This window comes from Clytia hemisphaerica, unplaced genomic scaffold (genome assembly GCF_902728285.1).
Source record: "Clytia hemisphaerica strain Z4C2 unplaced genomic scaffold, Clytia hemisphaerica genome assembly, whole genome shotgun sequence".
Lineage (NCBI taxonomy): Eukaryota > Metazoa > Cnidaria > Hydrozoa > Leptothecata > Clytiidae > Clytia > Clytia hemisphaerica.
The window spans coordinates 1,835,918-1,907,131 of NW_027103564.1; the positions used below are offsets into that span (position 1 = coordinate 1,835,918).

At 34.2% G+C, this 71,214-nt stretch overlaps 8 protein-coding genes and 1 long non-coding RNA gene across 9 annotated transcripts in view; all 9 read right to left on the minus strand.

The window, feature by feature from the left end:
* Positions 1-296: 296 nt before the first annotated feature.
* On the minus strand, positions 297-2,289 carry LOC136800953 (uncharacterized). Its single transcript, XM_067057564.1, has 2 exons — positions 1,118-2,289; positions 297-989 (listed from the first exon to the last, which is right to left on the minus strand). The coding sequence occupies exons 1-2, from the start codon at positions 2,244-2,246 to the stop codon at positions 544-546; spliced, it is 1,575 nt and encodes a 524-aa protein (XP_066913665.1). The 5' UTR covers positions 2,247-2,289; the 3' UTR covers positions 297-543.
* Positions 2,290-2,416: 127 nt separating this feature from the next.
* On the minus strand, positions 2,417-4,568 carry LOC136800954 (uncharacterized). Its single transcript, XM_067057565.1, has 2 exons — positions 3,477-4,568; positions 2,417-3,060 (listed from the first exon to the last, which is right to left on the minus strand). Exons 1-2 carry the CDS (start codon positions 4,543-4,545, stop codon positions 2,615-2,617), a joined length of 1,515 nt encoding a protein of 504 aa, XP_066913666.1. The 5' UTR covers positions 4,546-4,568; the 3' UTR covers positions 2,417-2,614.
* A 12,026-nt stretch (positions 4,569-16,594) lies between these two features.
* On the minus strand, positions 16,595-19,011 carry LOC136800955 (uncharacterized). The gene is made up of 2 exons (XM_067057566.1): positions 17,802-19,011; positions 16,595-17,549 (listed from the first exon to the last, which is right to left on the minus strand). The coding sequence occupies exons 1-2, from the start codon at positions 18,871-18,873 to the stop codon at positions 17,107-17,109; spliced, it is 1,515 nt and encodes a 504-aa protein (XP_066913667.1). The 5' UTR covers positions 18,874-19,011; the 3' UTR covers positions 16,595-17,106.
* A 10,805-nt stretch (positions 19,012-29,816) lies between these two features.
* On the minus strand, positions 29,817-32,146 carry LOC136800868 (uncharacterized). Its single transcript, XR_010845765.1, has 4 exons — positions 32,063-32,146; positions 31,556-31,678; positions 31,069-31,249; positions 29,817-30,616 (listed from the first exon to the last, which is right to left on the minus strand). It is a non-coding gene; the product is annotated as an uncharacterized lncRNA (long non-coding RNA).
* Positions 32,147-33,828: 1,682 nt separating this feature from the next.
* LOC136800956 (uncharacterized) lies at positions 33,829-37,789 on the minus strand. The gene is made up of 2 exons (XM_067057568.1): positions 37,565-37,789; positions 33,829-37,274 (listed from the first exon to the last, which is right to left on the minus strand). Exons 1-2 carry the CDS (start codon positions 37,620-37,622, stop codon positions 33,916-33,918), a joined length of 3,417 nt encoding a protein of 1,138 aa, XP_066913669.1. The 5' UTR covers positions 37,623-37,789; the 3' UTR covers positions 33,829-33,915.
* A 1,628-nt stretch (positions 37,790-39,417) lies between these two features.
* LOC136800957 (uncharacterized) lies at positions 39,418-44,792 on the minus strand. The gene is made up of 9 exons (XM_067057569.1): positions 44,544-44,792; positions 43,753-43,940; positions 43,056-43,260; positions 42,258-42,554; positions 41,772-41,876; positions 41,456-41,554; positions 40,758-40,865; positions 40,436-40,512; positions 39,418-40,151 (listed from the first exon to the last, which is right to left on the minus strand). The coding sequence occupies exons 1-9, from the start codon at positions 44,608-44,610 to the stop codon at positions 39,750-39,752; spliced, it is 1,548 nt and encodes a 515-aa protein (XP_066913670.1). The 5' UTR covers positions 44,611-44,792; the 3' UTR covers positions 39,418-39,749.
* A 249-nt stretch (positions 44,793-45,041) lies between these two features.
* On the minus strand, positions 45,042-56,003 carry LOC136800958 (adhesive plaque matrix protein 2-like). The gene is made up of 4 exons (XM_067057570.1): positions 55,792-56,003; positions 52,377-52,565; positions 46,874-46,987; positions 45,042-46,417 (listed from the first exon to the last, which is right to left on the minus strand). The coding sequence occupies exons 1-4, from the start codon at positions 55,841-55,843 to the stop codon at positions 46,323-46,325; spliced, it is 450 nt and encodes a 149-aa protein (XP_066913671.1). The 5' UTR covers positions 55,844-56,003; the 3' UTR covers positions 45,042-46,322.
* Positions 56,004-63,763: 7,760 nt separating this feature from the next.
* Positions 63,764-66,445, minus strand: LOC136800959 (glutamate-gated chloride channel alpha-like). The gene has a single exon (XM_067057571.1). It carries the CDS (start codon positions 66,265-66,267, stop codon positions 64,744-64,746), a length of 1,524 nt encoding a protein of 507 aa, XP_066913672.1. The 5' UTR covers positions 66,268-66,445; the 3' UTR covers positions 63,764-64,743.
* A 4,641-nt stretch (positions 66,446-71,086) lies between these two features.
* The window catches only part of LOC136800960 (membrane-associated progesterone receptor component 2-like), a 5,664-nt gene continuing 5,536 nt past the window's right edge, over positions 71,087-71,214 (minus strand). Inside the window, exon 3 of the mRNA XM_067057572.1 lies at positions 71,087-71,214. This exon is cut by the window's right edge and continues 1,075 nt beyond it. The gene's annotated coding sequence lies outside the window, so the exon portion shown is untranslated.

Below are 71,214 nucleotides of genomic sequence, written 5' to 3' on the forward strand. Positions count from 1 at the left end.
ATCCTAAATATTCAATAAATTACGGTTTAAACGATATATTTGACATTAAAAATAAATTTGTATTGGAAAAGTGTCAATTTTTGTGACACCTTACTGTCAGAAATGTCATCATGCTCAAGGTGTGAAAATATTTAGGTGTCAATTTTTTTTTTATTTTGAAGCAAAATAAAAGTTAGGAATTTACAGAAAATTTCACGGCAAAAGCTCTATTATTTCAGGAGCTATTACCAATAGATTGACTTCCGAACAGAAAGAGCCCCCCCCCCCTAGTTCGAATAGGGTTAAAAAAAGTCATATTCAAATGTTCCAAAAGTATTTATGCATGGTATTATATCAAAAACAATATTTGTTGGTCTAAGAAAAAAATAACAAAATAATATCTTTCCACAACAGGTTGAAGCGGCTACGAAGGTTCAAAAATATCAATAAGAAAGGAAACTTTTTGACGTAATTTATTTAATTAGTATGAAATATTACTATATCCTTAACACGCCAAGATCATTTAAGGTATCTCAAAAGTTCACGAAAGTTTCTTATAGCATATCAATGTTCACAAAGTTCTAACTCGCGAACGTTAAGTTTATCTTTGTTATACTTCCGTTCAGTCATCAAATCCAAACGAAATTTTTTCGCTGATCGAGCTCTGATCACTCCTTGCTGAGGTGCAACTTCTCTTGTGGAAATGATCTTTTTCTCAGGATTGACAAAAAAGAAAACAACGATACGACGTGAAGCAGCTTTTGTTTTTGACTCGTTGACAAACTTAGCAATTTTGTGAATATGACAATTTGGGAAGATCATAATATAGCCCTCTTTCGTTGGGAAATGCCCAAGTGGGATGTAAGCCTCTGAAGCGAATTGGTTTACAACTACTGGTCGTTCCTGAGGGACGTTCCAGAAAACTTGAGCCCTTTCATCTATATGGAATGCTCTTTTGAATCGAAGATCTCCACCAGTTAAGTCAGCATCACGATCAATAAAATAAAGACCTGAAATGACAGATTGAGAATGATATCAAAGTAAAAGTAAACCTTTTAAAAAAATATTTTCTGTCAAATGCAGGAGAATGGGGCAATTAAAACTTTAACGTTGTAACCAGATCGAAATCATTTGTTACCTGTCATGACAATATTCTCATGTGACATTCCTTCAGCATGCCAAACACCTTCATAACTTTGACCAGGTTGTAAAGTATAATCCACAATCTTTGTAATAACTTGCAACTCTTGATCACGGAATTTGACGTCAGGTTTTGAGAACTTGAATGATTCCTCGCTTGAGAAATTCACATCTTCGTCACTATCCTCTTGCCAGAACTCCATGGTCTTAGAGTATGCCCAGACTTCTTCAAAATATGGCAGGAAAACCTCAAACAATTTTTCTAGGTCATCATACATCTCTGGAAACTTATCCTTATCAAGGTTGTTGATATACTCTTTAATTGAGCATTTGCCATCTTCGGAAACATGGAATGGTGTTGGAAGCCATTGGAATTTTGAATCTTCGTAAGGTCGTCCCCAGAAATCTTTTTCTGACTCTTCTTTAGACTTCTTGGATGTTGGAGGATCTACATCAGGTAATTTCTTCAACTTTGAAACACCCTTAATATAAGAATACAAAGCAGGATGCACCAAATCTCTAACAACATCATTCGAATTTGGATGAAAATCAATTTCAGTTTCGTTTGCAAGTTTATCAATATTATTTCTCAATGAATCGCGTAAATTATCAGGAACTTTGGAGTTTGAATAGCAAACTCCTTCAGTGATAACTGCATTCATCCTTGTCTTCCAAAACATATCAAGGAATGAAGATTCGATCACTTCAGTACTACAGTAATCAAACGATATAGAAGCTTCGATATCGTGATGGGAAGAATCACTGGAAATAATCTTATACTTCTTAACAGTGATCCCTGCTTCACTAAACATTTCTTTAATTTTTTCTTCCTTGGTTTTAACAGCAACACGTAGTTTCATCGTAGCACTAATTGCATCGGGATCATCATCATCATCATCATCATCTTCTTCTTCATCTTCTTCGCAGTCCTCATCTTCCTGCTTCGGTTGATTATTCGGAATCGACGTCTCCACAATCTCAAAACCTTTTGGTTCAATATCCTCAAATACAATCTTGTCACCTGCCAGATATTGAAGACAATCCCAATCTCCAACTTTTGATAAGATGCTTTCCAAATAATCGGCTGTTGGGAACTTGGTCTTTTCTAGCTTCAAATTGGAACTCATTTTTTATTTGTTTTTTAATCTTTATAAACTTGTCTTGCTAAAATGAAAGGAGAAAGAGATAAACACATGAAAAAAGGATTAATATTCAAGCCTATAGAGCTAGGTAGATTTAACAACTTTAAATGATGAAATTTTCAGACTTCTAGTTCCAAAAAGAAACGAATAATTGATATAATTCTAATTGTGTCAATAATTTAAAACTGCTTCAAATGTAAGTACAAAAATAAATTACAAAAATAAGATCCTAAACGGGAGTATAAAAAAATTATAAATTACTGTATAATATAATGTGACATAATTTTAAATTGCATTTTTACTATAAAGATTTTAGCTACACAAATTTTGACATGATCAATAAATGAGTTTTATCAATGTTCACAAAGTTCCAGATCTCGAACATTCAACTTTTCTTTATCGTATTTCCTTTCAGCCATCAATTCCAAACGATACTTCTTTGCATCGCTTAAACTTATTTTCCCTTGTTGAGGTGCAACTTCTCTTGTTGAAATGATCTTCTTCTCAGGATTGACAACAAAGAAAACAACGATACGACGTGAAGCAGCTTTGGTTGCAGACTCATTGACAAACTTAGCAATTTTGTGAATATGACAATTTGGGAAGACCATAAGGTAACCTTCTTCTGTTGGAAAATGACCAAGTGGACGATAACCAGTTTGTGCAAAGTCATCCACCACGATTGGTCGACATTGGATAATGTGCCCAATGAACTGAGCTCTTTCTTCAATGTGGAAAGCACGTTTAAATCGAAGGTCTCCACCAGTTAAGTCAGTATCACGATCATTGAAATAAAGACCTAGAAACAAAAGAGGTAGTTCGAATTTAGATTAGATGGTGAATAAGGTCGTGTAGTCGGACAACATTCTCGTATTTATTTAATCATATACTGTAAAGACTTAAAAATTCAGAAAATGAAAACAATAGGAGAACAGCAATTTTTAGTTTAAGACTTAGATCAGAAAAGTCGTAAACCCTTTTAGTGTCGATGTCGGCATCGGCAATCCTCTTGTATACTTGGTTTTAATATTGAAGAATCACCATTTTTTATCATAGTTAACAAAAATAAATTTTCTCCAAACCTGATTAAACATAGTTTTTAAAATTAGCCTTCTGTAGATTTTGGCAGAATAACTTAATCCACATGATCCAACACTAAAAATTGAGCATAATGCTTACTCTGCTTAATTGATTAAAATAATAAAAACAACTTACCTGTCATGACAATATTTTCATGTGACATTCCTTCAGCATGCCAAACTCCTTCATAACTTTGATCAGGTTGTAAAGTATAATCCACAATCTTCGTAATCACTTGCAACTCTTGATCACGAAATTTGACCTCAGGTTTTTCAAAATCAAAATTTGAATAACAGCAATTAATATGAAATTCACTATAATCAAAGCTCATTGCTTTGGCATAAGCCCAAACATCTTCGAAAAATGGTAAAAACACTTCAAAAAGCTTTTCTAAATCACCATACAGCTCTGGAAACTTATCTTTATCAAGGTTGTTGATGTACTCTTTAATTGAGCATTTGCCATCTTCGGAAACATGAAATGGTGTTGGAAGCCATTGGAAATTGGAACTTTCGTATGGTCGTCCCCAAAAGTCGAGTTCCCCTGATTTTGCCGAGTTATTGGTATCAGGAAAAACCTTCTTCAGTTTTGATACTTCTTTGATGTACGAATACAAAGCAGGGTGTACCAAATCTCTGACAATATCATTTGAATTCGGATGAAAATCAATCTCAGTTTCGTTTGCAAGTTTATCAATGTTCTTTCTCAATGAATCACGCAGATTATCAGAAACTTTTGAACTTGAATAACATACACCTTCAGTGATCACGTTACCCATATGCTTGTTCCAAAACATATCAAGAAAAGGAGATTCGACGACTTTGTACTTTTTCATATCATAAAACTCAAATTGAATGAAAGCGCTTACATTTGGATGACCCTCATCAACAGTAGATATCTTTTCATAATTTAAAACTTCAATATCAGCATCCTGAAGCACTTTTCTGACATGTTCTTCGGTTGTGTTTGGATCAACGAAAAGCCTCATGGTAGCTCGAGATTTATCTTCATTATAATCTGTACCAGGTTTATCTTCAAAGACAGTTGTATCAACTACTTGAAAACCTTCAGGTTTCACTTCTTTGAAAATGATCTTTTCACCAGGAAGAAAAATCATACTGTCCCATGGTCTAACCATCTCGACAACCTCCTCCATGACATAAGGCTGTGGAAATGTTGATTTTTCTTGTTCTAAATCCGGCATTTTTATATCTTTTGTTTCTAGTCTGTAAATAAAAAGAAAGTAAATAAATAAAGATCAATTTCAGTTTCTTTTGGCAAGTTAATCAATATTCTTTCTGAATGAATTACCAAAACTATCAGGAACTTTGGATTTGGCATAGCAAAGCATAATAACTTATTGTTAGAGATTTTCCATCACCAATTTATTTAACGTTCACTTTTACACATGCCCAAGATTTAGATTCATTGAAACCTGTTGAAACCTAAATCAAATTTAAATTTGAACTCATTAATCATCATTTAAATAGAATAGAATTTGTATAATTTATAATAAATTTAACTCCTTTAAAAAATAAAATTCACATAATGTAAATCAGTGATAAAAAATATGCAAATAGTATGATGAATTTCACTAATTTGAAAATATACAAGACGTTGAAACCTTCTTGGTATTAAAATCCATTCGTTTACAACATTGCCAATAAAAAAAACATGTATAATAAACTAAACTCCTTTAAAGATTGATGTCAAAAAAATTCATTAATTATTACACTATAAGTTGTCAAAGAATTGTTTTAAGGTATGGAATTGTACCTGCCAGTGATGTGAATGAAATGTAAAGCTATTGGAATTTTAAATTATACTTAAAATATAAAACCAAGTATTCTTAATAACATCAAAATTAATTCACTCGTCATTTGTTCACAATAAAAAACATTCAGTATAAACTCTTCACTTCCAAAATGCATTACGGTGGCTTGTTAGTGACATGTGTAAACTACTTCTACTGGTCTCTAAGTCGACTTACAAGCATCGACTTACAAGCAGTAAAGTGATTTAGAACTATCAAGTCGACTTGGTGCTTGTAAGTTGACTTAGAAACAATAAGTATTAGTACACATGGCACTAACAAGCCCCGGTACAAAATTGATGTGATTTAAAGGTTTTATTTTTACATAAGTGTCCTGTCTCATATCAGACACATATTTCATGTCAGGTCGGTGCCGCCTTTTGTATATTATGCTGATACAAGCAAAGAATGTTTTTCTTTTCCTCTTTTTGACCAATCTTGCTCCAAATTCGTGTCAATCTAATGTGAAAAAGCTTGTGGATTTTTAAAATTGATGAATAAGCAAACGATATCACTCTTATTTAAAAACAAAAAATTAGAAACAAAGTCTATTAAAAATGATTCCTAAAAAGCTGTTAAAAAATTGAACTTACCATTGTATCTAGTACAGTAATGTGAATGAAATATAATGAAATTGAATTTGTAAATGACACTAAAAAATGTAAATGCATTGTTCAAAGACATGGTTGCATACACTAAAGTGAGTGTAAGCCCAGTGTAATATAACCATATAATTGAAATTGTAAATGATTCTAAGAATTGATAACAAAATATTATTTTAAAATATAGTTTCATCCAGTAATGTGAATGAAATGTAACGTGATTGAATTTGTAAATGATACTTAAAAATGTAAATGCATTGTTCAAAGACATGGTTGCATACACTATAGTGAGTGTAAGCCCAGTGTAATGTGATTATATAATTGAAATTGTAAATGATTCTAAGAATTGATAACAAAATATTATTTTAAGATATAGTTTCATCCAGTAATGTGGATAAAATGTAACGTGATTGAATTCGTAAATGATACTTAAAAAATGTAAGTCCAGTGTAATATAATCATATAATTGAAATTGTAAATGATTCTAAGAATCGATAACAAAATATTATTTAAGATATAGTTACACCCAGTAATGTGAATGAAATGTAACGTAATTGAACTTTTTGTAAATGATACTAAAAATGTAAATGCATTGCGGTTCAAACCCTTCTAAGACATGGTTGCATATACACTAAAGTGAATTTAAGCCCAGTCTAATGTAATTATATTATTGAAATTGTAAAATGATTCTAAGAATTGACAACAAAACATTAAAAGATATGGTTTCATCCAATAATGTGAATGAAATGTAACGTAATAGATCTTATCGGAGTTTTTGATTTTTCTAAAAAAGCAAGGCATTGTGGGATTGTTTCCAAGGTATCACTATATAAATCTCTTAGGGATTCCTCGAGGGGATTATATTGTGATACCCCGAAACAATCCCACAATGCATCGCTGTTTTGGAAAAATAAAAAACGCCGATAAGGTCTATTGAATTTGTAATTAAATTAAATTTGATATTAAAATTGCAAAAGATAATTTTTTAAGATAATCATTCCATTCGGTAAAGGGAATGTGATTCTCATTTTTTATAAGAGCATCCAAAATTTTTGAAGCCTTCGGATGTTCTTTCTTAACGTTTTGAGTTCTAAGCCTAAAAATGTTCTTAACATGTTCTTATTTTCATCATTTTGTGAGAAATTTTAGCCATTTTTCTAAGAAATCGGGTATTTTAAAGCCCGCAAAGCCTTAAAATGCTTTAACTTGTTCTTAATATTTCCGCCATCAAAGCCTTATGTTCTTAAATAGTTTGTTCTTATAAAAGACACGTGTATAATGCAGGGAGGGCCCACACCAACATAATGGAAGGTCAATAAAAAATATAGTGACTAATAAGGAGGCGAAAGGATGGTTTACGAAAGCGGGAGAAAAATTCAATTTTTATCCATTAAAATGGCTTAAAATGGCCCTATGACTGATATTGCCCAGAGATATAAAGCTATAAAAAGTAAGAATCCTGCTTTAAAATAAAAAAAAACTATTGGTGTGGGCCCTGTAATGTAAATACACAAATTTCCTGTTAGCAGATTCATATAAAAAAGTCACGAAAAAACGTCGAGTAAAGCTCTGATTGGCTGAGACATGCAAAGATTACCTCATACTTTGGACATTTCGAAAGAAAATGTGCTAATGTGTGCAATATTCAGCCAATCAGAGCTTTACTCAAAGTTTTTTCGTGACTTTTTTACATGAATCTGCTAAAAGGAAATACGTGAATTAAAATTGCATGAAACCTCGAGATCAATGTTCGCAAAGATGCACCCTGCGAACATTCAATTTTTGCTTGTCAAATTTACGTTCCGCCATAAGCTGCAAACGATAGTCTTCCGCAGTCTCACGGTCAATCGTGTCTTGCTGTGGCGATACTTCCATTGTTGAAATGATCTTCTTCTCAGGGTTAACAACAAAGAAAACAATGATACGACGTGAAGCAGCTTTTGTTTTTGACTCATTAACAAACTTAGCAATTTTTTGAATATGGCAATTTGGGAAGACAAGTATATAACCTTCCTTTGTAGGGAAACGACCAAGAAACATAAAACCTTCCTCAGCGAAATCATAGCAAACCTAGGGTGGATCTTGGGGTAAGCCTTTAAGTTGATCGTTTTCAAATCTATGAAAAGTTCTTTTGAAACGAAGATTACTTCCAACCAAATCCTTATCTCGATCAATGAAATAAATACCTATGAAATAATGGAATGGTATTATTCACTAAATTTAACAGCAACATTTCAGCAGCCGATCAAGAGTTTACCCGTTTTTTATAAGAAAATCTAAAAGTTTTGAAGCCTTCGGACGGGTCCACAAAGCCTTAAAATGTTCTTAACTTGTTCTTAATAGTTTGGTCACCGAATGTTTTCATATACAGTTGACTCTCACTAATTCGAACTCAAACAGGGAATCTTATTTGTTCGAATTACAGAGAGATTCGAATTATAGAAAATATTTTAAGAGGATGTTCGAATGTTAACTTTTCTCCAGTAATCGATCTTGCCAAGTCATGTTCCCGATAGAAATCTCTGACCATTTGAATTGCATTTTCCAAAAAGGCTTCGTTTGGAAAAATCGTATCCTCTAATTTGAGGAGTGAACCCATTTTTTTAAATATTTTTATACATTTTTCACACTGGTAAAGAATAGAAAAGTTTTATATTGTATTGGTGATTTAAAACTGAAACATACTGATCAGTAGAACTGTCAAATTGATCAACAGTCTTCAAAAGAAAGTCCAAAAGTAATACCAGAACACTCATTTTAATTATTTGGACTTTGACGGCATATCTAGACCGAACAAGCTTTCTATTTTTGCTCGACGTTTGCTTGAAGAAAAGGGGTTAAAGGTTAAATCAAGGTTTTAATAACATGAAACCTGATCAAACATAATTTTCAAAATTTGGTACATTGACTATATAAAGGCGTAGTCATAAGCTTTTTTGATAATCAAGTGTAGTTAATATGTCATGTTACTCTCAATATCGCGCATATGGTTCAGTTGATACTTGTCATCTCCATAGGGTGTCCCTGTAAAAAATCTAAATAAATAGTTATTTTGAATATAAAAAATTAATCAAACTAAATATAATTTAAGATAAGATGTTGCGGAACAACCTTCAAAAAAATTAGGTTATTGTAAAGTATAATCCACAATCTTTGTAATCACTTGCAGCTCTTGATCACGAAAATTTATTTAGGCTTTTGAAACTGAAAAGTTTTTTTATTGGATAATGACTTAAAATCATAGTCATCTTCGACCTCTCCAATGTCAACAGCTTTTGAATATGACCAAACCTCCTCAAAATAAGGTATGAATAACTCAAACAATTTCTCAAAAAAAGTGTAAAGCTTTGAAAACTTATCTTTTTCCAAATTGTTAATGTATTCTTTAATGGAGCATTTTCCACTGGTAAAATATAAAAATAAACCATTGGAATTTAGAAAGTACATAGCGTCGTCCCCAGAAATCAAAGTTGTATATTTTAGCCTTCTTACTTACCTTTTGGAGAGTTGTATCCATAATATTAGACGTTACAAAAGACGAGATTCGTTCAGTGATACCTTCAATGAATGAGCACAAAGCCCCTGCACCAAATCTCTAACAACATCACGTCTAAATTATCAGGAACTTTAGATTTGGAATAACACACGCCTTCATCAATAATATTGTTCAAATCCATCCTTCCCAAAGCCCAACATAAAAGGATGATTCAATTATTTGCTCAGTAGCATCAAACCTCGCCAACGCCAATATTGTGATATTTTTCATTACTCAAGATAATATCAATATTGAAGTAGTTCAATTTCACATCCATAGTCCTGTTGCCACTTATGCAAATAATTCTTCAAGTCTTCTTTGTTCAATTCAAGATCAAATATATTTGGTCTAGCGTGGCATCCTTTATCTCATTCATGATGTTCACCAAAAGCTAAAGCTTCCACCATCTCAAGTCCATTTGTCTGTAAATCTTTAAAAACAATCTTTTCACCATTTATAAATCTGCCATTTTCAAATTGATTATCATTCAATGTTACTTCAAAATCACCAACCAAACTGACATCTGGCTTTTTTTCCAATTTCTTTTTTTGATTTATTCTGAAAGTACACAGATATGAAACAGTTTTTATTTCTACAGAGTTTTGAAGCGGTTTATTGACTTGCAGCTCATAGTTACCAGAAGAGGTAAAAGAGGGTAAATAAACAAAATAATCTGACGTCAGTAAAGGCCGAGGTAAACGATTCCAACATTTCATCCAACATAGAAATTGAAATGTTGGACGAATGTTGGATGAATTTTGGAAAGGTGTTGGATCTCCTTAAAATCGTTTCGTCGCAATGTCCAACATCATTTTCATCCAACATGGGTTTTCATTCATTCTTTTTTTAATTCATTCTTTTCAAATTAGAAATGACAAGGATTTTTATATCCAGTGTAACCAGTGCCACTACTGCTGTTCATGCGGACAAAAATTATAGTCTAACAATTGGACCCTTAAGCTTAGTACTCACTTGTTGAAAAAGTGGCGTTTAACACTTTAGTCGCACGCGTCTAATGATAAACGCAGGCGTTTAACTTTTCAGATCATCTATCTAGGAGCTCTTTAGCAAAGAGAAATAGTAAAAGAGGGGAAAAGTGAAACGAAATCGAAAGTAAAAACCAAAAATTTACAAAAGAATTAAAAAGATTTAATCTTGTTTACATTGCGGTGCCTTTGAACTTTAAACGCACATATCAAAATTTTTTGATATGCGCGTTTAAATATTTTTTTTCTAAGTTCGATAAACGCCGGCGTTTAACATTAAACGCGGGCGTATAAATTAAACGCCGGCGTTTATTGAGTGTACTCACTAGAGATCTTATGGTTTTATACGCGCGCGTATAAAGTTATACGCCGGCGTTTAGTGTTAAACGCCACTTTTTCAACAAGTGAGTACCAAGCTTTACACTGCAGAGAAAATTCTGGCGAAATATCGCCTCTTATGGTGCAATTTCCTGAAATTAATTTTTCTATTTCAAGGCAAAAAATGGTCAAATTTTCTAAAATTTTACAACAAAAACTATGTTCTCATTTTTTACACACTTACAGTGCATTTTGGGAAGCCTGAAAAAAGTACCTTTAAAGGGTCACACCTCTACGATAGATCGCTTAATTTCAGTGCCCCTCCCCCTTGGTTTATTTTCCGAAAAATAAAACATTCGAGCTAGTAGCTTCTCTACCATCTTTATAAATTTGTTACGAGATTTTTCGAATTTTTGACAAAAAAACATTCGATTCTATTTCTAATGACGTCATTCCCTTTCAAATTTTGGATGTGAGCTGAGTAAACGAATCCGACATGATCCAACACGAAAAAAAGAAGTAAATGTTGGACAAAATGTTTGATGGCGATCAAACTCCCATCCAACACTTTTTTTCTTCTTCAAACATAATTTTTTCTTCCTTTCCGATTTTTGCATTCGAGTAAACGATTCCAACATTCTGTCCAACAGAGATAAAATCATGTTGGATGGAATGTTGGAATCGTTTAAGGCCGAGGTAAACCATTCCAACATTTCATCCAACATCATCCAACATGCCAAAAGTAAGTGTGTAAAAAATGAGAACATTTTTGTTGCAAAATTTTAGAAAATTTGACCTTTTTTTGCTTTAAAATAGATAAATAAATTTCAAGAAATTGCACATTAAGAGTCGATTTTTCGCCAGAATTTTCTCGGCATTGTAAGGGTCCAATTGTTAGACTATAATCTTTGTCCGCATGAACAGCAGTAGTGGCACTGGTTATACTGGGTACTGGATATAAAAATCCTCGTTATTTCTAATTTGAAAAGAATGAATTCAAAAAAGAATGAATGAACACCCATGTTGGATGAAAATGATGTTGGATATTGCGACGAAACGATTTTAAGGAGATCCAACACCTTTCCGAAATTTATCCAACATTTGTCCAACATTTCAATTTCTATGTTGGATGGAATGTTGGAATCGTTTACCTCGGCCTTCGGCCTTAAGAAAATAAACAAACACATTGTATGCCAAGTCAACAAAGATGTAGCAAAAATATTTCTTGGAATTATGAATTTAAAACCCAAGTTATCATTCAGTTTGTTCATATTTTTTGAAAGCAACCTTCTATATCACACCCCCTTCTCACAGACACACTGGTAACCCTTCCCACTGGAAAAATTTGCCAAAATATCGTCACTAGTGGAAAATTATCCTCCAATTTCTGTCTCCACTGAGAATAATCAAATGAACCAATCCTCAGTGCAAAATATTTACTATTTTTCTCATCGCCATTGAAGTTTCTGACTTGAAAACTAAAGAATTGAAATCCCTATTCATAAAAAATATAAGAATATCAATCCCCATCGAGTTTCAGTCCGTTTTTTTTAATCCCCACTGGCTGAAAAAATCCTACCGGGTCTGTGAAAAGGGGGTGTTGTATCGAAATGTTTTAGACTAAACTGGCCGTATACATTGACGTGCAAAATATTTATTGATAAATAATACTTCAAAAAATAAATAAAGTATCAAAAAAGTAAGTTATATTAAATTCTTTATAAATACAGGTTATGAAAATAAATAATGAATGATAAACAAAAATCAGTATGATGAAGTGTATGTTCGAAAAATTGACAAAAAAAATATGCATGAATAAAATTATGCATTGCTCGCTGCTCGCAGTTTGAGCACTCTTGTGACTCCACAATGCAATCCACAAAATGTGTAACCGTACATCCTGTGCCCAAGTTCAGTAGTTGCCATAAAGCCATTATGGTAATAACCGGGAGGGCACATTGCTACACATTGCGTATGCATGAATAAATAAAGTTTTAAATTCTAAATCGTGCAATTGGGCAGGGGCAAGCAGAGTAGGCTGAGAAAATATCATTTAAGTTTTGGCATTGAAATATTTGGCTAACCCATAATCAGTTTTGCGGAAAATTTGTCCCCTGCTAGTGATAAACTAACATAAACTAGAAAAGGGTTGCCCAAAACCAATATATGAAGGGCGGTTAAAATTTTCTTCTTGACTAGTACGCTTTCGCCAGATTGGATTTTAAGAGTGCTTCCTTTGCGGGTCACAGGAGGTTAAATAAACAATAAATGATGCAAGAAATGTCTATGTATAATCTCTCTTCTACTTAATGGCCCGGCATGTTTTTTACACTCAATGTTCACAGAGGCTGACTTCTCTTATGTTCAATTTCTCTTTATGGTATTTACGTTCAGCCATCAATTCCAAACGATACTTCTTTGCATCGCTTAAACTGATTTTCTCTTGTTGAGGTGCAATTTCTTTTGTCGAAATGATCTCTCTCTCTCGGGTAAGTTATGGCATGTCTTAAAATTACCATAATTTTTAGATCGCATTAGTCGACAGAAAATGACCAAACAAATGACTGAACATAAAGGGTACTATCATGTAGTTTCTAGCCTGATGTGTAACCTAATTGTTTTTTCGTTGATTTTTGCTAAATCCAAAAATGATTATTACGTAATAATCGATGACGTCATCAAAACTAAAAATTGAATTTCTCAAGAATGGTTTATCTATTTGTCTTCAAACTTTCACCAAAGATGTATCTTAATAAAGTCGATCATTTGAAAAAAAATTATTTTCAAAATTTTGATGACGTCAGTAGAAAATAGGATTTTTCGTTTTTTACTAATTTCTGCTGACATCATCAAAATTTCGAAAAGATTTTTTTTTCAAATGATCGACTTTATTAAGATACATCTTTGGTGAGTGTTTGAAGACAAATAGATAAACCATTCTTGAGAAATTCAATTTTTAGTTTCGATGACGTCATCAATTATTACGTAATAATCAGTTTTTGCGGTTTTTCGCGAAAATCAGCGAAAAAACAATTAGGTTACACATCAGGTTAGAAACTACATCATAGTACCCTTCACGTTCAGTCATTTGTTTGGTCATTTTCTGTCGACTAATGCGATCTAAAAATTATGGTAATTTTCAGTTTTTGAGACATGCCATAACTTACCCGAGCTCAGGATTGACAAAAAAGAAAACAACAATCCGACGTGACGCAGCTTTTGTTTTTGACTCGTTGACAAACTTAGCAATTTTGTGAATATGACAATTTGGGAAGACAAGCATGTAACCTTCTTCTGTTGGAAAACGTCCAAGAGGCATGAAACCTTCCATTGCAAACTGGTCAATACTAATTGGTCTTGTATCCTGTCCATTGATGTAGCTATCAGAAAGGTAGACCGTTTCATCATAGTGGGATGTTCTTTTAAATCGAAGATCGCCACCTTTTAACTCAGAATCACGATCAATGAAATATATACCTGAAATTGAATAACAAGGCAAAACTCTTTGAGGCTATTTTCCTTTAACCCTATTATTATCAGGCTTTTTCGGATTTTGTATTCTCAAGGGGGGGGTGTTTTCCACCAGCCTTGCATAACTTTTGATCTAGAAAAGATATGGACTTGAAATTTGGCTGAAATGTTCTCTACCATAAAAGGAGCTCGTAGAAAAAAATTTGGGTTGATGACGTCATCATAAAGGTGATAACGTCATCACAAACTTTCACACTTATCGCTGACCAATGAAAAAGTACTATTCAATATAATAGCAATTAAAGTTGAACGAATGGAGATTTTTCAATTCTGTTTTGAATTTCTAAAAGCCAAAATAAATATCTTTAACATATTTGCCGGTTTTTAACATACTAATAAAATTGACGTTTTAAATCCATGCAGAAAATGAGTAAATTTTTTCAAAAAACAATGACGTCATTTTTGATGACGTCAGCAGTTTTTGAAAAATTTTTTAAATATTTTTTAAAATTTATTATTGATACCTAAAACCTGTCAAAATTTGAAGTCAGTTGGTTGCCTAGATCAAAAGTTATGCTAAATTTAAAATTTTGGGATTTTAGAGGGTTTTAGCTGGATTGTATGATATGCCTGGACAAAAAAGTCATAAAACCTGATCTGGTCGGTGTATAATTGTAAAATTTGATATACATGCTGTTAATAGGATTATATTAAAAGTCAAAAACTTTCAAAGTGTTAAAAAAAATTTTCAGTGAGCTATTAGCAAAAGAGTGCCAGCCTGGTGGAAAACACCCCCCCCCCCTGATAAAAATAGGGTTAACCCTTTAACTGCCGCGGCATCTTTTCACACCCTCGACCTATTTACCGGCCTATTTTTTTACACCCTCAATATTTGCCTATGTCGGCATATGACGAAGATTAATCTATTATGTGCTATTTCCAGACATTTGTAAATGGGGGAATGGTGTTAAATATTATTTGGGGTTGTCAGAGTCTCGTCAATTGTATTACTTACCCAAATAGAATTTCTTCAAAGAGTAAATATATAATAATGCGTACCTGTCATGACGATATTTTCATGTGACATTCCTTCGGCATGCCAAACACCTTCATAACTTTGACCAGGTTGTAAAGTATAATCCACAATTTTTGTAATCACTTGTAACTCTTGATCGCGGAATTTGACGTCAGGTTTGTCGAACTTAAATGTCTCTGATCTATGTTTCTCATAATCATAGTCAATTTCCTCGCTAAAGTCCACAGCTTTGGCATATGACCAAACCTCCTCAAAATAAGGTATGAATAACTCAAACAATTTCTCAAGATCAGAGTAAACATCTGCAAACTTATCTTTTTCCAAATTGTTAATGTATGCTTTGATGGAGCATTTACCATCTGCTGAAACATAAAAAGGTGATGGAAGCCATTGGAACTTTGAATCTTCGTAGCTTCTGCCCCAAAAATCTAATTCCCATTATCAGGAACTTTAGATTTAGAATAACAAACACCTTCGTCAATAACCTCTTCCATCCACCTATTCCAATATTCATCATAAAATGGTGATTCAGTGATTTCAAAATTTCGAGGACTCAAACGATAAAACCTTATCAGCGCATTAACATTGTGATATTTGTCATCACTGGAGAGAACTTCATATTTAATAATCTCAATCTTACAACCATTATCCTGATTTTCCAAATCCTTTTTGACGGCATCTTCGGTTGTGTTACAATCAACCTTAAGAATCATATTTGCACGAGCGTCGTGATACTCACTCGCATCCAGAGCTACAGTCTCCACTACCTCAAATCCATTTGTTACCAACCTTTTGAAAACAATCTTTTCATCCTCAATTAAACTTTTACCATAAAATTCATATTGCATTGCTACACCTTCAAAAGCACCAATCAAACCACCATCTGGACACTTTGCTTCCTCCAATTTCAATTCTGCCATTCTCTCTTTTTAGTTTCTTCTAAAAAACACAAAAAGTGATTTGGTTAGTATAGTAAAAATAATTGCATAGAAAATGAGACAATACTTTTAAAACAATTCCAAAGGGCATTCCGAAGTTTAAACTGTATTGAGCAAAAATAAATATTGAAAGATATAGAATTTAAAAGAAAATTCATTGTCGATGAAATTTCCACAGCATTAAATACACCACTGCGTCACAGACCCGCTGGAAAATTTGGCAAATATTTCGTCCCCGGTGAGAAAAATACCCTAGAATTTTAGCCCCACTGAGAAATTGACTTTGATTTTCATCCCCATTCGAAATTCATTGTTCAGAAATTGCACTCCGAAACCATCCCCACTGAATTTTTAAACCTTGGAACAATAGAGGTCTTTATCCCCATTAAGATTTCAATCGAAACTTTCATCCCCGCTTTGGAGAAAGTTTAACCAGGGCTGTGAGACAAGGGTGTTTAATTTGAGGTGCTGCAATTTATGGCTAGTCAAACGACGGGAAATAAATTTGATCTTGATTGTTGAATTAAAATCATAAACAAAAACAATTAGGACGGTTAAAAAACAAAATTAACAATAACAGATTTATTATTTACAAATAAATTAATCAAATACATTTTAAATACAATTTTAAGTATAAAATAAGCTTCCAAATATTAGAATAAGGTTTTGTATAATATAAATCAAAGGCTTCCATCATCATCGAGCACTCTCGGCAGATAAGAAGAAAATAGGCTTGTAAATCAAAGGCTAAAAATTCAGAAAATAGTGCAATAGGAAAACAATAAATACAGTAGATGAATTTCAGGGTTGTATATATGCATAATAATTTTTAGTATTTAACGTGTGTAATTAATCACCTCAAAGACCATAAAAGAAGATTTTGATTTGAGTCACGTTTGTGGCTGGTATTTGACGGACCAGTCAATTTTTTACTTAACATACTCGACTTAAAGCTTGTATTGTCAATACTGAACACTAATTTAAAAGTCAACCACATTCCAATCCTTAGACAGTAAGCTAGAGCTCATATAGACGAAAAGAATTTCTGTTGATCTGTAAAATATGTTCAATGTTCACAAAGGCTCACTTTACGAACATTTAACTTTTGCTTGTCAAATTTACGTTCAGCCATTAGTTCCAAACGATTCTCTTTCGCAGTCTCTAGGTCAATCTTCTCTTGCTGTGGCGGTACTTCCATTGTTGAAATGATCTTCTTCTCAGGGTTGACAACAAAGAAAACAATGATACGACGTGAAGCAGCTTTTGTTTTTGACTCGTTGACAATTTTCGCAATTTTGTGAATATGGCAATTTGGGAAGACAAGTATATAGCCTTCCTTTGTAGGGAAACGACCAAGAGGCATAAAACCTTCCTCAGCAAAATCATAACAAACGTCAGGTGGATATTGAGGTAAACATTTTAACTGGCTCTGTTCGTCTACATGAAAAGCTCTTTTGAAGCGAAGATTTCCTCCGGTTAATTCCTTTTCACGATCAATGAAATAAATACCTAGATCGAAAAAAAATATATTTTTTTTGGCTGATGATGTTTGGTGCCCATATGGACACCATGAATTTTTCTTTAAGATTTAAAAGTAAATACAGTACTATCTCATTCTTCATTTTCAAAACAAAGAAACCAAACATTTGATGGATAAAGTTGAAATTGAATGAAAGAGGATGAAAAGAGCGGTAATTTTGCAGAGTTAGATTTATCTATATGATTGATTATTATCTAAAATATAAGAATGAATCACAATACCTGTCATGACAATATTTTCATGTGACATTCCTTCAGTATGCCAAACACCTTCATAACTTTGACCAGGTTGTAAAGTATAATCCACAATCTTTGTAATCACTTGTAGCTCTTGATCACGAATATCAACGAAGGGTTTTTGAAAATCAAATGAAGAAAAGTCTAGACTGATTTCAGCTGCCATCATTCCTTTAGCATAAGCCCAAACTTCCTCGAAGTAAGGAAGAAACAGTTCAAAAAGTCTCTCCAAATCCCTATAAAGCTCTGGGAATTTCTCTTTATCTAAGTTATTAATATATTCACCAATAAAGCAATTGCCATCAAGTGAGATATAGAAAGGTGATGGCAACCATTGAAACTTTGAATCTTCATATGGTCGCCCCCAGAAATCTTCGTTTGGGTCTTCAGTTTCCTTAGATTTGCAATTTTCTTTGGTTTCCTGCACTTCAGAAACGCCTTTGACATAAGGGTATAAAGCAGGGTGGACCAAATCTCTAACAACATCATTCGAATTCGGATGATAATCAATTTCAGTTTCGCTTGCAAGTTTATCAATATTCTTTCTCAATGAATCACGCAAATCATCAGGGACTTTATATTTCGAATAACACACTCCTTCGGTGATAATTTTATTCTGTGGATTACCATTGCCAAGTAAATCATAAAACGGTGAAGAAACTATAGTTGGGCCAACTTTTCCAGAAAAATGAATCAAAAGTTCCAAATGTTGTTTTTCATAATCTGTCGACTCCAAAACTTTATGTTCCAAAATCTGGACAAAATCAAAATACTCTTCCAATTCTGTACTCAGTTGATCATTTGGTATCTTCTTACTAACATCAAGTTTCACGCGAACAAGATACTTGGACCTGGGCCCATCAATCCTTCTTCCTTCAACAACAGCTTCCACAAATTCAAAACCATCCTTTGGTTTTAATTGTTTGAATGTTAACTTTTCTCCAGTAATCCATCTTGCTAACTCATGTTCCCGATAGAAATCTCTGACCATTTGAAGTGCATTTTCCAAAAACCTTTTTGTTGGAAATTTTGTCTCCTCTAGCTGGAGTGAACTCATTTCTTAATAGTTTTGGTTTTATTAAGTTTTACTAAAATATATTTAATATAGTAAGGTATTAGTATCAGAAATATCAAGAAAAAATAAAAACACACTGTAAAGAAAGCGGACGAACAGGGGTTAATTTTGAAAGACAAGGGCCAAAAAGGTACCTCCAATTACTTATTTCAGCACCCCTTTGCTTTTTTACACCTTCGAATTAGCAGTTTTCAGTCATAAAGAAAAAAAACAAAATTTGAAAATAGCTAGCTAAGATTTGGTCGATCCACCACGCTACTGCCTCCAAGTAGGTCCAAAAACGAAAACTTTTAAACCAAGAACGAAACCACTTGAAAGACAAGACTGCACACTACGAACAAGAAAAAAAAATTGCATGACCAATCATCAAACAAGAAATCGAGAGCCAGACGGAAAAAATAAATCTTGATTCTTTATACTAAAACAAAAGATATTTAAAAAGCTACTACACTAAAAAAAGTCTTCAATTATCACCAGGATAATGGCTTTTATAAATGAAAACGGCCGGTTATACATCTTTCAGGCGAATGATACCCGAATGATACTATAGCAAAACTTTGAAATTAATTGAAAATTATATCCGGGGGCGATACTTAGACAAAAATTGGTGCTGGGTATGTGTGGACGATAAAGGCCTGTTTTTTCACCTTCCAGAGTCTCCCTTAGGGTTATAATCCTCCTCTAAGCGTCGGAAAATTCACGATCTTTAGGAATTTTTATTAGACCAAACATGAAACTAGTTCTCCTTAAAGTAAACGAGTACATAGCCTTTTAACCCTATTATTATCAGGCTTTTTCGGGTTTTGTATTCTCAAGGGGGGGGGTGTTTTCCACCAGCCTTGCATAACTTTTGATCTAGAAAAGATATCGACTTGAAACTTGGCAGAAATGTTCTCTACCATAAAAGGAATTCATAGAAAAAAATTTGGGTTAATGACGTCATCATAAAGGTGATGACGTCATCACAAAGTTTCACAATTATCGCAGACCAATGAAAAAGTACTATTCAATAAAATAGCAATTAAAGTTGAACAAATGGAAATTTTACAATTCTGTTTTGATTAATTGTAAAAGCAAAAAAAAATATCTTTAACATATTTGCCGGTTTTAAACATTATAATAAAATTGACACTTAAAATCCATGCAGAAAAGGAGTAAATTTTTTCAAAAAAACAATGACGTCGTTTTTGATGACGTCATCAGTTTTTGAAAATTTTTAAAATATTTTTTAGAATTTATTATTGATACCTAAAACCTATCAAATTTTGAAGTCAGTTGGATGCCTAGATCAAAAGTTATGCTAAATTTAAGATTTTGGGATTTTACAGGGTTTTAAGATTATAAGATTAATAAAAGTCAGAAAATTTCAGAGTGTTAAAAAAAATTTCAGTGAGCTATTAGCAAAAGAGTGCCAGCCTGGTGGAAAACACCCCCCTGATAAAAATAGGGTTAAGATCAATGAAACGATATGAAGCTACGGCGCAATAGACCCTTTTTAATAAAAACGTTATGTTCAATAATTCAATCAAAATCTCCAGCATCAAAAAGATGATGAGGAAAGATTATAAATACACTTTTTACTAATTATGTATCAGTACATTATTGTTTTTCAATGCTTGATTTTTTAAATTATTCTCCAACATCTCGACACAATCTTTGAGCAGGCGCGTTTTATAATGCTGACAAAGTAAAACCTTCCTTCACCCGCCAAGATCCCTGATGTTTTCCTTTTTATTCTCACTTCTCGGTTTTCGTATTTTCATGCTAACTTTACTCTCTAAAGAGATACTAATAGGGACATGATTCTCTAATTCCACCCTGTGTTGGACTGTGTTATCTAAGAAAGGGACCATACCAGTGGATACCCCTTAAAACCACACACCTACAAAGCTGGGTTTTGGGCTCTCTTAACCACCAAACTTAATTTAATATTGTATAATTCACTTTTTTACAATCTCTAATATAGGTAATTTCATAAAATACCTAATTTCAAGACTTTCAATTATATATCGCAAAGTGTCATAAAATTCGAAGTTATTAGGAATTTTATCAAAAATTCCTTCAAAAAATCAAGTTTTTCGGATCTAGAGACTACACAAATGAATTTAAGGTCATAAAACCTATACTTTTCAGGTGTACCTATACTTTTGGTAGGTACAAATAAATAATTTTCTTCTCCATGGTTATACCCCAAAGAAATCGTAAGGCCCTCAAAGTTCTATTTTAAAGCCCATTTATGGTAGTGGCCAATAAAATCTGAAAATCGAATTTCTCAAAACATGACCATATTGCATACCAAAAAAAATATACAAATATTGTTTTGGGAATTGATTTCTAGCAAGTATTAATTGATCAATTGAATCACTGTTCAGCACCTGAATTGTAATTTCACAGTTTCAGTAAGTTGTGAGCAAGGGGTCAATGTTTGTAGGTTTTAAGGTGTAATCAGGTGTAATAGTGTAGTTTAAGGTGTAATTTGATTTTAAGGTACAGTTTTGAAAATATTTAGGTACCAATAATCTAATTGTAGCATTAGTAACTTTGCAGTGAATCACTGTTCAAAATTTGAGACCAAAAGGACTATTTTATAAAAAGTTATTCAAGAAAATCATTTTGTATGTTTTAAGGGGTAAAATAGCTAAAATTGCATTTTTTCACGAAGCAATAAAAGTTTTCTTAGCAGCTTTTACGAAAAACCATACCCATGGAAGAAATTCATAGGTAGCCTAGACTCACCAGAAAAGGTTTCAGCCCTTACTGTTATCTCTATCAGGATATAGGGGGTACCTTTTCTTGTTGTAGGTTTTAAGGGGTATCCACTGGTACATGGAAAAATAAGAGGTGAAAAAGGTACCCTGACCAGCTACCTATGGACCTTTTTGTAATAGTGTAGGTTTTAAGGTGTAATTTGATTTTAAGGTACAATTTTGAAAATATTTAGGTACCAATAATCTAATTGTAGCATTAGTAACTTTGCAGTGAATCGCTGTTCAAAATTTGAGACCAAAAGGACTATTTTATAAAAAGTTATTCAAGAAAACCATTTTGTAGGTTTTAAGGGGTAAAATAGCTAAAATTGCATTTTTTCACGAAGCAATAAAAGTTTTCTTAGCAGCTATTTTACGAAAAACCATACCCATGGAAGAAATTCATAGGTAGCCTAGACTCACCAGAAAAAGTTTCAGCTCTTACTGTTTTCTCTATCAGGATTTTAACAGGATCAATTTTACCCCCTTGGCCTAATGCAATGTAGAATTTGACTTGGTTTGGGACCATTCAATAAGTACATAGACTCCAGTTTTCCAGTTGCTTTTTTTACTTTCAATTTGAAAAATCTAAATATTATAAACCTTTTAACCCATCTCACTTATGTTATCCATATATCAACCTATTATAATCTTTAACTTAAGTTTCTTTAACTTTGATCTTGAAAAAATCATTCATATCATTCAAATCAAGACCAAACTTCTATCAGTCAATGTCTTTTATAATTTCAAATTTTCTTCCTAGAGGGGGAGCGGGGGTTACCGAAAAAAGCCTGCATACTTAAAAGGTCAAAGCGTACGCAAGTGTACAAGGGGGAGGGGGTCAAATTTTGCTTACTTTTGAGTGTACATACTTTTTGAATGACCCCTTCAAGGCATCCGCACTCTGTGGAAGCCATATCAAAATGATAATTACATAGTTTGATTTCAATCTTTCTGGTATCCTTAATCCATATAAGGTAAAGATTAGAGGACTGGATCAAAAATTTTAAATGATTGAATTTTAATTTAATTTTTTAAATACAATCTTTTCACCCACAAAAATATTTGAAATTCCAGTTTTCTCATTTTTGGTATTATCTCTTTTATCATTGCTGGTGTAGGGCCAAGAAATTACCAAGAAACAAAAAGAAGACTTAAAATCTGCCGAAAGAACAAAAACGGAGGGAAGAAAGTGAAAAGAGAGACATAGAATCTAGAAAACTGAATATGATCGTTCACGGGTTTCTCGAATATTCAGGCCCAGATAAGGAAGATGAAGAAAATGGGAAAAAATATGACAAATTTCGGTTCCGAGAACTCCTAGATGACATCAATGTTCCAGAGATCAATGTTACTCACCACAGATTAGGAGACAGAAACTCTAAGAATGGCCGTCCTCTGAAAGTCACCCTGCAAAGTCAACATGACAAAGATCTTATCATGAAGAATTTACACATGCTAAAAGAAACTTGTTTCTTTCAGGTAAGTATAACGGAAGATTTCACAATCAACGAACGGAAAAAGATCAAGGAGATGCACGAACAAGCAAAGAAACTCAACAAGAACAATAACAATAAAGGATTCAACTGGCGCGTAAGAGGAAGCCCAAGAACAAAACTACGCCTCGTTAAAAAATTACAAAACCAAACAAAAATATCTTCAAATTACAAACCAAAATGCTCTACAGAAGAAATCGTCAGCGATTGGGCATTGACAGATGATGATGAATGATTCATTTTGTAAAATAGGCAGTCGAACTCTATTAGCTTTCAAGCTAGTACAGATTTGTACACATTTTTCGACTTTAAAGAATATATACATTAACATTAACATACAGGGCCATTAATGTTTTCTTGTCGTTGTTTTAATGGAATTCTCAATAAATGAAGATGAAATCCTAACCAACAAATAATATTTTTAAATATAAGGATGTCAAGTTGAATAATTAAAAACTTCAGCATAAAGGGGGGTCGTTGGGTAACATTTGGTGGGTAAAGCGAGATTTATAGAGGGAGGGGCTCTATCTTACAAATCCTGCATTACTAAAAATAGACAAAAATAACGACAAATTTCATAAAAAACAACAAAAAAGAATGACAAATTTCATATTTTGCCATCCACAACCCCAACCAAAAGTGACTGTACCACTCCTAGCAATACATTTCTCTTTATTTATCACCGGAATTAACTACATATGGTGTAAAAGAACAACAAATTATGCGTGCGTGTTATTGATGCAGGAATTGCAAGACAAACACCTTAGGTATGCAAACCTAACCTATTTTCATGGTGATCTTATTAGGTTGCGAGCTTGCCCGTGGTTGTATTTTCCGATTTCTAGGAATTTAATTGTTATAGCTATTATCTCCCTAGTATTTTAAAATAGGGAAGCTCAAGACCACAGAAAATTGGTACAGAAAACTACGAAAACCACACAGCGAGTATAAAACTTTACTTTGTCTGAGTCTGACTGAGCCGCAAAATTCCTTAGGAACCAGCTACAAACAGTAATTTTGCTGAGGTTGCAAATTTTCTGATAAAGCCAGGTGATATGTCAATCAAATCCTATCAAACCGATTTTTGTAATCGAACCATCAAACTTTATCAAACGAAATTGAATGATAAACGGACTTTACCGGAAGATCGTCAGTTAGATTACTTATCGCAGTTCGATTAAAATCGATCCGTGTTTTTGTAGCTCAAATGGTTCCAGTTATTGCTAGCGCAACAGCTCTAGCCTAAATGATCCCCAACAATCATTGGATTAGCAGAAAAGAGTTGTTCATACACATGCACACCGTTTTTTCAAAATCTGAATTTTTTGAAAATGCGGAAGATGTGGGAGAAAATCCTGAAAATGCAGAAGATTTAGCTGAATTTTTTTCATGTGGGAGTAAACGTTGGCATGCGGGAGTCTCCCGCCCAATGCAGTAGAGTTGACAGCTATGGTACTGCTTTGAAATTTTCCGATTTTTTTAACCCTTTAGAAAGACTTGCTTTGTACAATTGTATCGTGGAGATTTGATTTCTAGTGGGAAAATGTTCGGTGTTTTTTAACCTTACACATCTTACCAGTCAGGACCTTCTTTCACTTTATTGATATTACGCGAACGGCAGTGTGCGCTAAACTACTTTGGTTTCACTTTCGATTTCAACCAAAGGTCTTAGCAACAGGACGCGCGTACATAGCAACGGGGCTGGGTACAAAAATCTAAACATAGAATTCAAAAAAAATACCGATCATCGTATAAAGCACTAAAAATACCCCCTTTCTATGTTTAGTTTGTTCTACCTCGGATTATAACTGAAATTATCTTCAAATAACCTTTGCCCGCTATTAGTCCGCGCGGTAATCTTTGCCTGCTTCAATTCTTAGATAATGAATAAGAGAGGGGCGCTTAGCTAAGTCGTGCTCGCGGGCGATAAATTTATGTTTACTTATCTTGTATATTTTAATGGTATTTATCGAATGAAAAGGATGTTGACAAAATATGTACAGCATTGATTATGACATCATTAAATATGTCAATATCGATTCAACGCCTGTTAAAGAAAAAAATTTGAAAATAGTTCTTTTTATCGTGAAATTTAGAAATACGAGCAAAAAAGAGTCAAATTTAATATTTGTTTCCTATCTACTGTAGATTATATTAGCGTTAGAATACGGTAAATTTTTGAGAAAAATATTTTGCGATGGTTGTACACCCAATCGCGCCCATGGGAAAGTTCAAATTTTTAATTATCGGGGAAACCGGTTCACCACGTGGATAAAAAACGTACAGAATGAAACACGACTCTGGGTAACGCCCGCACATGCCCGCACATTTGCGGGCGAAATTTTGACTTAGGATTTTTAACGTCGCCCGAACGCGCCCGGTCACGCCCGCACGTGACCTGGGCGTGACCGGGCGCAAAATAAACTCGTCGTGAAAAATAAATTACAGACTCAAAACAAAGCTCTTTCATGTGATTTTTAATGTCTATATCATGTTTGAAATAAGACAAAACACAAAATAAAAAAGATTTCCATAGTATAAAAAAACATTTTCAGAAACTCTAAACATAAATTTAATGATGCAGTTTAAAATGTTTTTGGTCAGTAAAATGTTTCCTCAAGTAACTCATATCGCGCGTTCTGATTGGTCGGAGAAAACGAAAGTGGTTATCGCGCGTTCTGATTGGTCGGAGAAAATGAAAGTGGTTTTCCTTTGTGAATCGTGCCCTTTTATTTGGTGAGATAAACTTGGTTCTAGTTTCCGACATGCTTCTAATTCTAAATTCAAGATGGCGACGTATGAGGGAACATGACTTTGTGAAAGTTTAAACACGAAGGAAATATGATTAGATTTAAAGGTTAAAACTCTTTATTTTTCTCTTAGTTTGATAATCAAAAGATTTTACAATGTTTTGGGAGTCTAAATATCCAAAGGTTTTTTGTTTTCAATGGGAAAAAGTGGCAAAAAAGCAACTTTCTTTACACTTTCTTTACTCTCTCGCCCTCACACGCCCGCACATATGTGCGGGCGTTTGGGGGAAAAATTTTGAGCTCCGCCCGCACACGCCCGCAAATGTGCGGGAATGTGCGGGCGTTACCCAGGGTCATAATGAAACCTGACAGAGGGTTTTTAAGCAGATTTGTTCAAATAAAGCTATAAGATGTTCATTTTGTGGATTTTAAAACTTACATAAACCAAAAACGAAAGTTGTTGGGAAGGAAAGAGTAAAATAGCTAGTAAAACGGGTAAGTAAAAACGCAAGACAGAAGGTTTGGTTATGTTGATCAGGTATGTTTTTATTCTGTCCGAACTAATGTTATAAATAGGGTGGTCAGAGGAAATTTCAAACTTACTTGCAGAATACTAAACCAAGTTTAATGGAAAGCCATAACCATCAGAAGAAAAATGAGGGGTCATTTACCTTCCAATTCTTTAAAGTTCCAAAGATATTACATTTTTAAGTTCAGTTTTTCAAGCATTTTCGTGCACGCATCGCCAGCCATTTTGTACCTTCATTGCGGCACCAAAAGCGAAAGTGTTTTATGAAAAATTCTGCGCGAGAGGTTTGGTGAGAGTTTTATTTTCCGTAGATGTAGCTGAAACGGGGGTAATTACACCATAATCTTTCCCTTAGCGCTTGCTACCGGAAACAGCTTGATTCTTACTTTTTTCACATTTGGAAAGAAAAAACATTGTTCTTTCTAAAAAATTCACGTTCGATAAAAAAATTTGATTTTTTCAATGAAATAATCGCATTTTAAGTACATAATTTGACTTCCTGAAAAATATACGTTGCTCCAACCAACGAACGTGGTACGTCTCAAAAGCTAAACTATTGCGGGGAATTATGCAAAAAATTCCAGATCGATAGCTGTTTCGGGCAGTGTAGCTCTAAAGCTCTAAAACAGCATCTAATAACATGAAAACCAGAATATGATTCTTCAATGGGAATCAAAACTATAAAGTGCACTTACAAACATCAATTTGTCAGATCTAACAAAATTTATAACGGCACTGTCATCATTGACAATAAAACAAACAATATTCTGTCAAGAGCCTTGTAAACATTCCAACAACTTCCATCGAAATTATCTATCACAGCTCAGTCTACCATTTTAGCGCGGTCCGAGGATTGAGCCGAGAACTCTCGCAGAGCACCAGAGCTCCCGCGCGGCGCGCACCACGGGGATGAAAAACTTCAATCTGTCAATCATTTTTTCAAGCGAAGAGTACGCCAAGCGATTCTAGCTTTACGATAGTGCGGCGGATCATCAATGGATAGTATTCAATTATCATTATCCCTTTATTTTCATTACTAGAACTTTTGCAAAAAAAAGGAAAAATAGAAAAGTTGTATTTTTTACTGCTCTATTCACATACTGAATTTGAAAGATCTTCTATGTGGCGTTTTTTTGCAAACTTCAAAAAACTGATTTTTGTCCCGCCTTTGCGGGATTTTGGCCCAAGTGCTTGAGTGCAGCATAGGGTACAAAGTCCAAATATGCGTTTCCCGTAATTTTTGTATGAAGAGTTAGGTCTACACTGTCGGGTGGCTAGCGCTTTGGATTTTAGAACCCCCGGATAAAAAATTTTGCCGTGCCGCGAACAAGAAGTTTGAAAAAACTCACCCGCGAGTACTCATTTTCAAATTTTGAAGGAACATGAAGACATGATGTGCTGATTTTTTCTGCAAAAGAAAGCTGAATAAATTCTCTACACTTTGGAAAAAATACTTATGTTAAAAGAGGTTTCCTTCCCTGAGATATGTAAGCTTGAATATTTTTTTTCGAAAATCTATGTTTTGTTACTGCCGCATGCCTAAGGTCCGACCTCCCTATTATAAAAGACCAAGGAGGCCCTGGCTGCATCTTACCAGGCATTAAGTATTTAGATCCAACCCTACCCAGACATTACAGTACCAAGTACAGTGGTATCCAGGTGTGTCCAGAGTTTAAATATCACCTGATCATGTCTTACAAAAACCTACAAAACATATATAAAACCATCCCTATCATAAGAACGTAACACAAGTTATTTGATGCAATGTGCTATTGATTGAATTGATCTGAGAGAGACTGGACAAGAAAATGGCAAGAGACAAGCAAGAACACAACAACCCAGCACCACGCACCCCACCACTCGACCACTGCACAAACCACAAAAAAAAAGTTGTGATAAAAACTGATAAAACTAAAAGTAAAAGCAAAGTTACTCACACTTCATCTTTAAAGGTTCACATGACCACAGCTTTTATGGAAGGCCTGCCCAGCATAACATCAAATTACACCATCGACTTGCATAAAAAGAGCCAACGTATGCATAATTGAATATATAATCTTTAAAAAAATCTCTTTTTCTTTTGCATATTACCTCCCCGCTGTAAGGAAGAGGATAATTACAAGGTCTCAAAAGAAGGTTGTCTAGTGCTCATTCCGACATCGACTTATAACCTGACTGAAATTCGAGCCGTTACTAGCAACCCTGCGGGGCCCAAGGCGCCGAGTATGCACCCGGCACAGTGACAAGCCGTTACTAGCAACCCTGACCCTACCTAACTGTTAGTTAATCAATTTCAAACAACAAAACCCCCGGAAAATTTAAAATGTCGGAATGAGCAGTAGACAACCTTCTTTTGAGACCTTGTAATTATCCTTTTCCCCGCTGTAAACGTCTACCATTTATTTTGATAGAAGAAAGGCGGGAACGGGCGGACAGTTTATCCGCCTAGATGCTGCCGCCGCCCCGCCCTTATTAGGCGCCTATTTATTCTTATTCTCTCCGGGCGTCGTGTTGAACCTTTTAATAAGTGGACCAACCCTTTAACAATAATACTCTAAGCGAAATACTCTCATTTCAGTATTATTTTATGATTCTGATTGTTATAGAGCTCACAATTAGAATTATATCATATCTATATATCAGTAAAATCGGTAAGTTATGGTTCTCAGACCCCAAAAGTTGGAAAACCTCCCACCACGTTGAAATCTTTCATCATGGGGGACACATAATTGACGAAAATTAAACGCTTGGAAGAAATTCTTCTCGCTTAGTAAGATGAAGATTACCCTGTACCATTTATCGTTCGTAGTCACTCTGTGCGCGTGCATTGTCTGTTAGATAAAGAAAATTCCCGTACAGTATCCTCTGCGATGAATGCAACTTACAAATAGCAACACTTCTCTTGTCTCACCCGCATTCCATCGCAACGGCTGGTATTTAAAAAATCTCAAATCAGAAAAGACATGACAACAGACCCTCTACGGTGATGAATTTTGGAATTAGCCGCCGTAGCGTAGCCAAGAGGGGCGCAAAATTTGTGTAGGAGAGCAGATTTTTATGACACTGTAATTATTTATTCATGGTATTAATAAATAATTTCAGTGTCATAAAAGTCTGCTCTTTTGTACAAATTTTGCGCCCCTCCTCTTGCCTACGCTACTGAGCCGTAGATATCGGGTCTGTGTACAGATTAGAATTAGATGAAGATATGTATATGTGAAACAAGGAAACAAGCTGTAATGTTGTTTTGATTTTTGAAGAAATATACATTTTAAATTAATTCAGCTCTACCTTGGTATAGAGCACTTTGTCATTCACAGATTATTGATGTTATTGATGAAGATATGTATGTAATGTAGATTTCGATTAAAGTAAAAAGGGTAAATACATTGCATTATTAACATACTTTATTTTTCAATTTATTTTATAACAATGATTAATATTATAAATAACTTAATGTTTTTTATATTTACAATATATTCACTATAGTCCAATAATAAATTTTGCTCGAGATTCTATTTTTTGTTTAGAAGAACTTGACCTGTAAATTCAGACTTTCAGTTCGGCCGTGGTATTTATTTGGACTAATCTGTAGACGTAAACTGTTCTGCCGAACCATTATTAAAAACTCCATTTTGAGAGGACCTTATGCAAACTAACTATCGGTTAAGTGCAAAGAAAAAATGGGGCAAAAATCGAAAATAAAATTTGATTCTTAATCGTTTTTGGGCTAAGATTCCACTTTCCAAACTTCGCCGTTTTTTTTTTTAGGATAGCCGGCTGAGAATTATGAAGGGTTTCTTCTAAGGGTACGGAAAATACTTTGGAATGACTAAAGAAACCAGTTGACTTTTCGGAAGAGTGCTGTTTTTCCGCTAAAAAGTGGTAGGTAGTGGAAACTTACCAAAAACAGTTGATGTTGGAAACGAACTTATCGAGGCTCAAAGTCTCATTCAAAACTTTGTCTTTCTAAAAGTTATTTTGAATTTTGATATGCTCGAACAGGGAAATTTGTTAATTTTTATTATCCGCTATTACTATTAGTCTTTTTGTCCATCCATTAGCAGTTATATCCAATGATTTCTCGTACGGTACAGCCTTCATTGCAACATTCTTCTTGAGCATTCTGAGTTCGAGCCACTTTAAACTTTCGGGTTGGTAACATCAAAAATTGCCTGGCTTTATTCGATCCCAGTGTTATCTCTATGGAGAAAAGAAAAGCGAGACTGTGTTATATTAACATGATGTTTTACAGGCAGATGCTTGTGATAAGTCAAAGGAAGCCCCTAGTGATTGGTGATTGGACAAACTTTTATTCACTATATTTTTGGTACTTTTGTCCTTTATAAAGACAAAGTTTTCAGTTATAAATCCCGTAAGGCCTGTTCATGTGAATCATACTTCTCAGGCCTATAATGGCGTGAAATCTGAAAAAGAATTGGCGTAATCTGCGTGAATTTTAAGTTCCCTGTGCGTGTTCAAGTTATGGAGATGACTCCACTGTACCCAAACCCCTTTGTAGTAGCCTGTAGACGATCAACCTTTGTTATTGCACACTGAACGAAAAAGTTTTCTAGGTTTGTGGCCCTGGTATCTTCAAATTAGAAGAAGTAACGGGTGAGTGGTTATTATACGATTATGATTATTATATTTACCTTCTTTCTTGGTTATGTAATTATGTTTTTGCTTTATTCTGCATGTAATTGTCCACCATTTCACAAATTCAGCTCCACATAAATGCATTCGAATACCTTGCTTTCCTTTCCCATCTGTTCGGCAAATTAAACAAGTTGCCAAAATACAGATTGTAAATATTATTGTGTGAGACTTTATCATCTAAAATAAAGAAAATAACAATAAAATGAATATTTTTTCTTCGGCAAGCAAAACAGAAATATGACAGCCTAAATTATAGGTCTTGTTATACAGATCTAACAGGACATCACTATTTAAAATGAGTTATTCATGACGTAATGTTGTATACGGAAGCGCCCAAAAAAGCCTGGGTGTTTCCCACTCATTTTGAATTTAAACAATAAAACTAGTAGTAAACACCCGGGCTGTGTCGGGTGCTTCTGTATGAAATATTACGTCATGGATATCATAAATTCTGCTCTCTCTTTATTACTTCAGGACCCTTACCCAGCCCATGCAAGAAACGCCAGTATGTAAAGATGATTATCTCGTATTTTAGACGTTTTGACTGCAAGTCTTTGCTTTTGCTAAACCTTGAAAAGATCTTGATAGATTCTTAGCATGCGTTTCCTGTATGACAAGAAATATTGACAGTTACTACAAGGTTTGACACGAACTATATATTTTGAAGAAAAATATTTTTATTTTGGGCTAAATTTGAAAATACATACTGTTTTCTTTCATAGAAAAAAATCTATTTTTCCCTCCCTTCATTTATCGTTCTTTTCTTTGCAAACTTAATATGCCGGCTATTAAAATCTTAAAGGTTTCAATCGCTTTATTTTTAGAAAAATCTAAATCTTTATAAAAAATAAGACAGTTTTACCTACATTACAAATCCTTTCCTTGCTTTAGTTGAATTTATCAAAATATTAAAAAATGATGAAGATAGAAATCACAGCAAGACTCAATAAAATGTACCATATTGTCAAACCTTTTATAAGCGACCTTTACCTTTCTCCCTCCTCAAATAATATGCTGTGAGCTTTCGTAACTTGTTGGCTTACTTTTGTCTGTAGAATAACTTAAAGGTTCACCAAAAATTTTCAAATTTGTTAAAAAATGTTTGTCGGTTTGTAATGTACAATCTGTTGTCAAAAATCATTTATCGCCTCTATCTGTTTGGATGTGCCACAGATCTTATCTTATTCAGCACTTTATAAAGACAGACACTAAACGTTAGCATGTATTAAACAAGACATTAACGTTCAATCTTTGCTTACGGCTAAAGTATGGAAGCCCTCAAAATGATTAAATAGCCATTGATCTAAAATCTAGAAAACAAAGTAGGTAATGATACTGGTTTTGAGGAGATTCAACGATAGTCTGTAAGACGCCCGTAGCTGAGACTCTGATCACACTATCATGCAATCACGCAAAATATTCTCTCATAACGCCATCACACCAAAATCACGTTTATCAATCACGTTTCACGTTTTTTTTGACCTCACAACGTCAAAAAAGACCAAATCACGCTTTTGCGCAAACTGCTCGGGGCTTACGTACGGTATTTCGGAATTGCGGAAATCGACCCTTTTTTCATCGGAATTTCGGAAATTGGGCAGAATTCCTTCGGTATTTCGGAATTCTGATATTGTTTCGGTATCGGAAATCCATGAATTTTTGCTTCGGTATTATAAAGATTTTATCCCCTTTTTCGGAATTCATACATAAAAAATCTAATTTGATGAAAAATTTGTCAAAACAAGGAAAAAAAACAAAAAGATCGGTATCGGAATTGCAAGTATTTTTTCACGGAATTTCGGAGATCTTGGCAAAATTATTCGGCATTTCGGAAATCGCAAACCCCGTACGCCCCCCTGAAGGGGATCACGTAAAATGAAAACAAATCTCCAAATTACACGAAACATTATTCAACACGACTACAGTAAAGCTCAATCTGCCCGAAAAACACATCAATATTCAATATAACTCAACTAATCACATTGAATACACAAGTATGTTATAGTTACTGAGCAATAGGCATCGTCGAGACATTTCAAATATTTGCTGATCATTTTTTCCTAATTAAGCCATATTTTATTGTTCCTTAGTTAAAAAATGGTATTTAAAATACAATAAGAGACAGACCAAGACTTTCTGTGATTATTTGACTGCTGATGAATGTGAAAAGGTTTAAATCTGGCTGTGCTCATCCCAGTAGGTAATACCTATCAAAAAGAAGTTCATTGTACAACCTAATTATCCATTTTCTTTACATGGGGCCTAAGAGCTTATTTTGATGATCAAGTAATCTATATTCAAGGCATTAGCGAGACATTACTTAGGGAGTAAATGAGTGATAATTATGGATTGCTTTTAATCAGGTGTGGGGGAGTTTAACAAAAAAAACACATCAACAATTTAAGTTGTCTGCTAGAAAAGACGTCCTTGTCAGCACAGTGAACTTTACTGGAAATTTGTAACCCGTAAAAACGAAAGAAAGAAAAAGATATAACACTGCAATCTCCGTACCCAAAGCCAATGGCGCCACCACTTGCAAGACCTTTCCTATTCTATTTTATTGAAAGATTGCGGTACAATTGTGAACGCTATCGGAATCATAATCACAGAAAAGGGAAAAGAGGGTTTGGAAACTCTGCCTTTGATTTGAAACTAGAAGTAGCCTGAAGGATAAAAAGGTTGTATTCTATAGAATTAGTCATGAAGTGTATAAGCATACTCATTTTGTACATTGAAGAAGGTATAGCGGATTATGGTTTAAGGTCCTTGAGCTTTCTTTTATTATCATTAACAAAAAAATAGTCCATCTATGATCTATGATATAAAACATAAATTTTCTGATTCTACCGGTCTATTCGTTTCGGGTAGCTGCAGCATAGGTATCGAAAACATTGCCAAATCAATACAAAACCACGTGTCAGCACCAAACACGCTAAACTAAACATAACCAGGGTTGGCAATACAACTAAAATAATAGCTTCAAACCATCGGAAAAGTATTGTCAAGGTTTCATCAGCTTTCTCAGGAGTTATATCTGAGACATAACTGTAAGCAAAAAATAAGTTCATACTACAAAATACGATGAGAACGGATGAAGATAATGTTTCGACAATGTTCGATGCTTTGTTTAAATACGGTTGATAATACATATGATGTATTAAGTAGATAACACAGATAATCAAAGCAAGGTATAGCCTCAGTACAGGTGCTTGTATGAAACTGAAGACAATGATTAAAATCAAACGTCTTCCAATCAAAACACCAGACCAGAATGCAGGCTCAGGTGTATTTGTACCACGATATTCAGCACGTTCTTCCGGTGTCAAATGATTGGCTTTTCCTTTATAAGGATTCTCCATTCGGTACAAAATCTCTCTAACACTTTGGTCCATTTCGCTTTCAAAGTTGTCACCTTCAAGTGTGTCATGCCCAGCATCAGTTGTATCTGTTCGGGTTCGCATTCTTCGTTTCTCACGCCTCTTGTACCATTGATAAAAACTCCAACACAGGTAAGGTAATGGGAAGACCCAGGCTAAAATAAACTGATGATAGGTGATATAATTCTTTTTAAGAGCAACTAGACTCTGCATTAAAGTAACTGGGAATGGTAATACCCAACCAATGATGATGACAAAGATGATAAACTGCCACCACGTGTAACATTGTACTGAACCGTCAATGAGTAACACAAATTTCTTGTTGATATTGACACAACTTACTAAAGTCATTGCTGTTGTTGTTAAAGTAGCATAGGCTAACTGAATGATCCTGATCGTTGCAACTTTAAGGCGAATTGAAAAATGTATTGTCCGTTGATTGTTCCATTCTTCCTTTATTTGCACTAAATGCACCAAAGCGTGGAAAACGGATAATAAACCGAGAACATAAAATGAGAATGATTTGATAAGCATTAGTTTTGAGATGGCTGTCAGATTCGGAATAGGACATATCACCAATGGATTGTTGTTAGCCTCAATGGATAATGTAAAGAAACTTGAATACAAGGACCGCAGTTGAGTAACCAGATACTCTAATACAATGGATTCGCGCATTCGTATCAATAAAAACATTTGGAAAAAATAAAACGCCAAAGATACAAAATCGGTAAACACGTCTGGTTCTTTTTTAGTTCTCAAGGCTTCAAAAACATCCAAAGCTGGTGTGATTAAATCTCCAATATTGTCAGTTTCATCTCGATCAGATATCTGTTGAGAACTTCCATCAGGAGTTAACTTTTCATATTCGTCCAAGTCACCCTTCAATTGTATATGTTGTTCCCACCACATTAATTGTGACTTGATAAAAAACCCAATATAATCAAGATACATGAAACTAATGATATATGCAGCTCCGAAAAATAGATAAATGATCAATATCCAAAGGTCGTCGCATTGGTTTGGTGCTATACAGCTTGCATTAATTAGATTTTCGCTAAGACCTTTTTTACATCGACCACACAAAAATCCAGTTCGATTAACATGACATGAATCGAATCTTTTACAATCTTTACCACGGCAGCAATATCCTGAAGGACAGGACATGAACCTGACCTCATTAGAATCTGAAGATCCTATCCGATATCCATAATAGTTCGCTTGTGGTCGAATGGAGCCGTGAGTACAAACACCCCCATATCTGCAAGGATAACACATCGCTTTAGTCTCCTCTTTATGACTTATAACACCATTTTCTTGTATGACTCTTAAGAATCCTGAATTTAAACTATACTTATTTCTTGGGCATGGTTTACATCGCAAAGTTAATCGTTTAGTGAAGTCATACTTTTCTCTTATGACTCCCGACTCTGAAATGTTATGACCATCAGGACAGCTGGCAATAAAGGAACCACTGACAAGAATCTTCCAGCTTTCAACTGTTGGACTTCCTGGGTGCCAAATTAAAGGCCGGTTTCGACCATCATCATAAGCTAGTGAGTACCAGGTCGTATTTATAAGTGTTAAATTGGATGTCGCGTAAAGAATATCTCCTAAAAGTGGACGCATTGTGTTGGAGATTGAAATTCCATAGAATGTGCAATTAATACAGCTAAAGCTACCACGTGAGAATATAGCACCACCGAAACCACTACAAGAGTTATTACGAAATGTTGTGTTTGTTGCCAGTACTGTTGTATCTGTTTCGATGTATATTGCACCACCAAAGCCTTGGATACTACTATGAAATTCACCAGCAACATTATTACCAAAAAAGCTGTTGGATAATTTGAGGATGACGCCATTGACATATAAAGTACCAAATAATGCTCGACCTTCATTGTTGATGAATGTGGAATCACTCACTTTGGCTACCACCCTGGTCTCGTCTAATTCCGTCACCAAAAGGTGTAAAGCTGAGGAAAATAAACCTTTATTGTTCACAAATGTAGAGTTGACGACTTTGAATGTTGATTCCTCTTCGTCGACATTTTTAGAGAATTTAGCAATTATGACTTGTCCTTCGATATATGAGAAATGTGTTGAACTGATTAGGACATTATATTCACCATACTGGAATGTTAACGAAATTCCTTGGTGAAATTCACGGATGGTACAGCTTTCTAGATTGAAAACAAGCCCGTCTGAGCTTTGCAATGATACAGCATACGATGTAAAATCTTTAGATGTTGTTCCAACAAATAATGTTTTTGTGATATTGAAAGAAGCTCTCTCTAAGTGATCTCCAGATATGGCGAACATGTTTTTCAAGAAGACGGATGATTGGATATATACATTATAAGTCACATTCTCATTGGTGAAAGATGAGGTAATGGCTGCACAATATTTTGAAAACACGCATCTCTTAATGACCAAGTTAGCATTGTCGACATGAATGAAACCTTTACTTGGTAAAACACATTTCTTCTTCTGGATATTATTGGTGAATCTAATGTTGTCAAGGATAAGTTTGGTTCTATCTCCAGTGATGGTAAAACCTCTTGGTTGATTGCAAACTAGTTTTACACGATAGGAATGACTTTTGATTTGAAGTGAATGTTCAATTCTGATGATTCTATTGGTAATATTATTGTTTGTTGATGGACATAATGGAACTGGTTGATCATCAAAGTCTCCGACAAGGATGATTGAATCTCCTTCTCTGGTCTTTTGACATGTTTCATAAAAATCTTGACAAGGATTTGTGATGTTCTTTCCACAACCTTTACCATCTGGATTATCCTCGTTTAAACCAAAGTACCACGTTTCTGAAGATTGAAAAAAAAATCCTTTATGTTTTGTTTTATAAGAAAAAACCATATAAAGAACATAAGGCCTCGCGCCCTCCAAAAATACTGGTGAAAATTATGATAATATTTTAGAGTATTTTCAGGCTTAAAACTCAAAAAGTTTAAGAACGTTTTAACAAAAATTTTAGAAGTTCATATAAAAAACGTGTGTTTCGGATTGAAGTTACAATGAAATAATCGGCAATTAATAAAGTACTTGAAGACAATAGAAGTAATTAGAAGACAAAAAAATTGACTATTTGACTTACCTGAATATACAGAGGGTTTCAAGAGAAATATTATCAGAGTAAATAGTCCGATCAGCATTTTTTCTGAAGGATGTAGCTAAGTCGGCGATATTGTCAGAATCTTCTTCGTTCGGAAAACACATTTGGAAATCAAAATCCTTGACTAACTTTCTTTGATCTCATCACTACATTATAACTTTAATGTTTAAAGCCGTTGCCGTTTTTCGAGCTGGCTGATTATAAACTAAGTAATGGCTGTGTTCGAATTTCTGATAATTGAACTCATTGTTTTATACCCAAGATGTGTCGTGTTTAAAGCACTTGTTTACCTTTAGGTATAAAGTAAACATACTGTTTGAAATTAGTTTAATTTAAAAAGCTTTTAGATACTTAGTTGTTTAATCAGTTTGATTGGTTTCAAGTCTGGGCAGGCCCGGCAATTTCGCCAAAATTTTTTCCCACCAAAATTTGATTCTCTGCGATTTCATCCAGATTTTCCTAAAAATAAATTATATTATTACTACTTTTTCAAAAATAATTCTTTCCAGGTTTAAGAAAATCTTAATTTGCCAAAATTAGTTTCGCTTAATTGTACAAATAGAAGAATCAGCTATCTTCACCAATTTCTTGAAGATTTCTACAGGTCGACGATTCAAATTAGTCCTAGCAGGACTTTAAGGAAAGCTTTTGCTAAAAAGTGAAAACCCTGATAGTACTTTCTTGGCTGAACACAATCTTTGATCGATATATACTTTTTAGGAGTAAAAATAACGGACCGAAACTCAGTGGGGATTTAAATTATTTTGTTTTCAAGTCAGAAATTCCAGTGGGATAAGAAAAATAGCATAATATTTTACTGTAAAGATTGGTTTATTTGAATATTTTTAATGGGGGCAAAAATTCGAGTATAATTTTCCATAGTAGACAATATTTTGGCTAACTTTTCCAGTGGGAAGGGGTGCTGGGTCTGTGAGAAGGGGATGTTATAACGGCTAGTGTTATTATAAAAAAGAGTGAAATTCAAGAACACAAGATGACTGTCTGATAGTACCCATATTGTTGGTACCATTAATATCTGATACATTGATTGGGTAAGACAAGAGTAGGCGTAACCTCTAATACTAGACCGGAGAAAAACCAAAGAATTAACGTTCTTAGGTCAAATATTTCCACACCCCTGTCTCAGTGCCCCGGTGGAACCTTTTCCCTCATTGGGGATGAAAATTTCTATCGAAATCCCAATGGGGATAGAAAATCTATTGTTTCCAGCTTAAAAATTCCAGTGGGGATGGTTTTGGAGTCCAATTTTTTCCATTCAATTTTCAATGGGGATAGAATCATAGGGCAATTTCCCAGTGGGGTTGAAAATGTAGGGTATTTTTTCCACCGGGGGCGATTTTTTGGCCTATTTTTCCACCGGGGCGGGGGTCCACCGGGTCTGTGACACAGGGGTGTATTTCCCGCAAAATAATCATGAAAATTCAGTAAAGAGTCGAGCAAGGAATAAAATTACCAGGTTTTCAAATCTTTGAGAGCTTGAGACAGATTATCCATAGGTCAATAATAATGAATTAAAATACAAACTCAGAAAAAAAGCCAACAACATATAAAATCATATGGTTAAGAAATCTTTGAAAGAAAAATTTGCTTTGGTTTTAGTTTTGGTACATCTATAACAATACTGTTCATTTATGAAATATTGATTTTTCCCTCCATATACTGTAAAGCCTGAAAACCACAGAGTCCTCCTTTATCACACTGAGAGTGTGGGGGGAGATGGTAACGCCAGGATCCAAAGGAACAAAAGGATATATTATGATATGAAACTTTCTACAATTGTATATCTGAATATTAGACCCTTAGACACAGAAAAGTAGGTTTGTAAGGTAATTATTTCTTCGCTCGTCCTTGATGTCCTATTGAGAATCGTCGTAGGTTACAGTCATAACAATTCTATGTACAGTAGCCTAGAATAAATTTATTTTCTTCTTATTTACAAAAATAATATACAATTCGGTGTGGGTGAAAGCTATGATCACAATTCTATGGAATTTCTATGATCTCCCCTGTTCTGTCACATCTCTATTTTACGCCAGAGTTTTTTGGTTTGGTTGGTTGAGGTGAACCAAACAGTGTTTTCATGCCTCTTCATGTTGTACTGGCTACCAATCCAATGCAATCCCATTCAAAAATCGGTGTCATATGTTTAAGGATACTTCCTATGATGATTTCGATGATGTCGGTCACGTGACTTTCGTCTTGTGTCACGTGCTGACTGTTCATGGTGCTCTCTTCTCTGGTCACGTGGTCTTTCCTGATGCTCACGTGACCTGTCATAAAACTCGTGTGACTTATCATGGTAGTCACGTGATTTATTGTTATAAACATGTGATTCTTCAGCGGAATCATGTGACTCGTCATGCGCAATAGGTTTTTCCTCAGCTTGTGCAAGATATTCATAATTGACTATTGAGCGCCCTCCAAATACTTGTTTACCAATGTACACAATCGCTGCAGTACCCAGAAGCGCCGCCGCTACACCACACCCGATAGCTACCGCTAGCGTTGAAATTGATTCACTTTCGCGAACGCGAGGTGATTGATGAATCTGAAGGATGATAAAACGAGAAATTAGCATAGTTTCAAATTTTACTAATACTGATAAGGCGCTTTTTAAAAACTGGTATTTCAACCAAGATTCTGCATTATTGACTTTATGCAAATCATAATTCTCTAAAATGTTTTACCATACCGCGCGTACTGGCAAGAAATGATTATTCCGTATCTTCTATAGTCAATTTCAGAATTTATTGCGGAAATTATTTATTTTTCTTTTTGTCAAATATTTTGACTTTGATTGAATGTCATTACTTATGAAATTAAATATCTCACCTTTATATCGAGTTCTGGCTCAACTTCTGAATCTGTGAATAAAACCTCTTCACCAGACGAAGCTAAGACAAGTTTATCTGTAGAGACAGATGAGTATAAATTTGAACTTTTTGTAGCCTTCAAAACAAGTTATTTTCTAGGTGAAGATAGTGAAGTTTCCAGAATATACAAATTAACAACCCTGTACACTGTAACCGAAGGGATGCAGGGAGATGGGTTTTCTAGGGTCAAAAACTGTGAAAAACTAATTTGCGACAAATATTTTGTTTGAGATTGTAGATTGTTATTGAAGTATCAATAGAAGTGTAGAAATCATATTTACCTGAAGTTGATTCATTGCATGACAAGCCAGTCCATCCGATCTCACATCGGCATTGGTTTGTATGGCTTTGTAAACACAGTCCATTGGCACAAGGTGGTGAGCACTCAACTAAACGAAGAAGAAAGCACCATTTATTCTATTTCGAAAGCTTTCAGATTATAATCGAATGAAGTTTGATTAAATAATTCAGACCATGTTCAAATGTTACAGTTCCGTCATGTTCCGTCCCGTTCCGTTTCACTCCACTTTCTTCATCGAAATGGAACTGCTCCGTTTTCCTTTCTCCGAAACGTACCGAAACCAATATGAAAACACTCGATCCGTAACGAAAATCGTACCAGGGCGAAATGGGACAGTAACGTGCGAACATGGTCTCAATCTCTACTACCGAAAACATCTGTCTCAACATGGTGTTAGTTTATCTGAAAAGATCAACAGAAAATTGTCCCCGTTGAAAAAAAAATTAAAAAACCGTTTCACTTTTTAGATGTTAAAGAAGCACAGTGAACCTCAAAAGTAAAATGCTGGCTGATCTTCTTGCTGATAAATCACCATCTCTTTTTGTTTTATAAGCTTGAAACATTTATCGGAATATTACCCACCCTTCAAAAGGGTGGTATTTTCTTTTCAATTCAAAATTTCACTAAAATAGTGGTTAAGACTTCTTACCATTGAAAAAATAAAGAAAAAATACTTACTTTGATGTTGACATTTGTATCCTTGCCAACCATCATCACATTTACAAGAATCATTTTTCATACAATAACCATGCTCTCCGCAAACTGGATCACAATGTCCTGATAACACAAGAATTCAGGGTGTGTAGTTCTTTAAAAAATGAGGCTGCCAGGTATTACTTATGGTAAACATTTTTTAGATTGAAAAAGCTCAAGAGAAAAAATGTTTTCTGAGACACCAACGTATAACGCAAAAATCTTCTGATCAGACTGGTCCTTAAGATCTTCTAATTTAAAAGGTGTAAACCAGGTAAGTTCTTAAAATAAAACAGCTCACCTGTCTCGACTTCTTGATCACAAGAATCTCCTTTGAAACCAACGTCACACGAACATGTTCCATTTCGACTGCATAATCCGTTGCCACATTCATCACCACAAGAATCTGATAAGAGAAAGCAATGAATCGAATAAAACATAACAACAACGCCTTTCTGTCGGTCAATTTTAAAGATTCTTGCGTTTAGCAACAAATATGAAGCAGTTATGAGAACGCAACCATCACCCCTGATTAGCTATGACTCATCTTAACCATGAAATAGCATATGATGTCCAGATTCACGTGAAAAAATAACAAAGCACTGTCGTTCAACCAACTAGATATAAACTTTGTGTGAAGCAAAACAACCTTTCAGTAAGTCACTTCCAAGAAATATCTTTATGGTGATATAGAATGGATATATTTAACATATCTATGCACACATCGGACGACTTGACTGATAAAGAATCGATGGATAAAGCGATGCCAAGCAAAATATACTCATACCTTTATGTCGTTGTCTTTTGCCACTTCTTTTGTTCATGTAAACAATAGCATTCTGTTTCGGATTTAAATTATCAACGGAAACCTTCCGACAAAGATCTCTGGTAAAACAATCTACAGCATAACATTTGTTCTCCCGAATATGAGCTACTTCACAATTATCGTGCTGGCAACATTTCTTAGCACAATCATAAATGTCAACTAATGGACCAAGATCAATGACTTCGCCAGCGTGTTTACCACCAGCAATGTTTTTACCATATTCAACTCGACTGAAAGTACATTGTGCATCTCCAGGGTCTAAGAAATATGAAACATTTCAATCTTGTATCTTACTATGAGTGAATATAACTAGGAAAGTCTGCTACCGTAGTCGAAGGCAACCGGAAGGCTTATCTTTCGATTGCTATATTTACCCCAGGGTAGAGGGGGCGTCACTTTTCTCCCCGAATTGCTCCATATACTCTTGATCCTTTTCATACAACTAAGTACGGGGATTTAATTGTAACCGAATGCTTTTCTTTTGCACTAAGGTCGCTCTTACTAACCAGATGAAACTCCGGTTTCGGGTGCATGGGTGTAAATTCAAAAGGGAATTTTATAGGGTTTCCAATTCATCAGTCAATTTATGGTCATTCAGTAAAGTTGTAAAATTGGCTAGCATTTCATATTGCGGGAATGTGAAATTCTATTCCGGGTAATCTCTATAATCTCAAATCTTTGACATGTCGATTAATTCTTTAAATGAAGAGAGAAAGGAAAATCTACTTCCTTTCAAAAATCTATAACCTAATTGCTTACTTGAATTCCGGTTGACGCCGTTTTTCTTTCGAAATTCATCAACATCATCACCAGCTCCACCACCACGAATGATATGGGAGATTCTCACTTCACCACTGGCTAAGTTGGTTGGATTTGCCGGTACTGATTGACATAGTGATTCGTTGTAGCAGTTCACTCGGTAACAAGTTTGACCTGGCATGAATGCAACGTCGCATTCTGCGTCCTGTTTAAAATGTAATACAATTGAGTCTCTATAACTCGAACCAGGGGATCCAAACCGCACGGGGAACACAAATTTGTTCGAGTAAAGAAAATTTCGAGTTATTGAGTAAAGTTTAAAAGGTTAAATGATATCTTCAAAACATTGTTAGGTTAGAATTTCCGAGAACAACAACGTTCTAGAGGTTACTGCTACAGATTTCTGTAAAGTCTGAAGGGCTAGATGGAGTGCTTTAAGTTTTTCCAAGCAAAAAAGTGGATTTCGCAAAAATATTGTTACTATTGTTTTCAAAAATCCACAAAGCTTCTGTTTGGTCAAGCGCTGAGATTCTATTGTAATGTCACGTGACCTAGATAGGATTTCCTACTTAATCACGATACACTTTTCAGCCAAAGCTATTCTATCTAGCCCTGTGAGGTTTATAGATTTATGGGCCACCTCTCCAATACCTGCTTGGGTTAGTGAGTAAAAAATAAAAAATATGAAATCACAAACCTGGCAGCAAGCATTTATACAAGCATCCATTGTCGGTACAATACCATGCTTGGTGAATTTACCAGCATTGATTCCTCCCTTTAATGTTACATTTTTTTCTTGATCAAGATGAGTGCATGTTGGAAGTTTCACTGTATCGATAACTTTAGCTGTCTGGTCTTTGTTGTTCACAATAAAGTACTGGAAGACTAAAATTGAATTTTTCATTTGAAATTTTTACAAGAATCTTATTTTATGTAATTGTACGGAAGCTTGTAAGGGCTATCTACATGAAAAAGCGATGGTGAATAAAATTCCCAACAGCGATTGCTGTTTATGGGGATAAAAAGAAGTGCTATTTGTTTATAGAAGGCTAAGTAATATCGATACAAAGCACTCGTACTAGTTGGTGTTTTTCAATTTATCGTCATCACATTTTCATGTAGATGGCCTTAACAACCTTCCGTATATTTAAGAGGCGACCTTAGTCTAGTTATTGCTATTGGGAAAAAACAGGGGGGGGGGTGTGGAAAATGTTTGCCATCAATCAGGACATCGCTGCCAGCAAGGTTACAGAGATGTACGATCAATGACCACATGATACAGGGGTGTGTTCCTTTATCAAGCTTTGAAAAATCTGATAGGGTCGCAGAATCAAATATTATAAACATTTTGTATATGACAAGTTAGAATCTTAACTATTATGCTCCCCTCAGCCAATTAACACAATAACCAATTCCAGAGATAAAAAGGGAACAATTTTAGGCACCTTTCATTTTAAAGGGATTGATTGAGACAAAGAATGGACCTACCTTGGCAACTAATGAGTATTGGGAAGACCAGATACAACAGAACAAACGTCTTGTTACCCATGATCATCTTAAACACACACCTAACCCAGCCACAATTTCAAACTAAAAATACTCTCCCAAAAATATTATTGATACATCTTCTTCAAGAACTAGTATTTTGTAGAAAACTACAAATTAAAAATCTTGAAATCTAATTTTGTAGAAAATTAAAAGCCCCGCGTGTGTTTTTTAATATTTTTACTACGCATCAATAATTTTTTGTTGAGAATTTCTTTTGTTTTTCTTTTGTTTGAATGTTTCATTTGTTTTATAAACACTTCTTTTTTTCAAATTCTTATTTCTATCTTAATTTTCAAAAAGTAAAAGACAATTAAACGGGGACCTTTGCATCTTTGTCTCAATGCTTATAGCTTTGTTTTCAAGTCGATACAAAATATTACAAAAGGACTTTTTTAAAGATTTAAATCTAGGACTGAAGAATATAAGGACTCATCATGATTCAGACTTTTCCTTTTACTAGCTTTCCATATGAAGCCAAATATATATTTTCAAGAAAAACAACAAAAAATAAAGTTAATGGTTAAAATAAAATTGGAAATATTTATACATCAAAATTCCTAAAACTTACTTTTAAAAATGCTATATTACATATAAGATCTTTGAAGTATGGCAAGACTGCTATGCCAACTTTAAAATAAATGAATTTTTAATCTTTGATTTAACCCTATTAGCCCCAAGCTTTTTTGATTTTGGTATCCTCAGGGGGGGGGGTAGAATCTACCTCCCTCGATTATTTTTGATCTAGGATAGCTATGACCTTTAAATTTAGTACAGATGTTCCACCTGTCCGAAAAAAGCCAAAATATATGGTTTACAAAAATATACATGACAGTCGAACCAATAAAGATATTTAGATTCTGTTTAAAGATTCTGAAAGATAAAAGGCTGCCCTTTAACAAACTTGGCGGTTTTTGCATTTTCAATGGAGATTCTTTTTTTAAATCTGTGCTGAAGAGTAAAATTTTCAAAATTTGGTTACGTCATAAATGATGACGTCATCATTTGAAAAAAAAAATTTCAAATTTATATTGTCAATGTTTCTCATGTGTCAAAATTTGAAAATAATTGAATAAATAGTTCAGAAATTATCAGCACTTTAAAATTTTGAGTTTTAAGCGATTTTAGCTGGGTTTTATGTCATGTTTCACAATAAAGTCATAAAACCTGTTCTAGATGACGTATGACGTATGAACTTTGTACAAGTACTCTTAATAAGATTTTGTTAAAAGTCATAAAGTTTCAAGCCGTTTAAAGATTCTTTCTCCGAGATATACACAAAAGAACTCCAGCGTGGTAGATTCTACCCCTCCCCTGGGGCTAATAGGGTTAAGTGACAATTAAAGTCCATTCGTTTTTTGTGTATACTCATGTTGCTACCGTGTAGAAACCAACCTGAAGGGAGTTAGTTTTTATTATGCTGGAATGGTTTCTACATGGTAGGCAAAAAGAGTGCACAATTAAACACGAATGGTCTACTGAAGGACCGCAGGACTTATCTACAAAACTAAAATTATCATTAATTTTTTACTTTACATTGACAATCTTATTCAAGATTTAAAACCTTCGGGCGATCCTTTTCCCCAAAGAGGATAATGACATCTTCCAAATCCTCTTATATTCCATAATCTAGATCCTCATCGACGCGCTACATGAAAACATTCCAATGTTAGTTTTTCATTCTATCAGTTATTCATATATGTTCTGTAATTTACACATCTTTCAAGCTACACAAGCGAGAGGCGTGTTTCTCCATGTAGGGCCAGCTAAGAATTGTTGAAGCCATTCCATACGTAATGAAGGAGTTGGAGGACAAACTGTAATGAAAATTGAAAATGAAGATATTTGGGTTAGAAAAATCTTAAAAGAGCTGTAGAGGTTCGGATAAACAGAAAAAGGACGTGATGGTGATCGCAATCAAGGGCATCAAAATCACTGTTGGATTGCAATTCGCTGAATTGTAAAAAAGTCTGGACGTTTACGGACGTCCTGGACAATTTTTTCATTACATATTCATTAGACAGTTGTCTGTATATAAACGCTACAAACTTTAAGCAAACCAAATGCTATCCGGGGGGGGCATTGTTTATAGCTTTTTGATAGATCGGACTCAGCGCCGTCAGAACTTATCAGAAAGCAAAGGTTAGTTTAAAGATGACTCTAGTCTTTCCAAAAATACAGACACATGAGAAATGACACATTCGATTTTATATCTTTGACTTGCTTAGTAGCTTTCAGAAGTTTTATGGTAACCAGCATAACATAATACTTACTTTTATGACATCTTTTTCCATAATATCCAGTCTTCGTGCAATCGCATTGGTAACTTTTCTTGTTTGCAGGTTCACATTTTCCATTGTTCAAGCAAGGGAATCTTTTGCACGCTCCTAAAGAAGAAAAAAAAGTGGAAAAGTGAAAACTAAAAGTGCACTTCATCCCCACTTGAAATTCCATGGAAATGGACGACACTCCCCAAAAATTTCATACGACTGAGGGAAAAACCTCCGTCCGGGGGGGGGGGGTACTGCCCGACTTTCGACCCTTGGACCCTTACCGGGACTAAAAAGGAGAAAACAAAGGAAAATTTTGTGAATTTTACTACCCTTATTGGGACAGATTTGACCAACTTAGACCAAATTTTGATCTTTCCGGGGTTACAAAGTTAGAATTTTCCTATTTTTTCGACCCTCAGCGGGACTTTGGAAATCCAAAAAAGGTACCCTTTAGGGTGGCACACACCGTACTCTTCATTTTCCTAAGTACTCCCCCCGGGCCACAATCGGGGCTGTGAGGCAGGAGTATTCTTTGAACAGATAACACTGGTCGCGAGGAGTAAGAAGCAAAAGTATTCAAGAAAAAAGTACGTTATCACAAGATAACTTTATAACTGTGCATTTGGCGGCTGACTCCATGTGAAGTCTACTATATGACGTTTATGTATGTCAAAATCTGAAACTATTGTCTTTTGTCTAGATTGTCAAATTCACAAATTCACAGTAAAAGCTGTGCTGTTCACATTTTTTAGTTTCCAAATCAGACAGGTTCACAATAAAGAATTTCGAAGGTCGACATTCAAAATGTCATGTGTCATTTCAAAACCATGTCATTGACATTAAGTACTTCTTTTATCCGGGTAACTGGTACAGTTACAGTACAGGAGATGGAAAAATTTTGATAACAATAAATTCAAAGAATCCTTTTACAGAGTAGATTGGAATGACATCTTGCATTCTGACTCGGATAATCTAGATCTTCTTTTTAACAGCTTTTTTGATCGAATGAATACCCTAATAGATATACACGCACCTCTGCAAAAACTCACCAATAAGCAAATTAAAAAGGGAGCTAAATCTTGGATAACTAAAGGCATTAAAACCTCTATTGCTAAACGAGATCAACTCTTAAAGGCTTACACGCGAGAGAAGGACAATACTATTAAACACCAACTCCACATCAGATATAAATTCTACAGAAATCAAATTGTTAAGCTCTGTAGAAGAAGTAAGAATAACCATTATAAAAAGTACTTTCAAACAAATATAAAGAACAGTAAAAATATCTGGAAAGGCGTATACGAATTGATCGAAAGTAAAAAATGCCGTAGTAGCACAACAATATCTCTAAATATTGACGGACAAGTAACATCTGATCCTAAAGTAACAAGCGAGGAATTGAATAAATATTTTACTTCAATAGCCGATAAAATACGTCAAACTATAAATGTTAATAATGAGGAAGCGAACTTTCATCAAACTCTTGTAAATTCACCAATAAATTCTCTGTTTTTCGAGGAGATACAAGCTGAGGAAATCGTAAAAATTATCAATGCTCTTAACCTAAGGCAAATGGACCATTCAGCATTCCACCAAAAATCTTAAAATCGGTTCTTGGTGAGGTAGCTCAACTCCTTGCTAAAATTTTCAATTTATCAATACAGACAGGCAAGTTTATAACAACTCTTAAAGTAGCAAAAGTAATACCCGTGTATAAAAATAAAGGCTCCCCATACGATCCTAACAACTTTAGACCGATTTCGCTCATCTCTAATATTGATAAAATTTTTGAAAAATTAATTAAATTCAGAGTTGTAAATTTTCTTAACATTAACAACAGCATCTTCAAAAACCAATTTGGATTCCGTAATAAACACTCTACTTCTCACGCATTAATAAATCTAACAGAAAAAATTCGGTCAAATATTGACAAAGGGTTGTATTCTTGCGGGGTATTCATTGATCTTCAAAAAGCTTTCGATACAGTAGATCATGAAATTCTTCTATCAAAACTTCATCACTATGGCATACGTGGCGTTGCGAACCTCTGGTTTCGATCTTACCTGACTGAGAGGAAACAATATGTTTCAATTTCTGGGCATGATTCCTCAAAACGATCTATCAGACACGGAGTCCCCCAGGGCTCTGTCCTAGGGCCTCTACTTTTTCTAATATATATAAATGACATTCCTGAAGCCATTCTGAATAGCGAAACAAACCTCTTTGCTGACGACACCTGTCTTCTCTCTTCCGATTCGAATCTAAATTCACTTGAGACGAAAGTGAATTCTGACTTAATCAGACTCTCCTCTTGGCTTCGTGCCAACAAAATCTCTCTTAATGCTACAAAAACTGAGGTTATCCTGTTTAGAAGTAAAAATAAACCTGTACCATATACAATGAATCTCAATCTTGATGGGCATGTCTTGAAATTTTCGAAATGTGTCAAATATCTTGGTCTTTTTCTCGATGAATGTCTAGCGTGGAATTTCCATTTTGATCATTTATCCGCAAAACTTAGAAGGTCAAATGGCATTTTATCCAAACTGCGTCACTTTGTTCCACAGACCATTCTTAAAACTTTATACTATGCTATTTTTCACTCTCATTTGTCATACGCAATAATCGTATGGGGGCAAAGTCTCACTCAAAACTCTAGAATAGGCAAACTTCAAAAAAGATGCGTGCGCATCTTGACTTTTTCAGATTTTAATGCAGAATCTGCTCCTCTTTTCATTAACCTGGATATTCCAACTTTGCCACATACTGTAACAAAGTTCAATATCCGACTCGTACATCAAACTCTCACTAATCTTTCTCCTGAAGCTGTTACGAACATTTTAAACTTCAAAACTCTGTCTCATAATTATCTTACTAGAAATAACGAACTGAAACTTTTGGAGCGCCCAAAAGCCAAAACATTAAACTATGGATTGAAATCGATTAAGTACCAATCTCTTTTAAACTGGAACCAGCTAATATTACATACTAAAATCGATCTACAACCATTATCTGGATATATGATCAAAAAAAAGATAAGCGAGTTCCTTCAAAATTGACCTCTTGCATACCAGAAAAATGAAAGTCCATATAGATATAAAAATACTCTAATTTGATTTATTAAAACAAAAGATTACTTATATAACTATATTTTTTTTTGTCGATAGTTACGTTGAGTTTTTTTTTTTACTTTGTTATTTGGAATATTGAAATATTGTTACTCTAATAGTTATATCAACCCCACAGAAAAAAAATCTGCGTCCAGGTAGCCATTCCATATGATTAGACGGAAACGTCTATTGGATGGACTCCTGGCCTGCATCACCTCCCCTAATTTATACAAACTTAAATATGTAAATTTTTAATGATATGCAGGCGAATAAATAAGTTTTGAATTTTGAATTTTGAATACAGTTGACGCTCTCTAATTCGATTTTCAAGGGAAATTGAATTTTCATCAACTATAGGAGCGTATCGAATAGTAGAGCGTCGTTTATGAGAGTTCCTTGTCGACTGTGACTTTCAATATTATCGAATAATGGAGTGTATCAAATAGTAAAAGGTCGAATTAGAGAGTGTCAAATGTTTTATCTATGGATTAAATTTGGTCATCATCGTTCTTTCTAAGGTCAACCATGAAAAACTAAGGTTTTTATTAAAAATATTAAACGCAACTCTCAGTAAAGCAGTGACGGATCCCTTCTGACGATGCGAAAGCCTAAAATTTATCACGTAACTAACGACATGACGCATAATAAGTAATACTTTTTGTCCCCATAGACTTTTTTTACTCAAGTCAGCGTCCGGTCATCGGTAACACCTTACAGAAACTTTTACAAGACGAAATTTTACGCCGCAAACAAGTGTAAATGAACTTCGAAAGTTGTTTACAAAAATTCGTTCATAAGCCGAACTTACTTTCTTTTGAACTTTAATGACGAGTCAAAATTATTGCCTTGATTGTTAATACCAGCATTTTTATAGCTTCCTTGAGTTGGTTTGTTTGAGTCTTTTCTACTCAAAGACCCGGCAAAATTTCTCATGTTTGAGAGTTTCCTGTTAATCAAGTTGTTTTGTGATATTTTCCTTGGATGTAACTCAACGTTTCAAAAACGCGGGAAATTCATTTCTCGTCATTAGTTCCCTTCAGGATAAGCGGCCGTTTGACAAAAAAAATCTATTTTAAGTACAACTAACCAGGTTGTTTTCATACCAAATTCGCTTTACATCTTGTTATAAAAAAACTTGATAGGGTAAAAATAACAGGTCTCTCTCACACCAGCTACTAGAATTCTATTTGAAGAAAGTTTGACAGCTTCACTACATCCAGGGGGGTACGTACTTTCGTTAAATAATTTTTTTTATAAGAACCGGTAAATTTTAGCTCAGGCTTATCTGTCCTTAATTTTTGAAATTTTCAGGCTTGAATGTTCTTACAATGTTCTTAATACGCTTAGTTTCTCCACTTAAAAACTGGAAACGGGTTTCAAATCTGTTAAAATCAGTACTTTCTTAAAATAATTTTTGAAATTTGAGGCTCAGATTGTTCTTAATTTCTTTTTTGTTAGGCCAATTTTCAGCCTCGTGTTCTTATAAAAGTGTTCTTATAAGAAATCATATAATCTCTTAAACGTATATTGGAAATGTAAGCAAACTATAAACTTGATATTTTCTTAAATATTAGTTTAACCATCAATCGAAACCTTCCATCGCGATCAGTTTACCATATTATGATAGCGTTGAAAAACAGGATATGCTTTCCTCGTGGATAAACAACAAAGTTTTATTCCACACTAGCGCGTATCTTGAAAGCAGTAGCGTAAGGATTAACCCAGTTGTTTTTTGAAACTTTGAATTTACAAAAATTCACCGAAAACACTACTATTACTATTGTGAGCACTCCGTGCTTTAGAAATCTAATCGCATTTCTACCGGCTTAACTTAAATTTTGATAAACTATATTTATTCGGGCAAAGTGTTTGACCCATTCTTATATCTAGCATAATCTTTTTAAGAAGGGATAATGTTGTTTGATCCATGGGGCAAGAATTCCGGACGAATTCCTTCCCAATCCACCCCGAAATTAATCCCTAACTAAGGCAATTTCTGAAAAATTAAAATTAGCAAATAACATACGCTTTAACGGTGTTTGCAGAGGTCAAAGACCATACCTGGAAAATTTTATGGTATTATGTGCCAGTTGGAAGACTTTCCCGAGAGGTACAGGGATGGATGTGTACCCCCTTTTAGGTTCTTTTTCAAAATTTTAGTGTCGCTCTATTCAGGGTAAGAAACTTGGTCAGATTTGTCAATGGGATCGAGAGTTTTACTGGAATTACAATCATTACAAAGTCACAGACCCGGTGGGACCCCCTCGACACATAAAAACCTGCCAAAAATTTGGTCCACGCCCTTTGGGATTTTGACAGAAATTTTCATTCCCAATGAGAGAAAACCTCCCCCGGAGCTGATGAGACAGGGTTGTAAAAATATAAAATGTTACCTTTTTGATTGAGCACGTATTCTTTACATTGTGGTTGGTCTTTGAAAGGGAATGGATCTTGACACGCCCATCTCGTGGTGCAAAAGCATTGGTCATACTGCTTGAAGTAAAAACATCCAAAATATTTCGTTTTCTTTGCGCATTTCAACTTTGATTTGTTACTGAGTGTTTGATAGAGTCCTTCAGATGCTGAAAAAATTTGAAATGAGGAATTATTAAATTTTGGTTTCTTTGGACAAAATGATTATGACGATGAAATTTTGATACAAGTGCAATTTAAGTAGCTTCTGGGTATTAAGACTGGAAATATTTGCTCCAGTTTTTTTCCTCTAACAATATTGAAACCCCGTGAATAACAGACATTTTGAAAAATAATTGTCTACGAGTTTTGGAAGAAAACTAATAATGAATTAAAAATAAGTCATCCTCTGATTGCTAATTTTAAACCCCTCTGTAATATGGGGGGGTTGTACTTTTACGGTGTGACGGGATTGGTCCTTTTTTAGTACTGTATTACGTAGCCTATACTAGACGTCACCCGCGTTTTTTTACGCAATTAACGTCTATTCCACTTTGCGACTTTTTCGAATGTTTTGAGCCCAGGTTTTAAGGCTCTAAACATTCGATTTTTTGACATAACTTTTAACTTTCGAAGCTCCTGCAGTATCAAAATAATCGAATTTGCGTCAAAGCACTTGAAAGGCTTCTATTTTTCAAAAATCGTCAAAGTGGAACTCATTAAGAAACGAGATGAAAAATCCCGGTTTTTAGTGAGGTGCTCGCTAGGTATTACGGGATTTGACGAAAAAAGAGACCGCGGGAAAACGGTATTTTAAAATCAGACGGTGACGGTATTCAGGTATATTTTTGCCCTGTACAAGCCGGTCTGACGGTGTTATTATTTTTTCAATTTTCGGGATTACGGGATTCAGCAAAAGTTTTGACGGGAAAACGGTATTTCGAACCCCTTCAAACCTCCCCCTAATATGTTAAGAAGAATATTTTTATCAGAAATCACGAAAACTAAGAACATCTGATCAGGCGTCAATCAAAGGTTTATGGGCCTTATATGTTTATTGGGCATTCTCTTTTTCAAATTAAATGAATCTTTGGTGTGTTTCAGGAGAATGAGTACTAGGACTCTATGGAATTAGCGTAAATAAGAATTTTGAAGAAATTAGCGGTTGATCAACATATTTGCGAAATTTGATTATCTTTTATTTTTGTTCTCAGTTAGTCACGAGCTGTTTCGCGGTTTGACTAAATATTTCGTAATAAATCAGTGACATGGTTACGGAATTGAAATCAGTTTGATTTCAAAACAAAATCAAAGAATATTAAAAAGAATATTTGTTTGGTGAAGGAAAAACACGATAACCGGTCCAAAATAAATTTGTTTCTAAATTTATACGGTAGAACGGATCACTGATTGTTTTTTTAATGATTTTTTTGCATGTTTCTTTCCTCTGAGAAAAGAACGAGGAAAATTTTAAAGATAGCTTGTAGAAATAAAGGTCAGAGTTACTGATATTATGATTATATTAAAATACTTAGTTAGTGCTTTCAGGGCACCCAGTACGAAACGGGGCTTTCATACGAATTATTGATCAATATCTCCAGGGCTTCATATGTGCTTAAATATTCATGTGCTTAAATCAAGAGGTTGTTTATGAAAATAAGTAACCAAAAATTCAGGTCAGAAATACAATCTACCATAAATGTCCTCAACAGCTGGGGCTTTTATATTCTTTTTTGCTGTAAAATAGCTTATTTATAGTAGTGGTAGTCGATCGATGCCTTTTTCTAGGCCATGCAATAAAAATTAATTACCAAATTCATGATAATCAGTTTATTGATTGTTACACAATATGTAGATTAATAATCTCTAAAGATTTCAATTTTCAATAAATTCATTACCTAAGATTTCAAGAGGAAATTATAAAGATCAGAAAGCAAGCCGGTCAAAATTTTGTCATCTTTTTCATTTGAGGGATAATGTAAATTTTTACTTCTCCTTTCACAATATCATGGGAAAGGTTTTGTGATTTAAAATGACGTAATTAAATCCTTATCCTTAATCGACTTCTTATAATCTCCAGAAAAATTCAGTTTTTCAACGTGTGGATAGACCTTTATTAAAAATTCAACTTTGGCTATGTGCCAAGGATATACACGAAACCCCTAACACTGCAAGAAATAATGTTACTACTTTTTTACTATCTACACTTTCAATGGATTGAAAGTAAGGCACCAAACATCGTTTTAACATTCATAAAAATACATTAAATGATGTTAGATGGACATTAGATAGACGTGGATTTCGCTTTGTGTCAGTTTGGTTTATCTATCTTCCTTGCTAGACATTCTAAAGTAATACAGTAAAAGTTCTACCTATGTAAAGAGAAACAGATTTCAGTTTTGGCAGTATTTTCGAATCTCTTAACGACTTGTGAAGACATTTCACAGCTCCTAAAATTTACTTTAGGCAACTCTTTATGTTATTTTCGTGAGGATTTTAAAAAAGTAGAAAGATCATCCTAAGGCCACGCGTCCTTTCTTATGGAAAGAATTTTTTTGTCTATATAGGAATGTTTATGGTACCCTACTAAGTGCACAGTCTTAAAACAACACTTCTACCCGATATCTAATAGAGCGAGCTATTGAAAGGGTCAAGAATGAAATTGCAACATGAAACACGCACATATTTCTATAAAACAATTGAAATGTAGTCTAGATTTCAAAGCTCATGGTCTCCTTATGGTCTTGTAGAGGATTTCCTTTAGTTGGTGTTTATAGTTTCCGGTAATTTATAGTGGGTATATAGTTTGAGGCATTTTATAGACCTTTCATTACGAGATATTTGATCCTGACTGGCGACAGAAAGATACATATGTACTTGAAATTTACAACCTGTTGACTGACGTATCCTTGCAATAAAACAAAATATAGCGGAAACTAAAAGCCTAAAACCAACATTAAAAGGTACAGGCAAAACCTGGTCTAAACGCTGCGTAATTTTTTGTCAAGCTGCTCCTTCCAATTTTCCCATTCAAAATTCATAGACGACTGAGCCAGCTTTCCCTGGACCACGTGTAAACATGGTCCAACAACCTTGTCTAAAAGTCCTAAATTATGAACTTTGCACGTAAAATATTTCCGTTACATCATGTAATGGAATTGAAAACCGATCTCCAAGAAAATGAGATTTGGAACAACCAACATGCATGTTTGGTGGTTAAACGCAAGACAACCAAATGTGGACAGGAGTGAGCTGACCGGATGTCGGGACTTTTTTTCAAACTAGATTCTAACAAAGGCAAAAGGCTAGACAATCTTTCCAAATAAACAATGAAGAATGATGCTAATTCCTCTCACTATTTCAGATAGTGAAAAGTTGAATAAGAATTTTACTAACCTGTGACAAATGCAGCAAGAATCAAAAGAAATTGCGTGAAATTGACCATCATCTTTATTGCAAACCAGCGCACGGTGTAAAATTTGTAAAAGTTCTCACGGAAAAGTCACTGCAAGCTCAAACGCAATCAAAGCCTTTTTTTCAAGTGATGTATTTATAAACTTCTTGAGTAGTTGACACTCTACAAAAACCAAAAGTCTTTCCAGCACTCAAGTGTCCCTTGGTATTGAAATTTCCAAAATTATCGTGGTAAAATTCTTAGCGACTTAACTCTAGAAATAAACAACGAGATAAAATTCTCATGAAACAATCTCACACGTTCTAGAAACGTCACCAAACGGTGATAATTATTCAAGGTTTGAATTCTATAAAATTGGCAAATAGTAGTAGTCCTCCGAACAAAAAAGGTGTTCTAGATTCTCTATTCACAAATGTAATCAATCTGATAAACGCGAATACGTCTTTTTTCGTTCGGATAACCTCACAAACTATCAATTCAAAACATTGAGAGAACAGGACTTTGTCTATTTTATATATACGCCGATGTCAATAAATACTAAAACGAAATCAAAACAAAAAGAATAATGGTCATCAACGGATATTTACCCCCGGTTTTATTACAATACTAGTGACGTTTTAAGAAGGGGTCAACTACTTGGGGCGGGGGGTAAATACAATCATTTTATTTTTCAATGTCATGCATTTTAGAAACTCGTTAAGTTTTTTCATACTCACGAAGAAGCGGTACGCGGTAAAAAGACTCATAGAATAAGTGACGCAACAGATAAGTATTTAACTGGAAGATTTACATAACGATGATAAAAATTTTTCTTCTGCTGGTGAAGTAAAACGAAACCATAGTCTAGCACTTTGCCAGGTTACATGGGAAATCCAATTAATTCAAAGCAATTAAAAAATTTGAATGTACATCGACTCAATTCTGTAAAAACTGCTGAACATTTTTAGGAGTCTGAAAACTATCTATTCCATCCAACAAAGGCACAAGAGGTTGACCAAAATTCATTGAAATAAAAAGGTGATCACAGCCAACATTAGAATAATTTAATAGAATAATTTTGCTGAATTCTCAATCTTCTTTGACCCAACCCTTTGGCTATACAAGTCACAAAGATACTTCTAAGACACAATCTATATATAGTTATAATTTATCGATTACATTAAGTGTGGCAGAGCAAACTCTTCCAAAAATCTTCTATCTGAAGAACCCAATATTATTGTGCTATTATTTTGAAATCCCTAAAATTGTGTAGACCAGGACTTTTTCTTTCCATTCTTTTGATATGATGTTATAACAATCTTTTCACAGCTTCTTTTCACGCAATTTTTTCCTTTTTACAGAAAATTCAAAATGGTAGAATTAGGTGCGAAAGGGGACTAAAAATTTTTGTTTTGAAATGATACATTTTATTCATATTTCTTGTTTGAGACACAACACAAAATGGAATATTCTCTTTGAAATCTCGAAATAGCCGCAAAAAGTAAATTTTGGCTATCTAAAGCTTTCCGGGGATTGCAGACAGAAAGAAGTAGTTAAGGTCACACGAGGATTTTTATATATTCTTTTCCACCTTTTCAAAGACATTTATGGCATTCGAATCTGCGTCTATTCTTGATATGCGTAAGTCATTTTTCTATCGGAAACACCCTAAAAAAGCCGGGATTTGACCTCTCTCTGTTACTAAAAATAGAAACACAGGTCAAAAACCGGCTTTTTTGGGTGCTTCCGTTAAAAAATATGACGTCATCTTGGCTTATGCATATCAAGAATTCGGAGGTTACTCGGGCGGAAGAGGCTCGGAAGGAGGCACAGTCTATGAGGGCGTTAGGGACTTTTTTTGCTTTCTAAGTCTCTCTTATCGTTGCAAAAACAACAACAAAAGTGAGAGCTATTGGAAAAAAATATACAGTAAAAGATAGTAAGAATGTCTCTCTAAGTGCAAGAAATTTTTAAAAAACCAAAAGTTTAGTTTCTCTAAGGGTCTGGATTCGTTTGTACGATACGCACATTATCTTTGTATCCCCGGCCGGGGTCTCTGTCTTACATGCGACACCCCCTTCTCACAGACCCACTGGGACCCCTTCCCACTGGAAAAATTGGCCCCAGTGGAAAATCATTCTCCAATTTTTGCCACCACTGGAAATAATTAAATAAACCATAATCCTCACTGCAAAATATTGTGCTATTTTACCCATGCTCACTGAATTTTTTGACTTGAAAACAAAAGAATTGAAATCCCCAGCTACAGAAAATATGGGAATATCAATCCCCATTGAGTTTCTGTCCTTTATTTTCATCTCCACTGGTTGAAAAAATCCTACCGGGTCTGTGAGATGGGGGTGTTATGTGGAAGAACGTTTTGGTAAAACTAAAACTGAGGATATAAAAAAAGTCACCATCGCTCAACCCTTCATACGTGCGTAATCAATCAATTGTCAGTGAGGAGAAGGTCATTTGATGAAAATTGAAACGATCCAAAAAGTCTAGCCCTGTGCAAAGTGAACAAAGCAACCCTTTCATCTTGTGTGGTGCATTCACTGTGAAGAGACGGTGACTCGTTATTTTGATGTTCGTTTCACGGTAATAAAACTGTCTCAACTAGAGAAGGCCATTAAAACCAACGAGTTGCAGATTTCGACGATTTAGGTACTAAAGGTCATGGAACGGACTATTCATCATTGCCAGGGTGAAAAAGAAGACGATTGTATTGTTTTCGATATGATAAGCTATATCCTCTTTTTAGATACTTTGGTATCGAATGTGTCAACCTGTGTACAAACAATGAAGTATAAGCCTGAAGGGCTAGAAGTCAATCTCTTTGGTGCGATTTGAAGCCAATAAATCCTACCAAAGTTGCGCGGCATTGAGCGGCTCGCCTGGTTTCTACACAAATGACAGATTGAAACTAAAATTTACCGCTAAATTTCGAAAAAAATATCAATCGTAAACAAAGGAATTGCTAGATTCAATCTGTCGTCAAAAATACGGCGCATTTTTTAAGGCTTCACTTTTTCTTGCCTGAGAGAGGTTAGAGATTACACTCTAGCCCTTTGGGCTTTAAACTCAATGTGTACAAACCAACATAGTATTAGCCGAAGGCTGGGAGCGAATCTTCTACCTTCCTCATGCAAAATAAAGAGATGCCTGAAGATGCACGATATTTACACCGCAGACAACGAATCAAATTTAGTATTTTCCTTGTTTTTGGGCGGAAAACATTTGCTTAAATCTGGCGGTAAATGTTTCATCTAGCATTTTTACCATTTTTGCGCCGGTTGAGCAACTTGGAAATAACTCACTTCAAATCCTATATGGGGGAATTCATTGTAGCCTTAGCTTAAATTCATTGGTTTTTAACCATTTCCTGGTTATGATGATATAAATAAATTCAATCTAAATTTATTTTTGTTGACAAAAAGAATTTTAAAGGAAAAACCGAACACAAAATCAACACTGGAAAGTGTTAGAAAAGAGGATTGGATGGTTTGGATACACAAATACATCGTGAATGTGATGTCATTGATGTGATAAGATATCCTCTCTTAATCACATACAATAAAAAAAGTTGACAAGGAAAATGCAATTGTTATTGACTTTTAACGCCTTTTTTGCTTCTTATTTTGTGATCTTTCATGGACAGTTTATTCTCTAAAAATTTTGGACAGGAATATTAAATTGCTAAAAGAATACTGTCTAATCAAGGCTCCCTTCACGCTATGTTTAAGTGATATTATTATGCATGATGAAAATGAATTCCAAAAATCCCCGTGTCGAAGCATAGCATAAGAAAGCCACGGCTGGAATATGTACTGCATTGTCTTTTCAGTTAATTGCTGTTCTAAAGCGATATCAGCTGGAACAAGGGACATGATAGGACCCAAATCAACTAATTGTGCTTATAAATTGACACCTGATGATGCATTTTGACACCCATGTCTCACAGCCCCGGTGAAACTTTTTCCTACAAAATTCCCGTAACAATCCCAATGGGAATATAAATTCTTTTGTTCCAAGCTCAAATCACTAGTGGGGATAGTTTTGGTGTGCAATTTTTTACATTGAATATCGAATGGGGATGAAAACAATCAATTTCCCCTTTGGGGCTGATACTGTATGGTAAAAATAGTGGGAAAAATACCATATAGAAACAGTATGGAGAGTTGATACACCCCTGTCTCACTGCCCAGAGAAACTTCTTTCCTCAGTGGGGATAAAAATTCCTATTGAAGTACCGATGGGGATAGAAATTCTACTGTTCCAAGGTTAAAAAATCCGGTGGGGATGGTTTTGGAGTGCAATTTCTAAGCATTAAATTAAATTAAAGTCAATTTACCAGTGGGGCTGAAATTCCAGGTTATTTGCCCACCGGGGACGAAATATTTGCCCAATTTACCAGTGGGGCTAGGGTGCCAGTGGGTCTGTGACACGGGGGTGTGTTGATAGTCATCTGGTGACTAAAATAGACCAAATTAATCATGAGATTGGTTTGTAAGGATAGTAAGTAAGGGATTTATTAATAGATTAGTTTTCAAGATTTTTTTGACAACATGTTAAATGTCTTATGAGATTTCATAAGTCAAAATTTAATGACGTCGGAAAATGGTCCCTATTACGAAATCTGTCGAAAGTTTTTGGGAAAAGAAGTCAAAAAAAGAAAACTGACGACCTTCCTTCTCTCGCCTCCACATAACTTTATCTTTTAATGTAAATCGAAACTTTTCTTTTGAAAATCTGAAAGTTTTTCTTTAAAAAATTCTTTGATGACGTATTAGTGAAAAAAATATTGATGAGTAAGATTAAGCAAAGGGAAAGGGTGTGGCAATGACAGAGGATCTACCATTTTCATTCACTTTGAAGATTTTGTTTGGACCCTTGTACAAAAATAAGTAAATTAAAGCAACTGGTCAGAAAGTAGCTTAAATGAAAGGGGAGGGGGGAGGGTTTCAGTGAGTTGAATATTTTCAAGGGTAAAACTTACGATCTCTCAGACGCTCTGATTATCTAATATTTCGATATGGTGGATAAAGCTAAAGCTCTAAAGGAGCGGGCTAATTTCCAATTGAAAATTTTTCCGACCTTCAGAGCTTTAGCTTGTCGGATGAAAATTTCACCATCTAAGTGGGGTGCCAGATAAACGCTCTGGCCACTCTCTAATTTGAATCACCGGGGAATAGGAGGAGGAAGGCTCTCTTATTAAAAAGTTGTCAATACATCCCTCGTTGTTTCTGGATAACTTCTCCTCAACCTTGAACCCAGGACCAGATTCTCATATTTTAACAATTTTGATGACCATGAAAATTCTATACACCTTTTCAACTGTAGTCGCGCGGTCAGGCACGTACCACTTTAATATTTAATTTACCACCCTAAACTCGATCCAATCTTTTTTTACAATCTTTTTGTTCTTTAGGTGCGAAAAAAGACTGGGATGGTTTTAGGGTGGTAAAACGGACAAAAATTGCCCGCGCGGCAATTGGCGGCTACGGTCGAAAAGGTGTATTCCATATAAAGCAAATCATCATCTCCTAAAAGTTAGATTTAGGTCAAAACTTTAGCTTAAAACTAGAATTAGAAATCAAAATACGAAATCAAAAGTTGGAAAAGACTGTACATACATATTTCTAGTTGGACATATTATTTTCAATCTAAGTTTATCTCTTTTTTTCATTTTATATTCTTTCCGCAAAGGTGGCAACGTTTCGAATTTGGTAAATGCAATCATTATCATAATCATCTATATTTAAGCCAGCAAAAAGAAACTGTATTGTTTTTAGCTCAAACGTTTTATGAGAGTAATATTTCCCATTTCAGTTGCAAAGGGTGAAATTGCACCTTCCAGAGTATTTTTCTCGGACGGTGTTTTGTCATTTTTTCGGGGGATGGGGATGGGGCCCTACTAAGTTTGAGGCACTGGGGTGTGAAATTTTGACTTAAACACCACAAATTTCATAATTTTTTCCCTTTAAAAAATAATTTATCCTTTTAATTGTTGAACCATATTGCGAGGGGAGGTCATATCTCAAGAGGGTTATTTCAAAAACTAGTTCAAGAAACGGAAAAAACTTAATTAAAAATTCCGATTGACAAAATAAATTAGGTTCCAAATTTAAAATCTGGGGAGCCCAAAATTAAAAAAACTTGTTTTCCTCATAAATTTTAAAATATAATATTCTATTTTGAGATAATAAATAAGGGGGCGGGCAACTTAATATTTTCCTGAAAGGGGTTTCCCTACCTACTTGTATATGCAGTCGAATCTGGAGCCTCTGTTAGTCTAATTCGGAATTAATTCTAGTATCTAGATGTTTTAGGTTTCACGTATTTTATTTTCCTTATTGTATGTTAGAGAATATGTTAGAAAATACTCTGCAAGAAGCAATATAATGGCAATCTAGTTTACAACACGGTCATATTTCTATATAAGAACATCCAAGTTTTTTTAGTCTTCGGATGTTTTTAACTCTTTTGATTCTTAAGTCAAAAATGTTCTTATATTCACCATTTTGTGATCATTAAGTGCGATTTCCTTTAAAAGTTGACCGTTTACAGTCCGTGAAACCTTAAATTGTTCTGTTCTTAAAATGATCAACTCTTTCTTAAAGTCCTTATATAATTTCTTTTATAAAAAACGTGTAGTAAGCATGTTTCATGAAAGGACCACACTGGGAAGCTAACGATGACGAATACTCAGCAGCCTATGACGAATACACGAACAAGTCGAAAGTCATAAAAACACCTTTGATTTTAGCAGTTCCGTGTTTTCATAGTCAATTTTTGTCACTTTTTCGGCAAAAAAATCACAGCCGACGTTTTTTGAGTCATTCTTTATAGAGAAAACTCTCGCATTTCAAGAATGTCTGGGATCAATAAATATTAGAAAATAAAAAGTAAAAATGTTAAAAGATTGACACTTAAACTATACTAATGATGACAAACCACGCAAGGAATGTTTGGTTGAAACTCTCTAATTCGACGTACTATTATTCGATTATATTGAAAGCCACAGTAAATAAGATACTCTCATAAATAACACTCTACTATTCGATACACTCCCTCATTCGATAAAAATCTAATTTCCTAGAAATCCTGATTAGAAAGCGTCAACATGGAGTTTAAAATAGAGACAAAAATGCCAAAACTCCATTATATTTTAGCCTGGAGATCCATGCTATGATTTCTTATTCTATACTGTATACTGTTGGCGAAATATATAGCATGGTATGGGCTGAGAGTTTGAATTTCCCAGATCCTAATAACGGTTGAAAACATAGCCAATCAAATTTTAGTATTCTTTTACTGGTCACACTTTCTTAGAGAAAGCACAACTTCCGAAATTTGGGTTTTGTTTTAGTAAGTGAGGACAGTGCTAAATTTGAATTTCCCACTGTAAATTTTTTGAGGCAGATTTGTGCCTCGCAGGTCATACCCGTCCTGTATACATCAGATTATAAAAATACAGGACGGTTCTCCTGTCTAATTATATTCTAGAAAAGAAAAGTCGTTTATGAGTCCTATTTTGAACATTCTCAGCCAATCTTCTACCTACCATTCTATCTGTAATGTTTGAACAAAAGCATGTATAAATATATCCATGAATACATTTTGAAATCAGTTGAGGGAGATAAATTTGTAGGATGGGGAATCGTCCAGCGGAGTAGGGATAGATAATAATGGACGAAATTTACTGGGCCTCTAAATTCCAAACTTTCTAGACCTAGTCCTAGTCTGAAATAAAAATAGATGGCTGGTTACACGATTTTTTATAAGAACATCCAAATTTTTTTAAGCCTTCGAATGTTCTAAACTTTTTGAGTTTTAAGCCTAAAAATGTTCTTAACTTGTTCTTAACATTTTGGCCAGCGAAGCCTTATGTTCTTATATAGTTTGTTCTTATAAAAAAAATGTGTACATATTATCAAAATGGTGCTCATTTTGTTGTCTATTATTGTCTTTTTTATTACCATCAAAGCTTTTTGGTAGTCAATCTTTCTAGATATTATAAGTTTAATAATTTTATTTACAATTTTGTTTTTCCGTGCAATCCTAAAAATATTTTGAAATATTAGAATATTTTTTATACAAAAACAATGGAAATATTTACATTCAAAAAATGATTTGCTATGACTTTGTCTTTCTTTTATTTTTGCTCAATAATTTTCACGTGGAAATTGAAAATAATCTCTTTTTAAATCTTCGAAAACATAGAGTCTTATAGAAATCCCTCACGGACTGGAGTTTCAAATTTATCTTGATTTTAAGGTTTAAAGGATTGCGAAATTTAGTAAATAGTAGTTTGTCACTTCATAGTGGGAAGAAGTAGACAGATTAAAGATATACCAAAATGTTTCAAAGAAAGGGGAGAAAACGGGGGCCAAAAGTTTTAACTTTTTCTTTTTTCACACTTTCGTATTGCTGGTATCTGGAACTTTCAAAAGACTAATCACACCTCTCCTTTAAAATAACCACAAAGCTTGTGAAATGATTTTGAGGGTTTTCGTGATAGTTCCTGTTGCTTTCAGAATCGAAAATTCAGTGTGTACCAAAGAAAAACAGAACCGAATTCAAAGAATTCAATAATTTACAGCAAATATTTTGTCCTCTCAACTGGAAAGTCTTATCAAAATACTCCGCTATCCAAATCTTTCTGTAATTTAACGAACATTCAAGAGAGTCGACTGAACTCGGCTTTATTTTCTCAACAAACTTATTGAATTACCTTGCGTATTGATCATGAATGGTTTAAAGAATTTTACATGACATAAATTCTGTTCTACTATTTTCTGGACACACTGTACTTATTTTGTCACTTTAACATAGCCCCACAGGCCCTGTAAAATTGAAATCTTCAAAATTTTCGTATAATAAAACAGGGTTCTCTTAGGAACAGACATACGTTATTTAAAAAAAATATTAATTTGCGAAAATAAAATACTTTACGAGATAAACGCACCTCTGACACTACGAACCTGAAAAGTCTCATCAGAGTCGTCACTTTCAGAATCAGTACCAAAATCCTTTCGTAGACAAAGCGTAGGTGATGCCAGATAAGGCTCCGAATAATTATTGTTATGGTTTTGAAAAGGTAGCGCATCAAAAAATGAATAACATTTCCGTATAGCGCTATCTGCAGTCATTTCAAATTTCTTCCGAGGTAGCTGTCCGGAATGTGAAACAGATTGTCCGAGAACTTCTTCGTCTATCTGAGACTCGATGTCCGTACTTGTCAATCCATTATTAGTATTCCGGACAGGAAAATTAAGAATCTCAGATGCTCTCCATAGAGTCTTTATTATTGAGAATTCACCAATGAAACGTTCTCGGAAACGGCATCTTGATTTTTTGACTGCTCTTACAGACACAAGAACAAATCCACCTTGGAATAAAATATAAATGCATGTGGAGAGAAAAAGAAACACTTCATCATAGTACTCTTTCTCAGACGGCTCACTGACTTTTCCAACAACAGCGTTTTGCACGGAAACCAAAAATATAAACGCCACATTAAATAAAACGTATTTATCCATTAGAGTCAAATATGATACTTTTGGTAAAATAGACGAAACAAAATTCTTAAACGCAACAACGGTTAGAAGTAATGTTAAGCTCACGCTTAACCGTTTCCCCGTATCATTACGTTCGATAGCGAAGGAAGTGAACGCTAAAAAACTTATCATATTCACCATGGCTGCAATGTTCCAGAGGTAATAATTATATTTACGCCTGGCATGCACGTGGAATTGGAAGAGCGGCTCTTTGATTTCTTTACTAAAGGCGCCGCCGTCACTCGGCTCGACGACGTCACTTAGAATGTACGTTTGCAACTCCCATTGACCACCGTCGGCAAAATTTGCTAGCGCACTTGATATGTTATTTCCTATAGAAAGTTCTTGACGGAAACGTATTACGCGGTTACTCCAATACGACGATACGTGAATACGTAAGACTTGATCGTCAAACGGGAACGTCGTAATATCGAACGGGCATTTAAAACGTCCTTTGACGCGGTACGACCATTGTATCATTACGGTTCCTTTGACGTTATCGGTACATATGATACGTTTGTTGATGGAGCTCTTCATCTCGACGGCGTTCGGAAAATAAATTCGTGGATCCCACATCGATTCCCAAGACACATTTCCTTTATCGTCCACTTTACAGACATCCAATTTCTCTAACCAGTTAGCAGATAGTAAAAATTCACAAACTAACTCTTGCCGTAACGTGTTTATACTCTCGATACTGCAAATAAAAAGTCGTAAATCAATCGTAACAGGATCTGCGCGTCGTAAATATTTGCAGGTTTGCTCGAAAACATTTACAGAGTTTTGTTGTGTGATCTCAGCTTTTGAGCCTTGGAAATCATTGTCTTTCGAATGAATCATATTAGATTCCATCATTTTGGATGCGAGTTGATCTTCCCACTGTTCCGCGGCGCTACCGTTCTCAGTACGTGTCATAGCAGTTAAGCATCACTTTTTATCAGAATGTAAACGATATGTTTTTCTATCACTAGTATCTTATCTTTGCCGTATCTGAAATCAAGGAAAAATATAGAGAACAAATTTTTGTGAAAAGTCATTGAATTGCCAATGGATATATAGAAGCGAAACCAGCTTTCGACAGCATTTAATCTCAAAAAAAAATGAAGTATAGAAATATATAAAAAAGCTGGTTGATGACTATAAGACTATGAGTTCCGTCAAACAAAATCATAATAATAGATCAAGAGAAAAAAATAGAAGAATAAAAAAAGTCCTTAACTATAAGGAAATAAAAATATAGAGAAAATTGAAAGAAAGAAAAAGAAGAAGTTTTCAAGGAAGAAGTTGAGTTGGTGATGTGAGAAGAAAAGAAAGAAAAATGAAAACATATATAGAGGAAAATCGTTATAGTTTTAAAGACAATCAAATTTTTTTTGTTAAGCAGGTGTTTTGTTGTCAAGGTTTAACAACAATATTTTATTTACGATTTTTCTTTTCTTTGAAAATATAAAAGCCGAGTGATTGCAATTCAAAATCTATCAATGGTGCTTCAAAGTATCCAGTAAAGCCTCGTTAGTAGAATGCAATCCCTACAAGCCTGTGTGTTACTAATTAGGTTACAACCCTGGCGTCGGACGACCACTTTACCAAATAAGGACCTTTTTAAGACACAGAAAAGGAATGAAAAAATGATATTAGACTAAACAAAAAAAGTCGAAAAAATATAGTGAAAAAAGTGGAAAATTAAGAAAATCATGGAAAAATATAATGATCGAATTAATTCTAAACGTTGCAAAAGAGGGGTAGATAACAGAAAAGATGAGCACCTTCAATATAAACATAAAAAAGCGAGAAAGCAAATATTTTTTTCATTTTTTTTTCAAAATTTTTCTTTTGTTATTTTTTGCCCATCAATATATTTCAATCCTTCCTCCCTTTTTTATTTTTTTTATTGTTAGTTATAAAGAAAATTTCAGAATAATTTTCAATAAAAAAGCAACCTTTTTCACTAGTTCTTCATTTTTTGATTGTTAAAGTGACCGCCCTGTCATTCTTTACTTTTCATTTAGCAAAAAAAAAAATCCCTTAAATCATGCTGACAATTTGGCACCAAAATTATCAAAAAACTTAAAACAATGATAATTCGAAAGAGGAAAGACTAGCGGACTACAGGAACACCATAAATGACTTAACATACTTAAAAAAAAACACTTATAATTGCGTTAATGAATAGATTTCTCAACGAATTTAATAACCCTCCTAAAAAGTTCTTTACTGATTTAACTATAAATCATCTTGAACATCCACAGTTTGAGTCCTCCTTTTTTGAATCTCAAAAAAATAATATTTGAAATTAGTTTCTTTATAAAGATGAAGATTAAACTAAATAGTAAAATTTCGTACCGAGAAACTTAATTTCAAAACCGAAATTAAATGGATCCGAAACACCTTCGCAATGCAAAATATTTCAAATTGCTAAAGTATACTATAGATAGTATATTTGAATTTTTGAAGAAAAAATATATTTTTCTGCAGACGTTTTTAGCACTCTTCAACAAGGTTCAATTTTAATTGATTAATTTTTTAAAATATCAAAGATTATGAAGAGAGATTTCACTCGATATAAAAAAACCATAATAAAATCTAAACTGCTTCAAATATAAAAGTCTTCCATTCTAAAAAGGAATAGATTTTTCGACACGACCCCAAAAAATTTTTCAGTCTGTGGTTCTAGGAAAAATAAATCTCCCTTCAAGGAGTGTAGCTTTCTTTGATTTTATATAGCTTTACATGTGGTCTGGAAAATTAATTCCTTGTTTTTGTAGCCATAGGAACAAAATATAACGGATTGAAGTCTATGATAAGCTTGAGAACAGCAAGTGGTCAAAATATAAGGTTTATGAGAGGATCTTAAAGGTTGGAAAAGAGTATCCTCATTGAAAAATTAGTTTAAAAAATAGTCAAATAGTTTGTTTGTAAGATATGAAAGAGTAGAATAAAAAATCCAACAATTTTTTCATCAGATAAAAAAAAACTATTGAAAAGATTGGTACCATGGCATTCTAAGTTATCATAAAATTTAGAACGCCATGGTTAGTACAATTCCCATGAAGCTTTTTATTATGTCAGTCGTTTTACACACACCTTAGCTGAAATCTCCTCGACTTCCTGAAATTTGAAAGTTTAATTTACAGACTTACCCTAAAAACCATGCTTGAAAGATGGCCTTATCATGAGAAGATAATTTTCAATTGATTTGACAAAATCAACATTCATAAAAAGCTCGTCAAAGTACACTCTAACGATAGATTACGTAATGAGGGTAATATTGCCTTAATCTCTTAAAAATTACCGAAGGTGTACCGCCTTAAAACGTTACATTTAGAATCGTTTTATGATTATTATACTGAAACTAGAAAGCAAATGGTTTCAAAGAATTAAAGATTCTCTCAGAGGAGTTGCAATGTCTGGCGAAAAGTCGTGGGTCAACGTGAAAAAAGAATAATAAAAAAAAAAAAAAATTCTTTCTAAAATATTCTAATATATTTGTACGATAAAAAAATCATTTTTTCACAATAAGAATACTTATTCATGCGTTTGATACTTAGGTTTTCTAGACCAACCATCATGAGTTTGAACATTCATTTATAGCTATTTAACCACAACCAAGACACATATCTTGCCCTCAACATATTATTGCTATAAAACACTAATTTCATCCTAAATTCATACCTTTGACGTTTTATAATATTCGTCCCTTCAGGAAGTGGAGCTTATCTACAGAAATGTAAATATTTTAAGGCCAGAGGCGTGAATTTGGGGGCGAAAAATATTACATAATTCAACAGTGACTTTTTGGTGCAAGAGAAGCAAATTATACTTTTTAACTAACCACTCAATTTCATCTAGTAAATTTTTGATAAAGATTTAAGATAGCGTGGGAAAAGAGTGAGCGACTTAGCTAAGAAAGCGTAGGGAAAAGTGAAAAGACTTTATCGCAACCATCGCCCCCGATAAGTCGCAAAATGAAAACATTGGAACTGTGTGGTTTAAAATAAGAACAGAAGGGAAGAAATATGCAAACCTGAAAAACAGTGTCAAAAGTCCCTTTTTTCTACAAGGTCAACTTGTTAATGAAAATCATCTTCCATTTCAATGTTTCTCAGAAGTTCTATGTGTCTACAGTTTAATCAGATCTACAAAACGATATCTAAAAAACACTACAATGGTGGTTTTGGTTAGATATACTTAATGTTAATCTGAAGAAAATCCAATTCCTACGGGAGATCTTTTAACCGCAAGATTTCATTTTGAGCTATTCTTGTAGTAGGCCTAAGATCGAGGAAGAATTAAGAAAAGAAAAATAGAAAGAGAGAGGGATCAAGAATTTTTCCTACTAAATATAACTTGTATTTTGTTAAAAAAAGATTATCGTAGTGTCGGAGAATGAAAGTTTCAAGAAGATGAAATATTTTCCATGGGTTTTCTTCAGGGATTTTCAGATATTCACTTTGAAATTGCTCTTTCCGCTGATATTTTCATAATAGATCTTTTTAATGCGATATTATTTTCCATCATTTACTTCAGCTTCAAACTATAATATTTTCCCAATATTATTTTCCGCGTTTTGTTACATTAACCCTTTAAGTGCCACGGTCATTTTTTTCTAAGTTTTTTAAAGAAAATCACTAGTTCAAACTTTAAAGGCTTATATCTCTGGATCTAGAAGGAGTTAGAAGCTGCGCGGATCTGCCTGAATGATAGAAAGGTGCCTAATTATAAAACTTCAAACTAATTCGCTGGAAGACAGAACCGAGTAAAGCAGGGCCAAATTTGACTAAAAAGTTGACTAAAAATGGTCAAAAAATGGTCAAAATCTTAAAAAAGTGAATTTTTGTCAAATTTTTGCATTTTTTTTACTTTTTGGCTTAAAATCTCGCTTGAAAGACTCATTTTTGATTTTTTTTTATGAAACCCAATCCAATTCCCACCAGTTAGACCAAGTATGAGGATTTCTAACTCAAACTGGGCATTACAGGAGGACTTCGCCCTTCTACATAGCCCATGTCTGATATATACGACATTGGCACTTAAAGGGTTAAAACAAATATTTTCTTCACTTTTTGACGTTTCTTTTGCAAAAGAGAAATATTGAGAAAACTTCTAGAGTAAAAATTATTGGTAGTAACTAATTTGTAGACCTTACAGCCCTGAATAACCTACCTTCGCCAACCTCAAAATTGAACCGAAATATAGAGGCCAGATAATGGCGAAAACTATGATTTTCAGAGGCCTGTAATACTATTAAACGTTATTTTTATAAGAACAAACTATATAAGAACATAAGGCCAAAATTTTAAGAACATGTTAAGAGCATTTTAAGGCTTCGTGGACTCATAAGAACATGCTAAGAACATTTTTAGGCTTAAAACTCAACAAGTTAAGAACATCCGAAGGCTTCAAAATTTTTGGATGTTCTTATAAAAAAACGTGTATTATAAAAAGAATTCAGGGTACTTTTTTCAAACACATTGCTTTTGATCAAAATTTTCAATATTTTAGTAAACGCGAAATTTTCATTTTTGCTTGATTGTGTGATAAATTACTTCTGAAACATTAATTTTTTGAGATTTGAAATAAAAATTGCAATTTTTTTGTTGGGGTAAATAAGATCAATTTTTTTAATCGTCCATGTCTTAGTTTCAACCACTCTGCCTTTAATGGAATAGTTTGGTGGGATAAAAAAAGGTTTTAGAAAACAATTTGAAATAGAAATATTCAGTTTTTTTTGTTTGAAACATGTAATTTTTATTAATTTTTTAAATAACTAAGAAATCTTACAACCTAAAATAAATGTAATCGATTAACTAAAAAATAAAGTGAAGATTTTTCATCAGGCTCGGAGAAATTCAAATGAAAATC

Bases quoted from the DNA above. Each gene is read 5' to 3' on its own strand.
- LOC136800959 (XM_067057571.1), bottom strand. From the start codon at position 66,267: ATGACACGTACTGAGAACGGTAGCGCCGCGGAACAGTGGGAAGATCAA.
- LOC136800955 (XM_067057566.1), bottom strand. From the start codon at position 18,873: ATGAGTTCACTCCAGCTAGAGGAGACAAAATTTCCAACAAAAAGGTTT. The intron at 17,550-17,801 runs GTATTGTGATTC...TTTTCGATCTAG, and splicing joins TGAAAATATTGTCATGACAG to GTATTTATTTCATTGATCGT.
- LOC136800958 (XM_067057570.1), bottom strand. From the start codon at position 55,843: ATGATGGTCAATTTCACGCAATTTCTTTTGATTCTTGCTGCATTTGTC. The intron at 52,566-55,791 runs GTTAGTAAAATT...AAATTTTTTCAG, and splicing joins TCTTGCTGCATTTGTCACAG to CATCTGAAGGACTCTATCAA. The intron at 46,418-46,873 runs GTAAGTATTATG...TTTTCATTACAG, and splicing joins TGGAAAAAGATGTCATAAAA to TTTGTCCTCCAACTCCTTCA.
- LOC136800953 (XM_067057564.1), bottom strand. From the start codon at position 2,246: ATGAGTTCCAATTTGAAGCTAGAAAAGACCAAGTTCCCAACAGCCGAT. The intron at 990-1,117 runs GTAACAAATGAT...CTGTCATTTCAG, and splicing joins TGAGAATATTGTCATGACAG to GTCTTTATTTTATTGATCGT.
- LOC136800954 (XM_067057565.1), bottom strand. From the start codon at position 4,545: ATGCCGGATTTAGAACAAGAAAAATCAACATTTCCACAGCCTTATGTC. The intron at 3,061-3,476 runs GTAAGTTGTTTT...TTTTGTTTCTAG, and splicing joins TGAAAATATTGTCATGACAG to GTCTTTATTTCAATGATCGT.
- LOC136800956 (XM_067057568.1), bottom strand. From the start codon at position 37,622: ATGCTGATCGGACTATTTACTCTGATAATATTTCTCTTGAAACCCTCT. The intron at 37,275-37,564 runs GTAAGTCAAATA...TTCAATCTTCAG, and splicing joins GAAACCCTCTGTATATTCAG to AAACGTGGTACTTTGGTTTA.
- LOC136800957 (XM_067057569.1), bottom strand. From the start codon at position 44,610: ATGATCATGGGTAACAAGACGTTTGTTCTGTTGTATCTGGTCTTCCCA. The intron at 40,866-41,455 runs GTAAGTATTTTT...TTCTTCGTTTAG, and splicing joins ATACAAATGTCAACATCAAA to TTGAGTGCTCACCACCTTGT. The intron at 40,152-40,435 runs GTGAGATATTTA...ATCATCCTTCAG, and splicing joins AGCCAGAACTCGATATAAAG to ATTCATCAATCACCTCGCGT.